Source organism: Benincasa hispida, chromosome 9 (assembly GCF_009727055.1).
Source record: "Benincasa hispida cultivar B227 chromosome 9, ASM972705v1, whole genome shotgun sequence".
Lineage (NCBI taxonomy): Eukaryota > Viridiplantae > Streptophyta > Magnoliopsida > Cucurbitales > Cucurbitaceae > Benincasa > Benincasa hispida.
In genome coordinates this window covers 14,234,902-14,306,990 of record NC_052357.1, presented here as the reverse complement: position 1 = coordinate 14,306,990, position 72,089 = coordinate 14,234,902, and the positions used below count along the sequence as shown (strand labels likewise).

General features: G+C 34.8%; 3 protein-coding genes, 2 non-coding genes and 2 pseudogenes across 8 annotated transcripts; 1 reads left to right on the top strand and 6 right to left on the bottom strand.

Moving 5' to 3' along the window:
• Positions 1-11,744: 11,744 nt before the first annotated feature.
• On the bottom strand, positions 11,745-12,335 carry LOC120084556 (secreted RxLR effector protein 161-like). Its single transcript, XM_039040354.1, has one exon. It carries the CDS (start codon positions 12,333-12,335, stop codon positions 11,745-11,747), a length of 591 nt encoding a protein of 196 aa, XP_038896282.1.
• Positions 12,336-16,863: 4,528 nt separating this feature from the next.
• Positions 16,864-16,937, bottom strand: TRNAN-GUU. Its single transcript has one exon. It is a non-coding gene; the product is annotated as a tRNA-Asn (tRNA).
• Positions 16,938-25,811: 8,874 nt separating this feature from the next.
• LOC120087476 lies at positions 25,812-25,917 on the bottom strand. Its single transcript, XR_005484617.1, has one exon. It is a non-coding gene; the product is annotated as a small nucleolar RNA R71 (small nucleolar RNA).
• A 7,224-nt stretch (positions 25,918-33,141) lies between these two features.
• Positions 33,142-37,645, bottom strand: LOC120086779 (annotated as a pseudogene).
• A 2,215-nt stretch (positions 37,646-39,860) lies between these two features.
• On the top strand, positions 39,861-42,706 carry LOC120084555 (annotated as a pseudogene).
• A 6,631-nt stretch (positions 42,707-49,337) lies between these two features.
• LOC120086216 (putative disease resistance protein RGA3) lies at positions 49,338-53,889 on the bottom strand. 4 transcript variants are annotated; one of them, XM_039042752.1, is made up of 3 exons: positions 50,213-53,889; positions 50,061-50,115; positions 49,338-49,743 (listed from the first exon to the last, which is right to left on the bottom strand). In XM_039042752.1, the coding sequence occupies exon 1, from the start codon at positions 53,686-53,688 to the stop codon at positions 52,321-52,323; it is 1,368 nt and encodes a 455-aa protein (XP_038898680.1). In that variant the 5' UTR covers positions 53,689-53,889; the 3' UTR covers positions 49,338-49,743; positions 50,061-50,115; positions 50,213-52,320. The 4 variants fall into 4 exon arrangements, with proteins under 4 accessions (XP_038898680.1, XP_038898681.1, XP_038898679.1 ...); XM_039042753.1 differs by having other exon boundaries at positions 49,338-49,720; XM_039042751.1 differs by having other exon boundaries at positions 49,338-50,115.
• On the bottom strand, positions 50,224-51,402 carry LOC120084554 (disease resistance protein RGA2-like). The gene is made up of 2 exons (XM_039040353.1): positions 51,053-51,402; positions 50,224-50,983 (listed from the first exon to the last, which is right to left on the bottom strand). Exons 1-2 carry the CDS (start codon positions 51,400-51,402, stop codon positions 50,224-50,226), a joined length of 1,110 nt encoding a protein of 369 aa, XP_038896281.1.
• Positions 53,890-72,089: the final 18,200 nt, after the last annotated feature.

The following is a 72,089-nucleotide window of genomic DNA, read 5'->3' as shown; positions in this document are numbered from 1 at the left end:
ACAGTAAAACATGAATTCAGCAATGCATTTATCTATTGCTAGACAACAAATTATTAACCCAATTTCTCATTTCCATGCAATATTGCATTCTGCAACTTCAAATTTTTTTTCCGGCTTTTTCAAATTTGACATTCAACGCTATTAACTTACCACCCATCTTAGTCCTAGAAATCACATCAACTTCTTTATTTTATTTCCATGAAATTCATCACTTGAAATTATTAGATGATAATAAATCATTCATAGTCTAATAAGAAGCTAGCAAAATTAAAACTATCTGGAATATTCCATGTAAGGTGTCAAACGAGGTTCAGCAAACCCATCACCTTTTGGACCTTGGTTGAATCTAAAAGTCTTTCACCACTAATGTACAACACTTGTGATAAACTTATCGATGGTACAATCCTGGAAAAATAAATCAAATGCTAACGCTAAATTAATATGATAAATATAGAACATAAACTATCTACATAAAACATTATTCGGGAGTCTTCAGGTTTAGTGGTAGGTAATCAATGGTTTAACTTTAAAGTTCTGAGAGGCTGTGTGGTTGGAGAATACTCGATCATACTCTTTCCCCGCACTAAATAGGAAGAAGACAATATTCCTACTATGCATGAGTTGGCATAGTAGGAGGAAGACATTATTCCTACTATGCATGTGTTGGCATAGTAGGAGGAAGACATTATTCCTACCATGCATGTGTTGGCATAGTAGGAAGAAGACATCCAGCACTTGTATGGCCCAAACTTGCGTTGATAGACACCTTAAGCACGAGGTGGAAGGGGGTTGTAGGTTGACACACTTTGAGAACTACACATAGGTAAGTAGGTGTCAAGTTTTGGAGGCTCTTGGACTCATAAAAGGAGGGACGCCTCACTCTAAACCTTCACACCAAGATTTTTCTTAAAAGAGCATAAGAAGAGGAAAAATAAGAGGAGAGAAATTTGAGTGAGGGTCGGAGTTCCAACAAGGATGCAAGGGAACCAAACTGACTGGACAGCAGCGATAGGCCAACTTCAAACCACTAGATCTCCCTAACCACTCGTGCAAATCAGATGATTCTTGAACCAAAAGTTTCTAAATTAAGTCTAGTTTCTGTGAATGGGCTGCCTCGGCATAACTCTAATTCTAAGGCTGTCAAAACTAAGGAAAACCGTGAGATACTCACCAGGGGAAGACAGCCGGGCCAGGTAGAGCAAAACTTATCCTCAGAGCTTTCGCCAAGGAATTTGAGGGTGAAACTTTAAGGTATTACAGTTAAGAAATTTTCCTACATTTTTGAAGAAGGAATTGTCTTGAGATAAGGTTCGGAAGTAGTAGTAATCTAAACTTCAAAACTGACTAGGATCCAACGGTAGAATCAGGGAAACCGGGTGAACTGCATGACAAGTTCTCCTTAACTTTACTGTGAGTGGTTAATTCTTCCTTTGTTATTTCGTGCTTATTGTATATTAATATGCTGTAGATTGTGTATGATGATGGGATGGTCAGGGGGTCTAAGGACCTAGAACCTGAACCCAGAGTAAATCCTTACAAGATGGTCAGGGGACCGAGGAGTCTAGTACCTGAGCCTATGGGATTGAGAATCCTTGAAGTGGGATGGTCAGAGGGCCGACGGGCCTAGTTTCTAAGCCTATGATAGGAGGAGCTATGTTCACATAGGCTGGTATTATTGTTATTATGTGGTAAACATCTACCGTATGTGTAGGTGGAATGGTGAAAAGCTTCATGCTTTTGTTAGAGGTTCACTTAGAAACCTCATGTTTGGTTGTGGAAGATTTATAATTGTGTCATCACTCACTGAGCTTTGTAAAAACTCATTCCATTATTTCATGTTTTTCTTCCCAAGTAGCAAAAGGTGAGGAGTTCCAGGGTGCTGCTAAGGTCAAGGTCTGCCACATGCAATAGTTACACTTTCGAAGGGTTTTACAGTTGGTTGTTGTTGTAAACTTGTTGTTAAGTCTTGGAGTTGTATAAACGTTACATTATTGTTGTAATAAGATGGGTCGATTGGCCTACTTAACCCGATGTAGTTTGCCTCCTTGACTTAAAGGGTTGATAACTGCTGCAGTCTTGCCCTTTCCTAGGCTAAGAAGGTGGTCTAAGGCAGGGTACAGCTTGGTATCAGAGCATAAGATTTCTGGGACAATTGAGGAATTAGTTATACTGGCTTGGTATCGAAGGGTTTTAAATTGAATGTTTATGCCAAAATTTGAGTAATTTATTTTTAAATTCAAATTGTCATATAAAACTAACCATAATAAACAATTTAGTAATTATTTAATTAAAATTTGCTCACATGAGTGATTTAAATTAATTGACTTTTTTTTAAAAAAAAAAGAAAAGAAAAAAAGAAGGTAACGAAAAAATTCCTTGAGCAGAATCCGATCTAATTCACCCCACGGGGATGGGGAATGGCATCCCCGGCCCTGCCCTCCTCTGGACATCTCTAATAAGGTGTCCCATCATTTTCTTTTGCACTAGCTCTCTCTTTGCTCTCCATTTTCCATTTTCCCTTCTTTCTTCACTCTCCTTTCTTCTACCATTTTTCATTATGAATTTGAGATTTTGAACCATCGACAACAAATCGCCACTTGCCGTTCGCGGATCATGTCAATACACTCATCCCCCATACTTTGTAACTTTCTTAAACCTCCTCCCCAATTCTGCCGGCTCACTCAACCCCAACGCTGGAGGATGACGACTATCAAGATTTTGACACAGTTCAATCACAACGAAATTCTCATAGACTGTGGAAATGGGGCTTGATCAGTCAGAATCAGCCAATTTTGAGCGAAGATTGAGGTTCTACAAAGTGCGCAATTGAAAACGTGAAGGTGAAGATTGAGGTTCTACGAAGATTGAGGGCATGAAGGTGTTAAACGTGATTTGGGGATTTTGCAATATTTGCAAAATTTGAAAAATTGGAGCTATGTTTGCTAAACCCTAAACATAATTTGCCACTCAATATAATTTCCCTCAAAATATTACCACAACTAACTTGCCTCATTTGCAAGATTCTTCTTAATCAACAATTTGCAAAATTCTTAATTATAACAATTGACCTTAAAAAACTAAAGTTGGCTAATTATTAATTTTAATTTTTAGGGTGGGGAAGCTCTAACGTTGAAATCGTTAGTATAAATTTATACTAATTTAGTTATTCTTGTTTTGATAAGTTCACAGTCTTAAATTTATAATTTAACTTTAAATTATTTTATGTAAATTTATATAAATGTCCCATTATCTGCACATTGTGACGAGCTTTAATAAAAATATGGTATGTTGTCAAACTCAAAAAATGAATATTTACATTTGTTGTAATGCCTTGAATATGTTATATGACACTTCAAATGACCAAGTGCGCTATATAAACTATTAATCCTAGAGGCGCTATTATTATCTATTGTGTAACATCCTCTCTAATAAAAACTCTTTTCCGCTCCGTGGATGTAGGTAACACCTTGTCAGTGAACCACATAATTTACTGTGTCAATCCTCTCTAATCTTTTACGTTCTCTGTATTCTTTACTGTTGATTTCGTAACAGGATTTCCTTAAAAAAAATATTTTTCAAAAACTCATTTTCATTTAAACACTTTTAATTAAAAACCTGTTTAAAATACAAATACTAATTACTTTTAAAATTCATCTTAAGTGGTTGTCAAACAATTCTGTTTTTTTTCTAAAATGACTTATTTATTGAATTAAATAGTTGAAAAAGTATTAAAAACACACCTTTGTTGTGAATTTGAGGAGCACAATGAGAACATGTATATAGTGAAAATATAATATAATAATATATTTATACAATAATATTAAATATATAAAATATAATAATAAAATAAAATAACTAAAATTAAAAAATTGGATAATATGAAAATTAGTGGAATTTTGAAGTGGAATTCTCACCAATGTATATGTGATTTTAAGATCCACCAAAGGTCACTATTTATAGGCAAAGTGGCAAGTAGAAAGTGGACTTACATGGATACCAAACATGAATTACTAAGAGGCACATGGACAACATGAATGGTGACACATGGCCTTTGGGACACTAAGCAAAGAGCATCTATTTTTTATTATAATATTCATAATACTCTCCCTTAGATACCCACATATATATATATATATATATTAAATATATCTCGTTAAAACATTACTAGGAAAAATCCAATTGGAAAAAACCCTAGTGAGGGAAAAAAGTACATAATACATACTCCTAAAAGAATACAATATATTTACTCCCCCTCATGAAAACATCACTGAAGATCTCTGAGTCACCGCATTCCAATATTGTGCACCAATTGTTGTGCTTGGTAATGCCTTTGTAAATAAGTCTGCCAAGTTATCCTTCGAATAAATTTTTTGTATAGTGATTTCGCCATTTTCTTCAAGATCGGGAGTGTAGAAAAGCTTTGGTGAAATATGTTTTGTTCTATTACCTTTAATATATTTCCTTTGATTTGAGCTATGCAAGTTGTATTGTCTTCGTATAATATTGTTGGAAGATTTTTATTAGAACACAAGCCACATGTTTTAAGAATGTGTTGAGTCATTGACCTTAGTCATATACATTCTCGACTAGTCTCGAGAATTGAAAGAATTTTAGTATGATTTGAGGAAGTGGCCGTTATAACCTGTTTCACCGATCACCATGATATATTAGTTCCTCCACATGTGAACAGATAACCTGTTTGAGATCTAACTTTATATGGATCAAATAAATATCCAGAGTTTGCATAATTAACTAGATCAAAATTTGATTTATTTGAACAAAACAAACCCATATCGATTGTTCCTTGGAGATAACTAAGTATATGCTTAATTCCGTTCGAATGTCTTTTTGTAGGAAAAATATATCTAGCTAATAAATTTACTGAAAATGCAATACCTGATCTTGTATTATTAGCAAGATACATGGGATACCAATTACACTAAGATATAGTACTTCAGGACCAAGAAGTTCTTCATTATCTTCTCGAGGTCAAAATATATCTTTCTTTATATCCAATGAATGGACTTCCATTGAAATATTTAATGGATGTGCTTTGTCCATATAAAATCTTTTTAAAAAAATTTCTTGTATAAGTTAACTGATGAATAAATATTCAATCTGCTAAATGCTCAATTTGCAAACCAAGGTAAAATTTTGTTTTTCTTAGATCTTTCATCTCAAATTCTTTCATAAGATATTCTATTGCCTTGGAAAACTCTTTAGGAGTTCCAATTATATTCAAGTCATCAACATATATAGTTATAATAGCAAATCCTAATTATGATTTCTTTATAAGAACACACAGACATATTTGATTGTTTTGATATCCTTCTTTCAATAAATATCTACTCAGAGGATTATACCACATTCGTCCTGATTTTTTCAATCCATATAGTGATCTCTATAATTTTATTGAATACCATTCTCAGGAAATTGATGTATATGTTTCAGGTACCTTAAATCCTTATGGGATTCTCATATAAATATCATTATCAAGAGATCCATATAAATATGTTGTGACTACATCCATAAGATGCATATTCAGACTTTTATACACAGTCAAGCTAATTAAATATCTTAATGTAATTGTATCCACCACTGGAGAATAGTCTCCTCAAAATCAATTTTAGGTTTTTGTGAAAAACCTTGTGCAACTAGTCTTGCTTTATATCTTGTGACCTTATTATTTTCATTTCTTTTCCTCACAAATACCCATTTGTATCCCACAGGTTTAACACTTTCTGGTGTTCAGACTACTGGTCCAAAAACCCGACGTTTTGAAAGTGAGTTTAATTCTGCCTTGATTGCTTCTTTCAACTGAAGCCAATCTTTTCTATGTCAACATTCTTCAACAGATTTTGGTTTAGAATTCTCATTTTCAGATATAATATCAAGTGCAACATTATATGCAAAAATGTTGTCAATAATTACATTAGTTCGATTCCATCTTTTTCCTGTCATGACATAATTTATTGAAAGTTCATTATTATCTTTAGGTATTCCACCTTCCTCACTAGTCATGTCGAGGATTTCTTTATGGTTATTTACATCCTCAACCAAGCCTATTTCAATATTAATTATTTTTCATCTTTGAGGATTTTTATCTTTAGAACCTACTAGTCTACAATGCTTCTGGCGTGTTCCAGACTCATTAGTGATAACTTGTTGTGTTAGGATATCAATATTTTATGGAACATTTGCAGCTGGTATATGTGACTTAGTTAATTTCTTTGCATCTATAAATGCATCTAGTAATTGATTTGCTATATTTTGCAAATGAATTATTTTTCAAACTTCAAGTTCACATTGATCTGTACGAGGATCTAAATGAGACAATAACGATGCATTCCATGTAATTTATTTTTCCAACTTCTTAATTCCTCTTCCTAATGTTGGAAAATTTGTCTCATTAAAATGACAATCAGCAAATCGTGCAGTAAATACATCACCCGTCAGGGGCTCAAGATATTTAATAATTGATGGGAATCATATCCAACATATATTCCTAACCTCCTTTTTGGACCCATCTTAGTGCGTTGTAGTGGAGCAATTGGAACATATACTACACATCTAAAAATTCTCAGATGGGAAATATTTGGCTTATAACCATAAGCTAATTGTAATGGCGAGTACTTATGATAAGCTACTAGCCCAATGCGTACAAGTGATGTTGCATGCAAAATAGCATGTTCCCATATAGATGAAGGAAGCTTAGCTCTCATAAGTAATGGTCTTGCAATTAATTGCAAACGTTTTATAAATGATTCTACTAAATCATTTTGTGTATGAACATGAGCTACAGAATGTTCACACTTATCCCAATTGACATACAATAATTATCAAAAGCTTAGGATATAAATTCACCGGCATTATCAAGATGAGTGGTCTTAATTGTATAATTAGGAAATTGTGCTCTTAACTTAATTATTTGAGCAAGTAATCTTGCAAATGTAAGATTTTGACTTGATAATAAACACACGTGTGACCATCTGCTGGATGCATTTAGTAATACCATAAAATATCTAAATGGTCTACTTGGTGGGTTAATGAGTCTACATATATCACCATGAATTCGTTCTAAAAATACAGGCGATTCAGTCCCCACTTTAGCTAATGATGATCTAATTATCAATTTTCCTTGAGAGCAAGCATGGCATGATAATACATTAGATTGAAAAATCTTTTGGTTCTTCAATGGGTGTCCATTTGAGTTCTCAATAATTCTCTTCATCATTATAGATCCTAGATGACCCAATCGGTTATGCCAAATTATAAATATGTCTGGATTCATGAACTTTAGGTTGATTGTTGCATATGTTTCAATTACTCATATATGAGTATAATACAATCCAAAAGATAAAGGAGGCAATTCTTCCAGTATACGTTTTTCATTTGAGATAGTGGATATGATATATAGATGTTCCACATCATTCTTACTATCAATCTCAATATGAATCATTGCAACATATATCTTTAAAATTTAGAAGATTTCTCTTTGATTGACTAGAGAACAGTACATTGTCGATTATAAATTTTGTTCCTCTAGACAAAATAATATTTTCTTTTCCAAAACCTTCGATCAAGTTTGCAGAACCCGATATTGTATTTACTTTTACTTTCAGTATTGTCAATTTGGAAAAGTATTTTTTACTTGTAAGTATTGTGTGTATAGTTGCACTGTCTGTCAGATATAGATCTTCTTTGCTCATTTTTTAAACACCCAACATATTAAAATGATCCATGTTTCTTCACTAAAAGAAAATAATTACAATAAGAAAAACAACACTTAAAATATACAAAAGTTACTAAAAAGACATGAAAATAGATAAAAGAAAACAACATTAAGTCTAGATATTCTCAAAATCAAAAGAAACACTTGATTTGCCACTAACTGTGCCAATCTTCTCTTCAGGAGATTCAAAGAACTCTGTCACATCCAAATTTGTCATGTGGGAAGGGTCAAATATGTCATTATCTTGGTATGCAAAATTTGCTTCCACATTTTTCTCTTTTTTCTTCAGGGAGACTTGATAGAGGTCAACTAAGTATTTTGACGTACTACAGGTACGTGACCAATGCTCAGTCATTTTGCATCGGAAACATTTATTTTCAACAAACTTTGAACTTTTATCTTGTGGAGTTTTTCCTTTGTGACCATCATTTTATATGGTTCTTTCGAAATTTAAAAGATCCGACTCACGAATGCACACATCTTTCTAGGCTGGGATGAGCAGCGTTGCAACGCTCTGAAGACAGTGTTGCAATGATGCCTGGACAGAAGCTGCTCTTCAGTTTTCTCCTACTTGCCTACTTCAAACCTCAATTACAGCCTAATATGGACTCTATTGACTCTAATAAAATTATAGACTCGAGAGCACACATATAAGCTCATCAATCAAGAGCTAATAACAAATTAAACTTTATAATTAAAGAGAATTTTAATGCCAAAGTTGAAATTTAACCACATCAATCATAGCAACATGCAAACTTAGAAATTCACCCACCAAATTCAAATTAACGATAATTAAGTGCTTAAATCATACTCTGATACTCATTGATAGAGTAAACTAACATGCAACGGAAGAAATAAAAATCAATAAGCACTCTAATTACACTTAATTTGAGTTCAAAAGCATGCTGAAAACAAATTTTGTAGAGAAAGTGTTTCATGAGATACAACCTTTGATGAATCTCTTCAAACACAACTTTACTCTATGAATTGAGACTTCAAATTTGCAATGAATCACTACAATGACCTTCTCTACTATTCTCAAGCTTGGAATGAGCGGTGGAAACACTGAATTGAGGCCAATAGAGTTGAGATGGATGAGGATTTGGAGAGGAAAAGTTTATGCAAAATCTCAACTCTTAATCTGATTGCATGGAGTCTGATTGCATGGAGTCTAATTGAAGTTCAACACTTCAATTTATATTGAAATACCATGCTTTAAGGATTAATACAAGTTGATGCCACTTAAAATTGAAGTGGCGTCAGGTGTATTTTGAGTGGAAAAATCCAAAATTGGGATTTTCCCACTTTGAAATATTTTTATTCAATTTTAATAAACTTAATTTGATTAATTAATTTAAATTAAAACTGATTTTTTAAAATTCAATTTTAATTTAATTTTATAATTTTGAATTTAAAAAATCCAAAATTCAATTTAACCAAATTACTAATTTTGAACCATCTTAGAAAATGAATAAAATTGAATAATAATTAATTAAACTGATTTAATTAATTAAATTTAATATCAAATATTAAATATTAAATATTATATTCACCTCATCAAATATTTAAATCATTATTTAAATATTTTTTAACTCTCCATTTTCATTTAATTTTAACAAAATCAAACGTTTTAATTGTATTAAATACAATTAATTGAATTTGAACACTTCAAATTTAAAACCCTAATTTCGAATCTCAACATTTCAAATCGATTCAATTCATTGATCCAAGATATAAAATATGAGCTAATAGAGGGACCTTATGGACATACAGATCATGAGCTCTAACAATTTGCGATTAATTGGCTAAACTCTTTAGACCAAATTAATCACTATTTGTTAACTATCGAGACACACCACTATAGCTCGATAGTTGCATTCTCCTCACTATAGATATATTTCTGTCCATTTTTAACCATAATTAGTAAGTCGATTCTTCACAGGTCGTTCATATTTACAACTACGTCAAGGTTACTATTTTACCTCTGTAAATACATCTTGCTTCTTAAGTTCCTACTGATCCTCCATTTAAAAAATTGGTTTATAGTCTAACTTATAAATCATATCCCTCTCGATCACAAGAGGGCGGGGCCCCGTTGTTCAAGACCAAGAATCAGTGCTTAAGAGAACAGCTTATCTACTAACCCTAAGTTGGGTAAGAGTGAATTCCATCTTGCAGAACTATGTCTTTAGCTAGCTCACTACGGATAAACACAAGGATCATTTTGTTTTTGAAAAATTTAAGTTGTTCAAATTATGAGGGAATATTTTAAATTATATGTAATACAGCTAATATAATGCATATAGATACATTAAATTATAAAGTTAATTTTGAATGAAATTTGAAATTAAATTATATAATTTAAGAGAATAATGTATTTGAATAAGATTGAAATATTAAATAATATGAATGAGATTTATATTAAAACTATAGATTGAATTTAATGTAAATGGGATACATATTAAAAGTATAGGTTATGAGAAAAAGTTACGTTTGAATATGATTCAAATGTATTATTTAATTAATTTTTTTAATTTAATAAATTAAATAATAACTTCCCTGTAGTTACAAGGGAGTTAGAGGGAGTGGACTGAAAGGAGTTAACTCCCCTCACTCATTCTACACAGGTTAACTTCTGCATTTTGCTGGGAGTTGGTAGAATTCTCATTCACATAATCACTCTCTTAATTCTCTCTCAATCTCTCATCACTCTCAAATTAAAAGAGGTTTCCACAAACCAAGTCTTGCCGGAGAATAGCAGAAAAGACTTAGTAGTGGTGTCTAAGTTCATGTTTGAAAAGGTCATAAACATAATAAAGAATTAGAGAAGATTGAGAAGTTATCTTCAAAGAAATTTTCTTTTTCCTTGAAGTTCTTCACAGTAAAAGTATGCTTAGTTTGATGTTTAATCTTCTCTCTATTTTCTGTATTTTTCAAAACAATAAATAAAAGCATAGGCGATCAATCGCTTCTACATGAATTTGATCCATTCATTTTCAATTTTTATTTAGAAGATTTGTTGTATAATTTCTGGTAGATAAAAAAAAAAGACAAAAAATGTGTTTGAAAAGAAAAGAGAATCACGATGTGAATTTCAAATAGAAGATGCCCCTAATTGTTATCATATTTCCATTAAGTTTTTTTTTTTTTTTTTTTCTTTTTTTTTTTTGTACAGGTGACTCTTTTTAAAGTGCTTTTATGATTGATGACCCGCCCCCCACAAATGTATGAATTCTAATCTTCTGCTTATGTCACATCCGACTACCATATATATATATATATATATTTTTTTTTGTAATTACGTTAGGGATGACCATATCTATCGTAGCACTAACGAGATGACCATCTCTATCACGATCTCCATTTTTCCTCATTTTTCTCAAAGGTTGTTGTGTTTTTAGGTGAGAAAAATAAGATCATCATAGAGATAGATCGCGTTAGGGCTACTCTTGGTAATCCCTAATGCGATACGTTAGAATGTGTACAATCAGTTTGTTGTGTTTTCCTTAATTTTCTTCAAGTTTAATGTGTTTGGATAAAAAAAAATTAGAGAGATTACGATAGGGATAACCATCGCGTTAAGGCTACCATAGATGTGACCATTCCTAATGCGATATATTATAAAAAACGGTATAGGATCTGACATAAGCAGAAGGTTAGAATTAATACATTTGTGTGCGTGGATCATCAATCATAAACACACATAGGAAAGGATCATCCACACAAAAACCTCTATTTCCATTTGTTTGCAAAATTCTTGCATCTTTTAATAGCAAAATTGTTGCAACTTATTTTGTTAAAAGAAAAGTTCTAAGACTTCATTAATCAACTCAAATTAGAAGTACATATATATTTCAAATCGCATTATAATATTTTCAACTTATTCCAATTAAGTGTGTGTATGTATGTATGTATTATGTATGTATGCATGTATGCATGTGTATATATATAAGGTTGCACCCGTCTTTATGCATTCCATTTTATCACTCACACAAAAAAAGAATTAAAATATTTAAAAAAACAAATAAGAAAATTCATTGCATAAGATAGGGTTGGCAACTGAGGCACCTGCACCCATGTTGTCACACCAAAGAACAAGTATACCCTTTGGAGAGAATCCAATCTCAGTTAACAGATTTTTCACCCAAATGATCTTGGTTGCAGCATGAGTAATAGCTCGATACTCGGACTCAGTACTGGAGCGAGCCACTGTCATTTGTTTCTTAAATGACCAAGAAATGAGAGTCGATTGAAGATAGAGGCAATAAGCAGCTGTAGATTTTTTATCATCAATACTTGAGGCCCAATCTGCTTCAGAATAGGCTGTTAAATTAAGGTAAGTATCACAGTTGGTGGTTAGGCCAAAGTGGAGAGTCCCTGCAAGATATCTAAGCTCACGTTCGACAATTGACCAGTGAATATTAGTAGAAGCTTTGAGGATATAGCTAAGCTTATTAACAATAAAGGCAATGTCCGATCTTGTATTAGTGTGGTATTGGAGAGCACCAACCGTGCTACGATATAGAAATGGGTCATGGAGGGGTGTTCCAATGCTCAAGGACAGGGAGGTGCCAGGTACTGCAAGGGTTGGACAAGGCTTCATATGGTTAAGGTTTAGTTTAGAGAGAAGCTCAGTTATGTATTAAGCTTGATGCAAATGTAGGCCGGAGGTTGTATAAGAGATTTGGACACCAAGAAATTGGCTGAGCTGTTCTAGATCTTTGAGAGAGAACTGTGTATGCAGTCAGGCAACAAGATGATCAATGTGAGTTGGATCATTACCGGTGAGTATAAAATCATCTACATAGACTAGCAGCAGAGTAATGGAGGATGAGGTACGCATATAATATAGAGAAGTTTCTAGGGAGCTTACTTTGAAGCCGAGTTGACAAATAGATGCTTTGAGCTCATCATTCCACGCACGAGGAGTCTGCTTGAGACCATAGAGAGCTTTATTGAGCGTGCAAACATAATATGGGTGAGTTTTGCTTTCAAAACCCGGGGGTTGAGACATGTAGACAGTCTCCTTCAGCTTGCCATTGAGAAAGTAATTATTGAAGTCAATTTGACGAAGTGGCCAGTGATGAGACACTGCCAAAGTAAGCACAATTCTAACAGTAAACATCTTGACAACAGGACTGAATGTATCAAAATAACCAAAGCCAGGGTGTTGATGAAACCCTTTAGCAATAAGACGTGCCTTATACCATTGAACAAGGCCTTGAGCATCACGTTTAATACGATAGACCCATTTGCAACCAACAACAATTTGATCAGATGAAGAAGGTACCAGTGACCAAGTATTTGTACGTTGCAGTGCAGCAAGTTCTTCAATCATAGCTTCTTGCCACTGTAGAGCTGTAAGAGCCTGAGAAACTGAAGTTGGTTCACTCTGAGTAAGGTCTTCAATATGTTCAGCAACCCAAGCCTTGGGTTTGAAAATACCAGCCTTCCCTCTGGTGATCATTGGATGAGTGCCAATGAGGGGTTGACTGATAGGGTGTAGGGATTGCTGTGGAGGGGAGGGTAGAAGTGTTATTAAGGGTGACACTGTAGGGGATTGAAAAGTGGTTGAGGGAGACAGTAATGGGTTAGGATGTGGAGAAGGTGAACTTGTGGCTGGTGTAGGAAAAGTGTGAGGAGATTGAGGTTGGATAAAAGGTTTTGTTTCAGGTGAGGGTTACGGAAAGGATGGATGGACAGGAGGTGAAGAGAACCATGTGGAGATTGATGGAGCTAAATTGGTGGGAGTAGAGATTTGAAGGTTAGCAAAAAAACCTGTTTGGAATGGAAATTCGTCTTCATTAAATATGACATGGCAAGAGATGATGACCTTCCCATCCTCAGTAAGACATCTATGACCTTTGTGTATTAAGGAAGGGCCAAGATAACATTTGCTGCTATGAAAGGCAAATGTATGTTACTGGTATTGACGAAGGTGTGGATAGCACGCACACCTAAAGACTCCTAGAGATAGTAGGTCCAATTTGCTTCAAAGTAACACTTCCATGGGACTATGACCCTGAAGGATAGGAGAAGAAAGAGAGTTAATAAGATAAATAGCAGTTTGAAAGGCATACAACCATAGGTGTAGTGGCATCTTAGCCTGTGCTAAGAGAGTAAGATCGGTTTCAACAACATGGCGATGTTTACGTTCAGTTCGACAATTTTGTGCTGAAGTGTAGGGGTAGGAGACCCTTATTTGAATTCCAAGCTGATCATATAAATGTGCCACTACTTTGTACTCACCCCCACTATCCATTTGCAACATGTGAATGGATTTTTTGAATTGATTAAGAACAAAAGCTTGAAAGTGTCTAAAGGCAATTGCAGTGTCACTTTTCTGTTTTAACGGGTATAGCCAAGTGAATCGACTATAGTCATCAACAAACAACACATAATATCTATATCCATCTGCAGAAAGCATTGGGGTTGGCCCCCATAGATCAATATGCACTAGTTCAAAAGGTGTGCTTGCATGAGAAAGAGAGTCAGAAAAGGGTAAGGCATGAGACTTTCCAAACTGACAAGCTTCACAAAATGACTTCTCATTATCAGTAATTTGTAAGTTATATCCACTAATTACTTTTGACAAAACTTTAGGGGATGGATGGCCAAGTCGCCTGTGGAGAAGCATTGTGGTTATTGTCCTGCTGGTTTGAAAAGCAAATTGACGTGAGAATTCTTTAGATGGAGCAGTCAAGCGAGCATCTGGCAATCTTGAAGTAATTAGGGCATTATTTATAGACTGGTTGACATCCTCCAATTGGTATAGCCCATCTTTAAGCCGGCCTTTCAGGATTGGTACTCCCAACTCCTTGTCCTTGACCACACAAAAGTCAGCATGAAATTCAACCACTATATTGTTTTCTTTGGAAAGTTTTGATACAGTTACCAGGTTCTTGGCTATGGCAGGCACATAAAGAATATTTAACAATGACAGACACCAGAACTAGTAGGTATATTTATATGTCCATAGCGAGATATAGGAAGGGATGTACCATTTCCAACCACTACTTTGTCATTACCTATGTAGGCAGGTGAGGATTAGATGAAGCTTGGATTGCTGTGATGTGTGAGGACGCCCCACTGTTTACATACCAGTAGGGGTCAGCAACTGACTCAGGTGAAGCTACAATTGAATGAGTAAGGAGAACAGAGGTGTTCTGTTCTTGACTTCGATTTGGTGGGAGTTGAGTAGATTCAATACGAGTGTGAGTTTGTTTGGGGTTATTGAACTCCTTATTGTATCTGAAGTAGCAACCATTAGCTGTATGCTCAAGTTTTCCACAAGTTTGGCAGGTTGGTCTAGTTGTGGATGCATTATTCTAACGACCAGGACCCCTATTGCGACCTCCTCCACCCCTAAAATTTGATGGTTGTGTATATCCAGAGGAGTTTTGAGGGGTGTGTGCTGAAGGATTGGATTGATTATGCACAATATTGGCTGAGGGTGGGCTGGGTGAGAGTGAGACATTAGCTATTCTGGTAATTCCTGTCTTGATAGCAAGTTGATACTCAAGCCTTTTCTCATATGACAGCAGGTCAGATTGCAGATCAGACCAACGTGTTGTTCCTTTGCTTTGGATTGCTACTACGACTAGGTTATACTCTTCATCAGGACCAACTAGCACTTATGAAGTCAGATTAGAGGAGGAGACGGGGGAACCTGCAAGGGCAAGACCATCAACAAAACGTTTCATCATAGCAAGGTACTCACTCATTTTCAATGTACCTTTACGAGTTTGCTGAAACATTCTTTTGAGGTAATCTGTTTCAACTCTGGATTAGACTCTAACCAACTCTTGGACTGCTTCCCAGAGTTCTGTAGAAGTTTAAAAGCCCATCACTTGTGTTACTATCTCCTGGTTTATTGAGTTATAAAGCCAACCCAAAAGGAGCTGATCCACTGTTATCCAGGCATCATAAGCTGGATTTGATTGCATTTCGACATCAGGGACTGAGATAGTAGTTGGATCTGCACTGGAGCTTTCATCGGATCGACCACTGGTTGGAACTTGAATAAAACGATCTGGGCAAGGAGTTTCTCCAGTTAGATAACCTTCCAATCTCTAACTTCTTAGAATTGGCCATGCAAGATTCTGCCAAAGCAAGAAATTTGACCTATCTATTTTGATGGATGTGACTTGGTTGAAAAGTTGATTTAGGGGAGGACCTGTGATGGTTTCACTGCTGGCAGCTCCAGACAAAATAGGTGGGAAAAAATTTGTAGAAGGTCAATTTGCCATCACTTATCTGGGGCTCTGATACCAAGTCAAGCAGCTGTATAAGCTAAGCTTGAAGAAGAAAATAAAATGTTGCAGCAAAAGATGAAAATCGGGGAGAGCAATTTTTGCTTCCCTTTTCTGTATATTTGATTTTGTATATTAAATCTTTTCTCACATATAATACACGGCAGTGATGTATAGACATATACACTTAGGTTTGAGAATAAGGACAAAAAATAACCAACGAATCTTCTATACAGCTGGTAAGGAATAACTGTATGGCAGAGGCTATTAGGGGGAGAAGAAGAGCATACACATCAGTATCAGCGAGAGCATAACACACCAACGACACCAGGGAGAGCATACACACCAGCGACACCAACGAGAGCATAATACACCAACGAGAGCATACAATACCAGCGAGAGCATAACATACCAGGAGAGCATACATACCAGCGAGAGCATATACACCGCGAGAGCATACATACCAGCGAGAGCATACACACCAAACGAGAGCATATATATCAGCTTCTAACATTGCTTTCTTGTCTCCTGTTGACGAGAGCATTTGCTTCTTCCTTGATAGATAGTATTTCACCTAGTGGGTTGGCAGGATAAAATAGATAAAATTGTCCAGAATAGTCTCCTAAAGTCTTGCCCTCTCTAGAAATGGCACACTTTTTGAAAAATCGTTAAATTTTTTTTCTCGAGTGATTTGGGGCGTGATCGAGACCAAAATAGGGGCTAAACTTATTTCAAAAAATTTATAATTTAAGACATATGTAAATCTTCTGCATTTAGAAAAGGAAAAATTGACATATAAAATGGTAGATAAGAATATTGGTGAAATTATATATATATATAATATATATATATAATATAATATAAAAATAAAAGAAAAAGCGTTAGAAGGAGGGCTTAAACCTCAGACCTTGTGGTTAACAGCCACACGCTCTAACCAACTGAGCTATTCCAACCAATGTCGCTTGCTAAATAATTCATTATGAATCAAATTCATAAGAATTTAATACTTGAATCCTAGTAAAATATTTGTCTCTTAATTATAGATCATATCTATTATTAACCATATCATATTAATCTTATTCATATGTTATTCCATCAATTGATTTGAACAATTCAAATCATTCCTCTTTTCCTTTAATGAGCTGACAAGGGGACTTTATGGACATACGGATTAGAAGCTCCGATGATATGAAATTAATTTATTAAACTCTTTAATGAAATTAATCAATGTTAATTAACTATCAGGCAGTCCACTAAAAACCAATAATTGCACTCTTCGCATTGTAGATATATTTTTGTGTAACCAATCAATATATATAGGACAATAAGAAGATATCCAAGTCAAGTACCTAAGGATACTGAAGGACAATGAGAAGGTATCCTAGTCAGGTACATAAGATACGATGGTACCCAGTTATAACCATGTGCACATAGGTAATACGACGTTGAGGGATTGAGCAAAAGAGTTCTCCCCGACTAAGGTTGACGTTGAGGGTTAGAACTATTAGTTCACTCTCAACTAAGGATAAAGGCAGTCATATATTCTTCTAGGCTAGAAGGATAGCTTGAAATATCTAATGCTTGTAAATGTTTATCAACGCTTGATGTTTACTAATGTATGAGTTTTCCAAGTATGTTTTCCATGTCTAACGCATGATTAGTGGTTTTACAAGCTGGTTCAATATGTTTTAAGCCAACTTATTTCACAAAATATGAAGCGTGCATTAGGGTTAAAGGTAAGGTTGAATGAAACTTGACGTACTATGTTTAAATACCTAAGGTTGCCAAGGTACATGCGTTGGTATTTCTAAACATAATGAGTAGGGATACTGGTAGGGAAGGTATCTGAATAAATATACCTAAGGTGTTGACGGTACATAGCAAACTCCATGTGTATGTAGGTAGGTATGAATGAGAGGCCAAAGTATGGGTCTCTTGGCCGATAATAAACGTTGGGAGCTAGAGCAGTGTATGCTCATTCTCAACTAAGATGTAATGATGATTATTGACGTATAAAAGTTGTTGTCAACATTTATATCTTAAGGATGTTGTTTAAGATGCCATCGGAATATTTAAAGAGATCGATGTAGGGATCTCTTCTAGCCATAGTTTAATGTGAACGGGTCGAGGTAGAGGTCTCATCCAGCCATGGCTTGATGTTGGGAATTAGAGCAGTGAGTGTTCATTCTCAATTAAGATTCAGGTTCCAGATACGATGGTTTTAAAGGTTTTTATGTACACATTTGCTTGGTATATTCTAGTTTCAGTATTATGTTTTCAAGCTTAAGGTTTTGAGCATGAGATTTATGTTTTATTAAGTCACTCACTGGACTTCTAGCTCACGTTTTCAAATGTTTTACTTTCAGGTAGTGGTCAGTTCCCATAAGACTTTTCTGCTGCTGCTCTGCCACTCAAAGAAACAGGTTGAAGGAAACGTAATTGAAAACCTGTATTAGCTAGTACACATGTGTCTGTCTAGTGACTAATACTTTTGATGGGGTTCACTTGGTTGTATTATCTATGTAAAAACAAATGCTGCTAAACCCTATAATGTAAATATGCTAAGCTCTGTGTTATTATGTATGTTGTATTCAGGGTTTGAATATTATTTTAAGGTAAGATAGGTAGTAACTGCCAGCAAAAAGGGTTGGTAACTACTGCAGTCACCATTCCGTCTAGGTTAGGAGAGTAATCTGGTGCGGGGTGTGAAAAAACCGCTCAAACCATGAGCGAACGGGAGAAGTTTCTCCGCATCGCAGCGTCACGACGCTACGGAGAAATTTCTCCATGCGCTACTTAGAGCGTCGTGGTGCTAGGATGCAGTCTTCTACTGCACAACATCGATCTCCTTCGATCCGACATCTAAATCCAGCCTCGAAATGCCAGAAAACCTCCGAGAACAGCACAACTGACTCGATATACAAATGATACAGACTCGATAGCAATTACTTGCTCCAAAAACATGGGCCTTTACAACTAAATTATAAAGAAAACAATGTTGTAGATCTATGCCCTATCCCAAGAACATCAATCAATGAAACCACATTCAACAATAGCCATTCATCAATGAATATAAACAGAATGCAGCAGATCAAAAATACCCACCATCACTGTAAAATTAATTATAAAAAATTGGGAATTTGGGATCAAACCAAGTCTCTGATACCAGTTAAAGGAACTCATGCGAAGGAGACCGCAGCAAAAGCGGATCATCCTAATTCCCAATCGTTTTTTAAAAGGAAATAATTTTATGGCACATGCATTTGGGGAAAAATTAAATCATATAGCATACCAAAAAAATTAAACCAAAAAGGTTTAGGAAAACTTACCCTTGAAGATCTTCTTCAAACGAATCCCTTGAACGCTACCATGGAGTCCTCGGTATTTTCTAGTGATAATCAAGGAGGTATGGGCTTTAGAGTGTTTTGGGATTGAGGGAGAATGAAGGATTTGAGAGAAAAACCTTGGGAAAGCAAANCTTAGGTTTATTTTATCACACTTTACTTTTATCGCAATTTATTTTATATCGCATTTTTATAGCTTATCTTTACTTTACTGCACAATTTACTTTATGCATTTTAAATACTTATACACACAAATTTTATTAAATTGAAAAACCCTTGGTCGCATATATCACAAACATAACACAATTAACCTAAAACAATCCCTGTGTTCGACCTCGGATCACACCGAAAACTTGCGGTGAAATTATACTTGGTTTCAATGCAAGGAAACTTGTGACAATGCACAACATACTACAAGAACATTCATTAATAACGCATATCTAGAAGTAGTATCGCATATCATCGCAATCATCCACGCGTTGTATGACACAAGAAGATTAATTTTATTCATTCATATTCATACATGCGTTACAAGTTTATGGTGAGCTTGTATGATGATAAAGTCCTAAGATGTATGTCATCAAGTTTATGGCGCCAATGCCAGGGAACTGATAATGGGGACATGGACTTGTAGCTTAGATTAAAATTATGTCATCACCCCACAGGTGTCATGCGAGTATCCAATTATGAGCAATGTGCTCTTTCTCAGTCTAAACTCATGTCCATTTTGCAGTGGATTTGCGATCATCGGAAAAATGTTTCACAAATTGCCTATAATAGCCTACTAAACCCAGGAAATACGTACCTCAGATACTGTAGAGGGTCGCTCCCAATTCACAATTTCTTCTATCTTCTACGGACCTACAGTAACTCATGCTGCAGATATAACATGCCCCAAGAATACAACTTGGCATACAACTTACTAAATTTAGCATACAACTTCTTTTCTCGCAATGTCTGAAGCACTAACCTCGGATGTTCTACATGCTTTTCTCTACAACTGGAATAAACTAAAATATCATGAATAAAGAATATCACAAACTGATCAAGATAGAGATGGAATATCCTGTTCATAAGGTGCATAAGTACCACAGGGGCATTCGTCAAACAAAATGGCATTACTAAAAACTCATAGTGCCCATATTTGGTCCTGAAAGCAATCATTGGGACATTCGCTTCTTTTACCTTTAACTGATACCTGACCTAAAGTCTATCTTAGAGAACACTGTAACTCCCTTTAACTAATTAAAGAAGTCATCTCTACGAGGTAAAGGATATTTATTCCTGATTGTCACTTTATTTAACTGTCTATAATCTATAAATAACCTGAGGGCACCATCTTTCTTCTTAACAAATAAGATCGACGCTCCCCAGGGTGACACAATGGGTCTAATATACCCCTTATCAACTAATTCCTGTAACTGTACCTTCAACTCTTTCAACACAGCTGGTGCCATCCTGTATGGTGCATGTGAAATAGATGTTGTACTTGGAATTAGGTTAATAGTAAACTCAACTTCCTTGTCAGGTGGAAATCCTGAAAACTCTTCAGCGAATACATCAAGAAACTCCTGCAGTACATGATGGAATCCCTGTGAAGGGGACCGCGGTGGAAGCGGATGATCCCGATCCCCAATCATTAAAAAAAAAAAAAAAAATTTACAACACATGCATTTGGGAAAAAATAAATCATATTGCATGCCAAAAAAGGGTTTAAACCAAAAAGGATTAGGAAAACTTTTCTTGAAGACGTTCTTCAAATAATTCCCTTAAACACTACCACGAATGAGTCTTTAGTATTCTCTTGTGAGGACCTAGGAGATGTGGGCTATAGAGTGTTTTTGGGATTGAGAGAGAATGACGAATTTGAGAGGAAAAAACCTTGGGAAAAAAAAAAACTCAGAAAAAAAAACTTATATAGAGCAACTTTCTTTCTGTTGTTTTTTTTTTTTTTCTTTTATAGGTCTAAGAAGGAGAGACCTCCACCACTTCTTCTGTGAGTAGTAGAGAGAAAAAGATTGGGGGGGGGGTTGGAGGGTAACTCCATCCCCTTAATTAATTTAAAATTAAATAATTAAATAATTATTTAATAATTAAATAATTAATAAATAATTTTAATTCACAATTAAAATTATAACAAATATAAATAATAACAAATTTATTATATAATATGCAATCATACAAACATAATTATATCATATATAATTAATTCCCTCAATTAATTTTAACAATTCAAATTAATCCAAAACTTGATTCTCATAAAATCCGATGAGCTACCGAGGGGACCTCATGACCCTGTAGCTTGAAGCTTCAACGATTCGTAAATAATTAATTAAACTCTTTAATTAAATTATTCACCATCCGTTAACTGTCTGGAACTCCACTAAAGATTGACAGCTGCTCGCACTACAGATATATTTCTGTATCCATTAGATATAACTAATCCGCAGTACAACGATCCTTCACAAATTGCTCGTAAGTACAGGTGGACTAATTTACCGTTTTACTCCTGTAGTTACATATAACTCATTAAGTACCACTGATTCCTGTAATGAACAATAAATCTAGTCCCACTATGACTAACCCCTCTCGGGCCAGGAAAGGGTATGGCGCCACTATGTTCAAGCCCCAAAATTAGTTCTTAAGGGAGCAATTTATCTACTTTCCCCAACATTGGGGAATGAGTGAATTCTATTTTGTGTAGTTGTGTTTCCAATTCCCCAATCAAACGAATCCCTAAAATGGTAGGCATCTGGAGTCAGTGATCTGACCATTCTCACCCATAGAAATCAAAGGACCGCCTTCATAGGTAGGAGTTCACAACTCATGCAGGATTCAAGTCGTGTTACCTATAGTCATCCTGATGAAATGGAAGTCTCTATTAAGAACGGTGTTATATAATGAGACTACTCATTTCGTGGTCCGGTCTTATACAAACTTTTTTTTATAGAATATTCTCGCTCACATGTCTCCACATGAATGATCAGGATCAGATCACTTGTAGCACTTTACAATAATTGTAACATCTACAAAGTGGGTCATACTCGTAGTATCACAAGGATAAGATATCCAGCCTTATCTATCTACTACAGACCAATTAGGTTATCACTTAAAACATGATCTACCTGTATATCTCTACATACATGTTTAAGTTAAGAAATAACCATGGAACTTAATTTATTGGTTTGTGATTAACGCAACAAAAATTGGAATAAAATATCATATATTTTACTAAATAAAAAATGAGTTTCTACATAACATTTACAAACAATAGGACTCTACGAGATTTAGGGCATCAAACCCAATACTATGAAGATTGAAGGCGTGATGGTGTGAAACGTGATTTGGGAATTTTGCAATATTTGCAAATTTGAAAAATTGGAGCTATGTTTGCTAAACCCTAGACTTAATTTTCCACCCAATATAATTTCCCTCAAAATAATACCACAACTAACTTTCCCTCAAAATAAGTTCTTTTAAAGTGCATAATTAGGCTTCTAGATATTCTAAAAACAATTACAACATATACATCCCCTCCCTTCCCCCCAAAACTACAAACGTGTCCTAGTTCCACCTAAATGCCATTTAAACCACAAAATGGCAAAAAGTACACTAAAGCACATATATCTAAAGTGGCTACCATAACTGCAAGATAGCCATAAAACAAACAAATGAAGTTCCTAAATCCACTACAACCCTTGTATTTGATGTGGCTACCATGACTATATGATAGCTACACAACAACCAAATTAAGTTTCTAACTCCAATAACCAAGAACTGAAAGTTGTGATAACATACTTAGTTATTTGAAGGTCCATCTCCTTGCTTTTGTTGTGCACCTAACTGTCTTGTGATTTCAGTCAATTGATCTTGAAAACTTGAAACTATTGACTTCAACATGGTATTTTCCTCTTTTAAACTTGTCACCTCCGCCTCAAGCTTTTCATACTTATTCCCAATATCTTTCTCAATTTGTGAGGAAGATGTAGCTAAATTGGGTTTTGGGTTCCATCCAAGACCTTTAGTGTGGCATGATCGTTTTTCCATAAGCCGTTCACAAATAATTTCCTTCGTTCTTGGTTCAACCCCATCTTGTGATGACTTTCTAATCTCCTCTTGCATTGCCAACTATATTTATAATAGTTTCTTAGGTTATATATTATATATAAGGATTAATATAAAATTACGCATCTATGATACAATATAACTTACATATGCTTCTTTAGCGGCTTTACTTACACACTCATTCTTCTCTGAGAAGTGACTTTTGTAAAACAATTCTACTTGGTCTACTTTTTCACCCTTCTTGGTTGTCTGTAATTCAATAAACAAATTTATTCTTTACATTCAATGAGAAATGAATAAAAAAATAATGAATTTACAACATATCATACCAATTCATTTTGCACTTGAAGAAAGGATTTCGACCCACAATAATGGTTGAAACTGAGACATTCTCTCCTTTTCATGTTATTCGCCATTTTTTCCTACATAAATTATAATTTATTAATACAAGCAATTTATGTAAATGATAACTTGTAGAAATACAAGTTATTGTGGCTCAAAAGTTAGAACAATTAGAGTCTTTAATCTGAGTGTCAGGCGGCCGACCAGGGTATGGAATTTAATGCTACCCATCATCAAGTTGAAGAAGACCAACGCCTATAAATAGAAGAAATCCCACCAGATGAACGAGCTTAGTTTAGAATCTTAGATCTTTTAGCACTACATAATTCTGAAATTTTGAGACCGTAGAGCTGTGCTGTGGTGACGAGAAGAACAAGAGGGAAGAGAACCACCACCATCGTCGATCAAGGAGCAAAGGAAACTGAACTCGAGAGAGATATTTCTTCCAATTCTACCACAAGTGGTTGTACACGAACCAGAATTGAGCCAAAGAGGACAAGAGATTGTACTTTGCGGCTTGAATCCTTTTATTTCATTTTACTTATCGCTTTTATCTTCTCATTTGATTAAGTATTGGTTTTGTAAAGACAACCAGTTTCTTTATAAATTCACATATTTGATCTATCATACTTTGCCACTATTTATTTCTTGTTTATGTTGAATGCATCTATAACTTCATGCAAAATTCCATTTCGAATGCTTAAGCCAACTAAATCAATTGGTAAAAGCAGCTTTGCTTAAAGTATTCGAGAGAATAAGTAAGACAGCATCAAGTTAGAAACGCTTAGTACATTTAAAGATAGATGCACTGGTGTTTTATTGCATCCTATGTTTGACGGATACATCTTAGAGATAGGTATTGTATGATATTCGCATTGAGAATTGTCGAATAGAATCTAACGTATAGACGGAGATAAACAAGTCATCTCATTCGCATCATATTCTTGTTTGTGTACCTCTAACTTAGATCGACACATATCACTTGCATTAAACTCCATTTTCACATGACCCATCATTCACTATTCGACCTTTTTGTATCTTCTTGCATACACACAGCAGTTTAGTGTAAATAACTCATTTCTACATACACTTAGGATATTTCTACAACAATTACAATACAAAGTCTGCATTAACTTTAATTTGAATCCCTGAGTTCGACTCTGGACTTACCAGGAACCTGAGTTGGATTTATACTTGGATCTTATTCAGGAAAACTTGAACATCTATAGAGAAGTATCACACGTCCTATTGCACATCACTAACGCATCAATACGTCACTACGCATCAACGCATCATTCACATTTGCACTTATTTTTCCAATTATTTTATACAATACACTCCTAAGCTCGAATCACGAAATCGATGAACAAGTTTTTGGCGTCGTTGCCGAGGATTCAGCAACAAAACTAACTAGAAATTTTGCTTGTATCTTTTGTAGGAAAACTTCAGTTGAGGGAGTATTACGAGCTAAACTGAAGCTTGTAAACGTTTATGAGCAGGGAAAGCACCCCTGAACTTGTATACGACCCCAAAGTTGAAAGGACCTTCCGACGAAGAAATCGATCTAATCGTCGCCGTAGGTTAAGGCAATAACTGCTCAGACAACAAACCAGGCACCAACAAATGGCGGAATAACAAGCGAATCAAAACTTAGCTCAATAGCTAGCCCACGCTGCACAAAATCCTATCATAGTGGAAAACAGTAGTATACATCCCATGCGGGAGTATGCGTCTCCTGGGTTGTATGATTTCTCACCAGGGATCATTATCCAACATCAGATAAGACAAGATTTGAGATGAAATCTGTGATGTTACAAATGCTCCAAACAGCGGGGCAATTTAGGGGTGCTCGGGGAGAAGACCCTCACACCCACATGAAACGTTTCCTGGAGACATGCAACTCGTTTGTGATTCCTGGAATCACTCCCGAAGCAATCAGGCTATCTTTATTCCCATATTGTCTGCGTGACAACGCAAAGCAATGGGTAAGTTCTTTGGAGCCTGGAGAGATCACGACCTGGGAAAAGTTGGTGGAGAAATTCATGCAGAAATACTTCCCAGCCACCACAAACATAAGGAGGCAGAGAGAGATCATGAACTTCAAGTAGGAAGAAGCTGAAACCTTGAGTGCCTCATGGGAGCATTTTAAAGGATTAATCAAGAATTGCCCCAATCATGGATTACCGTTAACCATCCAGATGGAGACTTTCTATGGTGGATTAAACAGAATGTCTCAAATGGCAGCCGACGCAGCAGCAGCAGCTGGCGGTATCATGGACAAATATTATATTGAAGCTAAGGAAATACTGGACCGCATAGCCAAGCATAATATGGAATGGGTGGATGACACTTATGACGCAAGAGCAGAAAAGAAGAGGCGATCTCAGAATGTGAATTCTATTGACTCTAACGCAATAGCCACGCTCTCTGCACAAGTGGCTACTATGACAAACCTTTTGCAGAATATGTCACTGAGGAATGCATCAAACCCGCAAAAGGTAAATCAGGTAGAAATATTCATACAGCCCATGGTTAGCTATGTGGTTGTGGAGATCTCCATGCCTACTCTGATTGACCACAAAATTCGCAATCGGTATGCTTTATTAAAAATAACCCATTCTAAACACATATAATCCTAGATGGAGAAACCATCCAAATTTCTCTTGGGTAGGTAATCAACAGAAGCCACACCACTCAGGGGTAAACCAGCAGCAGAGGCAAGGATCGTCGTCTGGATTCTAGCCAACGCAGTAGCCGCACCAACAACCCTTTAATAGATAAGTTCATGTGTCGAGTTCAACATCTCCGCTTGAAAACCTCTTAAAGGAGTATATCGCCCAAAACGACGCATTGCTAAAAAGCCAGGCGTCTTCCATTAGAACTCTAGAGATATAGGTGAGGCAGATTGCGAGTGAGTTGAAGAATCGACAGCCTGAAGTCTTGCCCAGCAACACGAAAACCCAGAGAATACCAACAGAGCAGTAGAGTCGATGCGGGAGGATGACACAAATACGTTCAAAGTAAATAGGCAAGGAGTGAAGCCTTACTTTGAAAATGATGTAGAACGACAGAAGTCATCCCTCGTACTACACGATGCCAATTGAGGCTTGCATTGAAGCATCCCTGCATTCACATCGACACATATTCCAGGGACGCTTCTTCTATCTTCATTTCTTTTGCATTATATATTTTATCACTGCATTTATGTTTACTCATTGTTTACTTGTCTTTGCGTTACGTTTTAAGTTGATTGATGAATGTTATTGCTTTCTTATTTAAGAGTTTTATTTTTGTATTGAAAAAAAATTGGGTACAACCGGAAGAAGATTAGGATGGGAATAAAACTGACGCGTTGGACTTAAGCCAACGCATGGCCCAAACCGAAAGGACGCATCTCGAAAACACAAAACACTCGATTGCCTAGAAATGAGGATGTCAGGCGCCGCCTAACGTCACCATTCTCTCTCTCCAGACCTATAAAATGCAAACTTGCGATATTTTCTCTTCTTTCATCTCCTTCAACCCGACTTCGAAGAAAAAAAAACCCTAGCTCACGAACTTAACCGCCCCTTCGATCAAGTCCGTTACACCGGTCAGCCTTTAGCCACAATTTCTTCAGCATTCGACAACCAAAACAAATCAATGAGCTACGGAGGCATGTTGCTGGTAAGTTCCTTCTCATCTTCCTCTACTTCAATGTCGCCCTCTCCAAACCCTCGTCGAACCTTAAAAACCCTTTTTTCGACCAAGCCTTTGCACGGCGGGCCTTCCTCCATATCCCAGGGACCATCTCGGTCGAAGCCCATCGAAACCACCACAAATTTGAAATCCTCTAAAACCCACAAAAAAACCCAAAACCACCGCAAAACCTAAACCCAAAACTCCCACCAAACTAAGGCAGCAACGCCCTTCCTCCTCCACAACTGGCGAGAAACCCTACACAAAGCCCGCCCCACCACCGTTCATTCCAAATATTACACCGGTGGGTGCGACACATAACCCTATTCCTGCTCATCTCCACGCCGCACCATCGCCCGTAGTGCATCCACTTCCCCCATTATCCATCAAACCCTTGGCCACCATTTACCCTAAGCAAGAGCTAGCCAACCCCTTCCACCGCGTTCACCCATTATCATTTCATCTCTCGGGTCGCTGCATACCCCATCCGGCACCCCACCAATCACTCCCCCCAAGCCCAGCTCTGATAGTTCTGCGTCAGAGCGAAATAACGTGGAACTTGCAAAATATGCTCGAAGAGACGAGCAAGAAATTTTTGGAGCGATTTTGGCAAGTTTGAACCAGGGCCAAAAAGAAGAGGAACAAGTGATGTGTCCTGACCCAACCGACACATCACTTGAAATCGATGAACTGGAGCGTTATGCGATGATGCTTGAAGCAAAGTTGGAAGAAGAAGAAGAAGAGAGAGATTGGGAAGTTGGCCTGGACGCGTCGCAACCTCGCCAATTTGACGGGGAAGAAGGGTCATTGAAAGAAAAGAGAGTGATGAGAAAAAGGAAATTAATTTTGGAGGATGAAGAAGAGCAGTTCACATCTGGTCCTGAGGGTGCAACGCATGAGAGCTGCTCAAGGTCTATATTGTTAGAAAAGGAATTTGAGCAATACTAACCCACGATGCAGGGGCTAAGGAAGTCAGCCCTCCAAAAAGAGTTGGAAAATGAATCAAGGGAGCTGGCGCGGGAAGCCAAAGCATACGAGGCGGGCAAACGCAAGGTAACTGACGCATTACCTAAAAAGACCAAAGGAAGGAAGAGCTAGTTTAGTGACATTCTTACTGAGAAGGGCTTCTTCCCCAAACGCAATCCATTGTTGTCATATATAATCGAAACTGTGGATGCAATGGCTGGTGTCAACTATGTGTTGGGCATACGAGGATTTGGCCCAACCTTGTCTGCCAATTTTATAGCAGTGAGTTTGATATGAAGAAAAGTACGGTGTTCGTTGATGGTGTTTTGGTGCGCTTCTCAGCCGAAAAAATTAATGAAGCGTTCAATATTGCAAGTAACCCAGACACAGAGGGAAACCGCATCTTGGAACATCCGACTCCAAGCCAAGTAGAAGATGCGTTAACAATGGTGGCCAAACCTAGAAGCAAATGGCAAACATCAAGAAGTGGAGTAAAGATCTTAGCTTCCAGGAATCTGAAACCAGATGCAAACTTATGGTATTATTTGATTAAGAAAAGCATCATGCCTACAATGCATGATGAAACATTATCAAGAGAACGCGTCTTAGCCACTTACTGCATTATGCAGCGCATTCCTCTAGACGTAGGGAGGATAATAAGGGACCAGATCAAATCCATTAAAGCCAAACCACGAGGACAACTTTATTTCCCTTGGCTGATCTGTGCGCTGTGTGAACACGAGGGCATCCCTCTAGGGGATGGAAGAAATCGATGGTTTGATGGATATCAAGTTGATCAGGCGTCTGCTTCGCGGTTCGCCGCACCAGCCTGCCCTACCTCGCAAGGACGCGACAGCCAGACCTCGATCCTCCAAACGCGCCCCCAAAAGAAGACGCGTCCGGGTGATTGAACACAGCGAGGAAGCTTCAGAGAATGAAGATTACGAAGTAGAGCATACGTTTACAGATGAAGAAGCGCGGCCAGACCTAAACATCCCTCTCCTAAACTCACCTTTGGCCCTGCAAGAAGGGATTCTTGATCCAACGCAGCACGAGACTACCAATTTAGATTAAGAAATCCCTAGTCCCCCTCCTTCGCCCTTACCAGCGGCGATTCCAACTTTTGTGTCGCCTCCAATTATTTTTGAACCAACTGGGTTAGGGTTAAGTAACGTAGAAAATATTGAAGACCCAGTTGAAAGAGCTGAAGAGCCAACACCGCCACAACCACGCGTGGATATTGACGAGTTGAAAACTTTCATTAATGATCAACTTAGACCACTAGTCGCGTCCATTGAAACTCTTCAACAACAAAATAGGTATCTAAGGGATTACTTGCAGCAACAAACAAGAAGAATGCAAGACTAGTTCGTCTACACAAACACAGTATATTAATCAGGTCCTGGTCGGAATGTTTGCCTTGCCACCGCTACCTGCTCATCTAAGGAACCCTCTGCGCTTCATGGATGAAGACCCTGTAGAATAATGTAGGGATGACGCACTAGCACAATAAGTTTGGGGGTGTTGGTCACTTTGTTCTTTGTTTCTATTAATCTTTTGTATTTGTTTGCTATGTTTGTTTATTCCATTAGTTATCCAATGAAAATGAATGAAATTCCTATCATTTTTTTATCCTTGCGTTTGTCCTTAGCATACTTTTTTATTCTTTAGCTATTTTTCTAGTCCTGTGCGTTGTTTACTTCAATGATATTAGTAATATGAAATTTATAAGTACAGAGTAGGCGTTAAGAAAATCTACAAAGCCTGAACTTTTCTAAAAAGTCTACATGTTTTCTTTCTAACGCATGCAAGCTTTAAATCAAAACTTCATCCGAAACTCTCAAGGCCTTTTCGAAATTCTGTCTTTTTTAGCAATGAGGATTTAGCTGATCTCCAAATTTGGGGTTGAGGGGAATCCGAGTTAAGACACATTAATTGAGTACATAAAAAAGAAAGGAAACAAAATAGAAAGATGTTAAACGCAAACTCCTATGTCATTACTCTAAAAGGAAAACCTTAAATTGACATGAGTTAAAAATTGAAACAGGCACTTAGCCATAGTTGGATGCTCGCATGACACCCGTGGGGGCAAGCCAAAACGAAGTTAAGTCTCCTAGACCAATGCGTTCCAAAACTCTTCTATCTAGTTCAAAGAAGTTGTATCTTGAAACGCATGCATGCTAGATATGAGTTTAGTTGTGAAGGGCTCTCACCCGTAGTTGATGCTCGCATGACATCCATAGGGGCAAGCCAAAACAAAAGTGGGACACTTGGAACAGTGCATGGGTAACAGAAAATTTATACTTTTTCTTTTAACTGACACCTATTTTCAAAAGCATCTAAAAAATTGATGGTTTAGAAAAACAAGAATGTTTTGAGAAACGAAAGGAGTTGTTGACGAAAAGCTTGATGCACCTGAAATAAAGATTTCTTCCATTTAGAAAAGAATCAACTTACGTTACATTTTCCAAACTTCAGTGTCTAGCTTATAAGTGAATATGATGAGAGGTGAACCCTGTACACTAAAGACAATAGAGATAACAAAGAATTATTTGTGGAATGCTTGAGCACAAGCATTGTTCAAATTTGGGGGTGTGATAACTTATAGAAATACAAGTTATTGTGGCTCAAAAGTTAGAACAATTAGGGTCTTTAATGATAAAATCTCATCAGTTTTAGAGAAAACGCATGGAATTACGCGAACACTATCAAACTCATGCAAAAGAATGTTTATTTCTAAAATACTATGGCATTAACGCATGATATTATAGGATCTCAACAAAGTCTAATGCATGATTAAGAAAAGTGTCGCAAGCAAAGTCTAATGCATGTGGCATGCGTCAGAGGGATTCAACGCAAAGAAGATTCATTGATTCAAGCTGTTAGTGTCAAATCACCACTTGTAAGCATGGGCATCTGCAGCGGGCGGCGTCTGAAAAGCATCTGAGTGTTAGGCGACCGACCAGGGTATGGAATTTAATGTTGCCCATCATCAAGTTGAAGAAGACCGATGCTTATAAATAGAAGAAATCCCACTAGATGAACGAGCTTAGTTTAGAATCTTAGATCTTTTAGCACTGCATAATTCTGAAATTTTGAGACCGTAGAGTTGTGTTGTGGTGACGAGAAGAACAAGAAAGAAGAGAACCACTACCATAGCCGATCAAGGAGTGGAGGAAACTGAGCTCGAGAGAGACATTTCTTCCAATTCTACCACAAGTGGTTGTACACGAACCAGAATTGAGCCAAAGAGGACAAGAGATTATACTCTGTAGCTTGACCCCTTTCATTTCATCTTACTTATCGCTTTCATCTTCTCATTTGATTAAGTATTGGTTTTGTAAAGATAATCAGTTTTTTTATAAATTCACATATTTGATCTATCATATTTTGCCACTGTTTATTTCTTATTTATGTTGGATGTATCAATAACATCATGCAAAGTTTCATTTCTAACACTTAAGCCAACTAAATCAATTGGTAAAAGCAGCTTTAACTTAAATTAGTCGAGAGAATAAGTAAGTCAGCATCAAGTTAGAAACACTTATACATCTAGAGCTACGCACTGGTGTTTTATTGCATCCTGTGTTTGATGCATACATCCTAGAGATAGGTGTTGTATGATATTCGCATTGAGAAGTGTCGAATAGAGTCTAAGGCACAGACGGAGATAAACAAGTCATCTCATTCACATCATATTCTTGTTTGTGTACCTCTAACTTAGATCGACACATATCACTTGCATTAAACTCTATTTTCACACGACCCATCATTCTCTACTCGACCCTTTATATCTTCTTGCACACACACGGCAGCTTAGTGTAAATAACTCATTTCTACATACATTTAGGATATTTCTACAATAGTTACAATGCAAGGTCTACATTAGCTTTAATCTGAATCCCTGATTTTGACCCTGGACTTACCAGGAACCTGAGTTGGATTTATACTTGCATCCGATTCAAGAAACTTGAATGTCTATAGAGGAGTGTCATGCGTCCTATTGCACAACACTACTGCATCAATACGTCACTAACACATCATAAATGCATTGACGCATCATTCACATTTGCACTTATTTTTCTAATTATTTTATACAATACACTCCTAAGCTCGAATCACGAAATCAACGAACGGTAAACAATAAGTAAAATTTACCTGCCATTCAGGAGTCTCCCATCTATCACAAAGAATCTTCCAATCTTCTTTATTTGTTAGCCTGTCTAGTAGATTTTCACAAGCAATTACAAGAATCTCAAAGCTACAATAGTGCTTATGCAGTTCTGATCTATATTCTCTAAATGCTTATGCAGTTCTGGTGGACTTTGACACCATTATTATAGATCCTAAATATGTACAGATCGTAAATAAAATTGATCAGAAATGTTCAACTCATATCTTTGGATTTTAGCTTCAATGCAGATTAAGAATCTAATTACAGTCACAATGCACCAAATATTAGATGTTCAAAGTTAATAAAATTTAGAATAATTGATCAACTTGGAGTGGTTTGCAGCTTTGGAATTAGGTCACACATTCTAATTTCAACATCTCAATGAAACACTAAGAAGAACGAAATAGATTGACCAAAAGAACTATAAGAAGTTCATGTCATAATTCTTCAACCAAGTAACATTTCAATTTCTGAATAACAGAGCTAGGTTACAGGAAGTCCTAAAAAAGAGAGAAAAATTATGAACGCTAAGAAAGAAACCAGATCTAAAGTCAAGATCTACAATCCTCCATACGAGTAATCTAAAACCTAACCTTTGAAACCGTACAAAGTCCTTCCTTGCCTTTTCAAGGCATAAACCACATCCATGGCAGTCACCGTCTTCCTCCTTGCGTGCTCAGTGTAAGTAACAACATCGCGAATGACATTCTCAAGGAAGACCTTCAAAACGCCTCTGGTTTCTTCACAAATCAAACCACTGATTCACTGCACACCACCAGGACGAGCCAAACGGCGAATTGCAGGCTTTGTGATGTACTACAAAACCTATATTACTTGACACTTTGCAGTTTTTAATTACTTGACGTTTTTTTTAAAAAAACTTAATTACTTGACGTTTCTTTTAAAAAAACGTGAAGTAATGAAAAAACGTCAAGTAACGACTTTTTAGAAAAAAAATGTCAAGTAAAAGGATTAAAAAAGTGGAGATTGACGGAATATTTCGGATATTTTCACGCGATCCATTACTTGACATGTTTTTCTTGTCAAGTAATATAAGGTCTTGCTTGACACTTTTTTCGCGTCAAGTATACGAAGTTGTTACTTGACATATTTTTCGTGTCAAATAAAATATAAAAATAATATTTTTTTAATCTTTATTTTTTGTTTCCCTCCCCCATTTTCATTCCTAGATTTGGTTTCCCTCCTACAAAAATTATCAAATAAATTATTATTTTAAACAAGTAAAATGGTTAAATGCCCTAGTAAAAAAAGACTCCTCTCCTCTCCGAAACCCTCTCTTCGTAGCACCCCACCAAACGCCGACTCTCCCTCTCTACGCCCAAACTTCAGGTAATTTTAATTTAATTGTATTAAATTATTTGAGTTTTTATTTTCTTGGAGCTGGAGTTTGAGATAATTTGATATGATAATTGGTTCAAATATATTGGTTAAGATATTTGGAATTTTGGATTTGATTTAGTTTAATTTTTTTTTTAAAAAAATGTGGAGGGATTTGAATTAACTAGACAATCTAAGAGATTAAAATTTTGAGAGGAAAAATGAAGATATTTATGTATTTTGTTTAAACAAAAAGGAATTAACTTGATTAGTTGGACTATAATATAATATTTTCTTTTATTTTTTCTTTCCTTTTTCTTTCATTTTTTTTTTCTATTTTTCTTTCTCTTCCCTTCCCTTCTTCTTCCAGTCGCCAGACCCCCCATCTCCATCTTTCTCTCTTTGTGGCTTAGTGGTCTTCCGAGACCCTAATGCATGCCCTCACGGACTTAAAACTGCTTTCCACTCCTTTGCTGGGGACCAAGAATTTTAGTTTGGGGGAATTTTGTCTTGTTTTGTGAGCCGTTTTCGTTTATGGTTCTTTATTTTTGTATTTTGTTTTGATGGAGGAAGTTTAATTTACTAATTTTTCGGTTTTTGTTTCAATCACCTAATTTGGTTCTGTTTGAGGATTTTGAATCTCAAGAATGCTTATTTGGGGGAAAGTATGTCCCCGAGACCCTAATGCATGCTCTCACCGAATTTGAAACTTCTTTCCATTCCCTTGCTAGGGACCAAGAATTTTAGGTTTGGGGGAATCTTGTCTTGTTTTGTGAGCCGTTTTCATTTATGATTCTTTGTTTTTGTATTTTGTTTTGATGGAAGAAGTTTAATTTACTGATTTTTCAATTTTTGTTTCAATCACCTAATTTGGTTCTGTTTGAGGATTTTGAATCTCAAGAATGCTTATTTGGTTTTAAGTGGATTTAAGTTGAAATGATTTCTCAATCGATTGCTTTTGTTGGAAATTGAGTTCAATGGACGCTATTTGTTGCTTGAAGGGACAAGGAATGCTATCTACGAATCGAGTTTATTGATGGATATAATTCCTTTTGTTATTGGTTTCAGTTGGTAAATTAGTCGTGTGAGGATTTAGAATCTTGTGAATGTTTGTTGTTTGAGTCTAGTTGTATTTGTATTTGGTAGATTTAAATGAAAGTGATTTTTGAATTAACTAATTTGGCTGGGAATGAAGTGAATTTATTGACAGAAGTGAGTTTCAATGTGGTGTGGTTCTTTGAGGATTGTGGATTTTTATATGGTCCTTTCTTAGAAGTTGAGTTTTTCTCCCCTTTCTTTTTGACCCTTTGGTAAACTTTAGGAATTGAATATTTTTTTGGTAGAATAAACTTAGAGTGTATGTGCATTCTGACATGGTCCTTTCTTAACAATTGAATTGGTTTTTCTTTGACTCGTTGATAAACGTAACAAATTGAATATTTTTTGGTAGAATATCACATGTTTAATCGTTTTTCATTTTTATGCTTTATATGACTCATACTTTCAACTTCATACCTTCGAAGACCACTAAGCCGCCAGACCCCCATCTCCACCTCTCCCTCTCAGTCGCCAGACACGTTTTTCGCCGGATCTGCAGGCCAGATCTGAAGCCATTTGCAGCAGATCTGAAGTTGTTCGCCGGATTTGAAGTTGTTGTTGTCCAGTTGTTTCAGTGATTGACTTTGGAGATTGGAGTTGAGATCTTGAGGTGGTTTTGGATCAAACCACTACTAGGTAAGGTGCGTCGTTAATTTTTTTTTGGGTAAGAAGTCACAGTTAGTCTCATGTTTTATCTTATTTAATTTATACATTAAGGTTACAACTATTAGTTATGATAATTTTTAACTTGTTTAAATTGTATTGTTGTATTTATATCATAGGAGAAGGAAGTTGTTAGTACATCAACCACACATGAGGAAGGGAAGAAGGTGAAGGAGATGGAAGTTATTAGTGTACAACCGATCTTGAAGGTGAATTGTATTATGAGGTAAATTTACTATTAGTTACTTATAAAATTATAACTTGATGGTTTTAGGAGAAAGTTTCAAAGAATACGGGAAAGGATGAAGAAGTGATTGTTATTAGTGTACTACTGATCTTGGAGGTGAATTGTATAAGTCTTATATTCTTCTATCTTATTTAGGAATGAACATGTGATTGAGTTTTATAGCATGCACAAAGTGAAAACTTTATCAATGGTGGCTTATATCATGTAAGTAAATGTTATTTGTTTATGATATATTATCACTTTATTAATTAGTAGTAAGTTAGTGTGTTCGATTTATTATTGTAGGTATCTACATTTGTTCATTGTTGATTCAAATAAAGAGTCGAAGTATATTTTTGTAGAGCTCAGAACCTTTGTAGTAGATTAATGACTTTTGAACACGGTCATTTACTATAACCTTCATGTTCCATACTAATTAGTTGTATATTTTATTTAGTGATCATTATGAATATTATACTATACTCTTTGACGAATGTAAGGCAACAACCATTTTCCAGTCTAAAAAAAATTTTGCAAAAGACTTGAAAAACCACATTCTGGAAAACGGTAAAGGTAAGTATAAGAGCATTGAAAAAATTAATAGAATGATGTTTATTTAATACATCTATATGATATGTGTATTAATTATTGGCTTTGTATTGTAGTGTCTTTTACAAGTGGGAACTGTCAAATGTGGGTATTACGTTCTGAGATATATGCGAGAAATCGTGACAAAAGAGAAGAATATTATTACAGATGCAGTATGTCTTTAAACTACTTATATATATTGTAACATAATAGATAGTGTAAATAGTAAATTAATATATATATTTCACTTTCTATGTTTTATAGACTGATATGAGGAGCTCGTACTCCCAACTTGAATTGGATGAAGTACGCATGGAATGGGATGAATATTTAGGTCGTTATATCTGATGGACTTCCTATAAATTTTGTGTATGTGGTTACATGGGAATGCTCAAAACTTTTTTTTTTGTGTAAATGTTTTGTTCAGCCATTATAGGTTATATACTTCAAAGAAATGTGTGGTGGATGATAGAATTTTAGTCTTCTGATTTTTGAAATACATAGCACATATAGATTGGCCTTACAATTTTGGAATTATCATATATTGGGGTAGGTTGATAGAATATATACTACTGTACAATTGGTCTTGTAAATTTTGGAATCATTCATATAGACATGAGTAATAGAAAAATGAAATTGTTTATTTTAGTATTCTGAATTGTTACTTGTATATATTGGACTGATATGTAGACCTGAAATATGTGCAACTATTTATTTTAATTGAAGAAATTTCTTATTGGAACAAATGTAATGCAGGAAATGAGAAATGGAAATTAGATTCGAATGTTTAATTTGGAAAAAAAACATAGATGACTTTGAAAATATGTCAAGAATTAGATTACTTGACCATTATTTCGTGTCAAGATAAAAATATATTTGACAAATAAAAAATGTCAAGAGTAATCACAATAATAAGTGTCAAGAATTAATATACTTGACATGTCATTAGTGTCAAGTGTATTATACTTCTTAACCTGGAAATTGTGTCAAGAATTATTTCTCTTGATATTTTTACAGTATCAAGTTATGACATTATACTTGATAGTCGAATATCTCTACTTGACATTGGAAAAACGTCAAGTAATCCAGTAGTAGTTGAACGTTTTCTCTCAAGACCTTTCTATGACACTTAGCTCATCCTTTTCCCAAACCCTTGCCTCCCTTTCCGTGGTCGGACATTTTCAAAACTTGATTTAGAGAAGGGGGAAAAGAGAAAGAGAAAGGAAAAGAAATGAAATGAAAATTTTGGGGGGAAAAGAAAAGTGAGGGGAAAGAAGAAGGGGGTTTTTAAAGACTTTTCCCCCAGACATATTTTTATTGGAAAAGTTTTAATTTTCATCAACATAAATTTTTTAAAAAAATGCACACGTTACTCTATTTTGGCCGACGTATTAAATTTTCATCGAAATAAATACGCCTATGTCAACGAAAATGAATGCGTCGGGAAAGAAAATATTGAAACAGGTAAAAATTCTTGTAAAAATTCTTGTAGTGATTTTTCTAAATCAACCATTTGCAAAATTCTTAATTATAACAATTGACCTTAAAAAAACTAAAGTTGGCTAATTATTAATTTTAATTTTAATTTTTAGGGTGGGGAAGCTCTAACATGGAAGTCTTTAGTATAAATTTATACTAATTTAGTTATTCTCGTTTTGATAAGTTCACAATCTTAAATTTATAATTTAACTTTAAATTATTTTATGTAAATTTATATAAATGTTCCATTATCTGGACATTGTGATGGGATTTAATACAACTACGATATATTGTCAAACTCAAAAAATGGATATTTTTAAGTTAGTAAGGCCTACTTAGGTTTGTTGGAATGCATTGAATATGGTACATGGCACTTCGAATGATCAAATGTACTATATAAACTCTTTAATCTAGAAGTGCAATTATTATATATTGTGTAACATCCTCTCTAATAAAACTCTTCTCTGCTCCGTGGATGAGTTAACACCTTGTCAGTAAACCACATAAATCTGTGTGTCGATCATCTCTAATCTTTTACATTTTCTCTATTCTTTATAATAGGATTGCCTTAAAAAAAAATATTTTTCAAAAATTCATTCTCATTTAAATATTTTGATTATAAAATAAAATATTAATAACTTTTAAAATTCATCTTAAGTAGTTGTCACACATTTCTATTTTTTTTCCCTAAAATGACTTATTTATTAAATTAAATAGTTGAAAAAGTATTAACAAACACACCCTAAATTTGTTTTGGATGTATGAAGGTAGACTACAAAGCAAAATTCCCCTCAATCCATTTTATTTCTTGAATTTGAATAAAACCAGTTCCATATTCAATACCAAACACGTCCTAGTTTTAGCACTTACCTGTTATTATTTTATTAATTTCATTGACTTACAAAATTGTTGCATTTTATAATGTTTGGGGAAGGTTTTTTTTTTTTTTTTTTTTTTTTTTTTTCTTCTTTATAATTGCAAGTGGTCAACTATATGTAATAATCTCTGATAACGTCACGTTATGATTTATTAACAAAACTAAATTATCTAAGGGGAAAAAACCACAATTAAAAAAAACGGGACAATTACAACTTTAATAAAATAATATATTGAAAATTGGGCGTATATCCCTACGTTTTACTTTTTTGTAAATATGACAAAAAATTTCTATATGAAAATTTGATTACTATCTGATTTCTATGTGATTGCTATCTGATTTCTATGTGATTGTTATGTGATTACTATGTGATTATCACACCTACAATTACTATGTGATTATCACACCTGCAATTATCAAAGTGGTGTATTTGAATATTTTTATTACCGATAAACTTATCTAGTTGAATTATTATTTTTTTCTGTCAATATGATCATAACTCAACTGAGATAAAGTATATACTCTCAACATGAAGTCAGCATTCAAATCTACTATGTGCACCATATATATGTATTCTAATTTTGTAATGATAATAGCACAACTAGTAAATAAAAAACATTATTAACAAGATAGATTAGCTCAAGGAGTTGTATAAATAAGTGTTGATAGCTGGTATTAAGAAAATTATCATTATTGGAATGTCTTGAATTTGTTTGTTGACGCTTCAAACAACCAAGTACATGAGTCTTGCATATTTATTCATTTATAATTATTTATGATTATGACCCTAGATTTAGAGTAGTACTCTATATAAACTCTCTAACCCTAAAGGCGCTCAGTGTGTATTCATAAAACATTCTCCCTCTATTCCATGGACGTAGCTAACACACTATTAATGAATTATGTATATCTATGTATCAATTTTTTTATGTTCTTTTATATTCTTTAGTTTCCAATTTCGTAACAATCATAAGCAATAATCTTTTGTAGCCTATTCATATTCCATACCCCATTCCCCATTTACTCGAAACTGAAAGAATGGTCGAAGGATTTCTCTTAAATGTTGCTGGGAAGATCTCCACAAAACTGGGTTCTCTAGTTTCTGAAGAACTTGGAATGCTATGGGGACTCAAGGATGATCTTACCGAACTTGAGAGTAAAGTTGCTACAATTCAGGCTGCACTTCATGATGCGAACAAGCGCCAAACAAGGTCATTTTTTGAAGGATCAGCTTGAAAAACTGGAAGATGTTCTTTGTGATGCAGATGATGTGCTCAATGCATTGTCTTGTGAGGCTCTCTGTCAAGAATCGATGACAAGAAGGAAAATTCAAAACAGGTTAGATCTTCTTCTCCAACTCTAACCAACTTACATTTAACTTTAGGATGGCACATCAAGTTAAGGAAATTAGGGAGAGGCTTGATTCTATTTATGCTGAAAAAAGGGATTTTCATTTGAATGAAAACATTGAACCTATCATACAACATAATTTGTCTCCTCAAATTGGGTTGGGAATTGGAAGGGATACTCACTCTTCTTTAAATGAAGAGGAAGTAATGGGTAGGGATTATGATAAGAGGTTCCTAAAAGACCTTTTAGGAGGGGATATGGATGTGGAAGGCAATGTTTCATTATTGCAATAGTTGGAATGGGTGGAAGGTAATGTTTCATTAATTATTTCATCTGGACCGCTGGCTGGCACGCGCACGTTTTGGGCTGGATGAAGAACAACGTTGCGATGCTGAGAGGCAGTAGCTTCAACTACTCGTTTTTCTACTGTGCATGCTTCAAATCTTTCTTCAATTTACAACCAAGTTTCAACTTTATTTATTCTAACAAATTTACAGATTCTTAATCCCACATTAAGACCTATAAACAAGGAACCAAATACAACATGATTAAAGAGAAATGTAATGTCAAGACGGTAATATATCCATATCAGCATCCATTTCATACAACTTATGAAAAATAACCACCAAGCTAAAATTAACGTAAATTGAGTGTTTTAAACATGCTCTGATACCAATTGTTAGAGTTAACATTCAACATGCGGAAGTAATTTGGATCTAAACACTCTAACTACATCAATTTTAGTGATTAAGCATGCATGATTCAATTTTTCATAATTTAGGGTTAGAGTAGGACAACATTTGAAGAATCCCTTAATTACTTCAATCCCTTGCAAATTTCTTCTTGAACACTTGATGTAGGCCATTATAAGGATTTCTCCACTATTTTCTTGGCCTTACATTAGATGGCGGAACCCAAATTGAGAGAAATTTGGATAGATTTTGGATTTGCTGAAGAAAAAATGCAAAATTTTAAAAACCACAAAAATTCATTCAATTTCAGAATTTGCATGAAGTTTTAATTTGTATTAAATCTTCAATTTTATAGAAAATCAACATGCAAATCAATTCCTTCTAGAGTTGACACACAATTTTCCACTAAATAAATTTAATTAGGGGTTGAAAATTGAAGAAGGTGGGAAACCTCACTTTCTTCCATTTTATTTTATTTGTCAAAATTAGATTAATTTAACCAAAATCAAATCAATTTAACAAAAATTACTTTTAGATTTGAATTTCGTATATTCAAATTTTGATAAAATTAATTTTAAATAAATAAATAATTAATTAATTTAATATCAAATATTAAATTAATAAAAGCATCTCATCAAAATATGAATACATATTCATATATTTGATATTTAAATAAAATTTAAATATTTTTAACTTTCCAAATTTGTTTAATTTGATAATTTTTATGTGTGATTTCTTTTATATATATATATACACATTAAGAAACACTAATATAATCTCATAATTTTTCAGACACTATATTAAGAAAAAAACTCTATAATTTCTCGAAAAGGAAGAAAAAATCTGTAATTAATATTAATTAAATAATTTAATTTTAAGCGGTACTTGAATTTATGAATGGAAAAGAAGTTAAAGCAATCGATCAAAGTCGTCGATGAATATGCAGAGAACGTGATTCAAACACGAAAGAGAAAACTCTCTATCGATGGCACAACCGCAAGCCGATAACCAAAGTTTCGATCTAATAACCATATTCATGAGGTTAAAAGATGAGCAAGGGTGGCCATTCTCTGACAAGTTTCTCATAGATATTTGTGTCAATTTTATACTTTCCAGAAGAGATACATCTTCCATAGCATTGAGTTGGTTCTTCTGATTGCTCGATCAAAATTTCGATGTAAAAGACAAAATTCTAGCAGAAATTTGCAGAATCATCGGCGAATGAGAAGAGGCCAAGACCAGAGAGCTTTGATTCAATTCGTTAGTATTCAAACCAAAGGAAATCAAGAAAATTGAGTATTTGCAAGCCACCATTTTCGAAGCCTTAAGATTGTTTCCATCCGTTCGATTAGATCACAAAGAGGTAACTAATAATTACTCATTCACATTAATATTTCGAAAGTAAATTTTAGAAATCTAATCAATTATTCGTTCGACTCAGGTTGTGGAGGACGATGTATTCCTAGACGGAACAATTATGAAGAAAGGAACAAAAATCATGTATGTAATATACGCGATGGGAAGAATGGAAGCAATTTGGGGGAAAGATTGTCGCGAATTCAAACCTGAGAGATGGATGAGAGATGGTTGATTCATGAGCGAATAGGCGTATTGATTCACCACCTTCAATGGCGGCCCTCAGCTTTGTCTCGAAAAGGATTTTGCGTACTATCAAATGATATATGTCACCACTTCAATCATCAATCGGTACCTAGTGGCGGTGGTGACGGACCATTTGGTGGAGCCGAAGCTTGCCCTAACTTTCTATATGAAGAACGGGTTGAAGGTCAATTTGATTAAACGAGAAGAGGGCAGATTCAGAAATACATGAAGTTAAATTAATTTAGCCCTAAAAAAAATCATAGAATGACCCAAAAAGCAAAAAAAAATCGATCTCTTTAAAAAAATTTTATTACCATTGATCTTTTATGTCATGTGAAATACCAAATTTATCCCCGAATTTAAAACCTCTTCTCAACCTGCCTACCTTCATCCTCCTTCAACGATTTCTTTAACGATTTAACATATGTATTCAATGCAACACCAACATTTCACCAGAACATTTATTCTCAACTAATATTACCAACAATATTGAACGTTATTGTTGGAACGTCATTCTCAATTATTCACTTTCAATCGAACTCCTCAACTTCTTCACCCATTGTTCTCTCGGAGTTTCAGTCCAACATTCTCATTTTCTATCGCTTTCATCTTCATTCAGTTCATTTTCTCTTTAGGTATAGAGCATCCACGTTCATCAGAACCAAAAACGAAAAAGAATGTAAGTGTTTACATAGTATTTTTCTTCCAAGATCGCTTTCATAAAGATAGAATATCACCCACCATAATGTAAGTGATTGTTTATATAATACTAAAGGATCACTTACATTAACATGAGTGATCGTTTGTAATTTGTTGGGCGATCTATTATAACTTGATGGGCAATCACTTACTTTAATAGTAATTCGAATCTAATTGTCAATTTTCTAATTGCATATCAACGATGGTAGTTCGCATCTTTGTACGATTTGGTGGAGAATGGCACTAGTCCAGAAAAAATTATGTCTGAGGTCACATGAAAGGTCTGAAGGTTTGAAATGATATAATGTGTAGTGAAGGAGTGAGTATCTTGCACCAATGACTAAATATTGATCTAGATATGTTTGATATACACATCAAATATTGTTACAATCTATTGATTCCAGCTCCCCCAATTGACATAGTTGATGATGAAGGCCTTAGCTTTTTTCTAGAAGGCAATGATGCATCCCGAATGTCATTTTTTGTATCAGATATACCTCATGAAAATCATATAGTTAACATAGATAATATGTATCAGCAGTGCAATCCAACAATTCAAACCATTCCAACCAGTCAAGTTTTGGGTTTGCAACCATTCCAACACATAATATTCTCACCATGTCTTCACTAGATGAAAATATTGAGCCATGTAACTTGGATAGAAGTGAAGCTTGGATTGGTCAACATCCAATCTAGATGTACTCCACAGTTTGATACTGACCATCTATGCGAACAATATTTAGGATCACAAATAATTCCAACACCTTCCATTCATGGTCCAACCCCACCTGCTTCCATCCAATAAGAGGAGTTGCGTTCAGTTCGAATGCATTCCACTATTCCAACTAGGGGTGAGCATGATAGACCAAAAAATCAAGTCGACCGACCGACCAATCGACTTTTACTTCTCGACAGTCGAGGTTGGTTTGAATATTTACTATACCGACCATAGTTAGTTCAGTGGTGTTTGGTCAGAAAAACAACTCCGACCGACCAATGATCATCCTTAATTCCAACCCAACCATTTATAGATATACTCGCACTATTAGAGGGCTCATCATATAACGACCTTATCACAATACCTCACGACTGTTTGAATGACGATGATGTAAAAGCTGGTGGCAAGTTCGAAACTTACATCATTAATAAGCTCCAGACTTGGTCAAAAGAAAATTTATACTACCAAACTACTCCTATCACTACAAAGACGTGGCAATAGTGGTAAGTACGAGGTCGAATCACAGAGAGGCACAAAATTAATTCTCTCTTAAATTAAATTTGACTGTGGAAAAATAGTAAAAATGGGGTTTTGGGTTTTGATTAATTTGAAAACATGCACAAAATTGAAATGCAACGGATAAATGTAAACAAGAATCAGTTCATCTAGTCCTCGGATCAAAATAAGCATTCATTATAATTTCAATCATCGTTTTCTGCCAATTAATTATACGTTTGAATTATGCATGCATAAGTACCGAATTTATGCGATTTAACTAGCCTCTACAAATGCCGGCAATTAACTAAATCGAAATCAATCAAGCGTACTAATTAATAATTAAGGTTGGAAAGACCATACCCTAACTAATCTACATGACTTTGCGGTCGCAATCTTCAAGCAAGCTGATGCCTTATTCCTTTGGATCGCAATTTTACTTTGTGCCATCGCATTTTTCCTACATAAAACAAGTAAATTAGCTGCTTTTATGCGATGGGCGCATGCGATCGCAATTCCTTTCAGTTTAGCGCTTTTGGACATGATATTGCTTATTTTACCGTCGCATTATTTCATTGTTTTACTTATTTGAGCTATAATAACTTGTATTTCTACCCGTTATCACACCCCCAAATTTAAAATAATGTTTGTCCTCAAGCATAAACTAAAGATTTTCTTTAAAAAATCAACCTCTTTTACCCTACCTAGACTTCTCAAGGTGCCTTATTCAAATTTCATGAACCAATACCTTCTTAATTTCTATCCTGGTCTCTTCCTAAAATAGTTCTAATATTTAGGGACCACAAGTTTAACCTTAAAAAAAAAAAAAATTACTCGTTTCTAGGACATCGCATGATTCATTTCAAACTTTCTCTAACCAGGGTGTTTCCAAGTGATTTTTATCCTTGCACGATTTAGATATTCTTTTTGTGATCTTGCACTAATCCAAGTGCCCAACATTCATTTTGGCTTGCCCCCACGAGTGTCATGCGAGCATCCAACTATGAGCTAGGCGCTCTTTCTCAGTCTAAACTCATGCCCATTTTTTTTTATTTGGCACCGAAGTTGCGATCACTTGGTTTATGCGTTGATCACGATTCCCCCTTTGTTTTGGCTTGCCCCCACAGGTGTTATGCGGACATCCAACTATGAGCGGGATCCGATCTCAATGTTATGAATTTTTTTTTTTTTGTTGAAATTTCTAAAAGTAGCAAGGTCGAAAATAAATACTAGCACCCGCAAATTTATACACAACAATGTCCTCTGCAAATAATCGGTTATCATTGAGTCGTCTGCAAAACAGAATAAGAGTTCAGATAAAAGATTGTGAAAAGAAAGGGTCATAGGAGAAAGCATTCATTCAAATTTTACTTCCATCCAGAAAAAAAAAAAGGGAGAATAATATCTCATTACTTCCTCCCTGTTTATAACTTAGACTCGTAAAGCAACCGAGGATGCTTCGTCTTGACATTTTCCTGCACATGAGAAAATTAAAGCAAATTAGATTTATGTTTTATTAAGAACATGAACTGGCTTATAAAGAAAACGAAGACTACAATATTCAGCTCAATGAAGCATTACCAACACAATGAACGAATAATTATGCATCCAAACCTAACTAAATACACAAAAAAAAAAAAAAAAAAAAAAATCTATTTGCTTTATTTTAGCCAAGTGACACACATATCACTGTTTCTCTAAGAAGATACCAACGATTCAAACATTAAAATTCTTTGCATTCATTATCCCTCCAAGTAGCACAACCAGAGAGGATCAACGTTCCACTCAACTAAACCAGAAAACTCCGGCTATTTGTTTTAAGTGCCACATGAATCGTTCCTATTCTAAGAAGACAGAAACATCAATTTACACATAAACGTTCTTCTCATTCAAAACATCTCCAATTGGCATATCTGATACAAAACCAAAGTCTGTAGCACCTTAAGTATAATTCAAATGTTGGCTCAGTAATTAAGGGAACAGTTTGTGGTAAATACAACCATGCATAGAGTTCATAACCACAAACATCAACCTCGGAGGGGAAAAGAAAGGGAAAATAAGCGCATCTAAGCGAAGGAAGAGAGAGAGAGTATGCAAAGCTAGAATCGTAGTGTTGAATTAAGATCGGAACACTTGAGTTTAATTGCAACCTCTTCATTCGTCTGTATATTAGTACCCGCAGATGGAATTGAAGTATTAAAATCTAGTTGTTGTAATAGAGTAGCATAATGAGAAACTGGAATGGAGAAAAACCAAACGAACCAAGATAGATCTCCCCGAAGGAGCCGCTACCGATCTTCTGGCCAAGTCGAAACTTATTGCCGACACGAAGTTCCATCCAGGAAGGAAAAAGAAGAATAGAAGCATAGAAATGGAAGATGATTAGGAGAAGTTGAACATAGAATTGAGGGAATTGAGGGCAAATAATTCAAAATTCAGCGCCATGTCGATACTGAGACGAGGAATCGGAGGTTCATCGATTAAGAAAGAAATGAAAGAAAGCGAGAAATTGCAATTAGAGATCTAGGGCAGGGCAAGGCAGGAATTTTGGTTATTATTTCTTTGGTCACTCCATAGAGCGGCTAGGGTTGGGTAGGTTAAAAGCTTAAAGAAAGGTATGTTTTACTTGAAAGGGAAACATAATTCCCAAAATTATAATCAATTTGACTATTCTTTCATAATAAAAATAAATAAATATCACTTGCACATAGCCTATCGTTTAGCTACCACACCCATCGTTTACCTCCATCGTTTAGCACTGACGCCTTATCGTCTAACGCATCTGCCTATCGCTTAACATCATCGCCCAGCGTCTGCGTCTATTGCCCAACGCCCATCGCTTAGTATTCCGCCTATCGTATAGCGCGTCTGCTCATCGTTTAGCGTAGCATGGCTATTGTCTAGCACTATCGTCCAGCTTCTACGCTTATCGTCTAGCGCTTTCACTGATTGTGCAGTACTTTTCCTATTGTATAGCCCGATCGTCTAGCGTGTCACTCCTCATGTTTAATGCCTGCGCGCATCTTCACAGATCGTCTAATGCATCCGCCTATCATTAACGTCATCGCCTAGTGCCTACGTCTATCGCCAACGCCCATCGCTTAGTATTCCGCCTATCGTGTAGCGCGTCTGCTCATCGTTTAGCTCAGCACGGCCTATCGTCTAGTGCTATCATCTAGCTTCTATGCTTAACTTCTAGTGTTATCGTCCAAATTTTACACTTATCATCTAGCGCATTCACTGATCGTGTAGTACCTTGCCTATCGTATAACCCGATTGTCTAGCACGTCACTCCTCATCGTTTAATGTCGTGCGCATCTTCAATCATCTAATGCATCCGTCTATCGCTTAACGTCATCACCCAGTGTCTGCATCTATCGTTCAACGCCCATCGCTTAGTATTCCGCCTATCGTGTAGCGCGTCTGCTCATCGTTTAGCGCAGCACGACTATCGTCTGCTCATCATTTAGCGCAACGCGTCTGCTTATTACAAATGCATATTTTTCTCAAAGGTTTCTACTAACCTTTGATAAAAGTAAGTATTTCCAAAGGTATTTTAACAACCTTTGATAAATGTTAATATATATTTTTTATTAAAATAAATCTCATCTTTAATAATTTTATTAAGAATAAATTTTTTCACAGGTTTTCTGAAATCCTTTGATAAATTTAATAACATTGTTATATTTCTCAAAGGTGTTTTTATTACCTTCAATAAAAACTACATATTTCTCAAAGGTTTTTCCAATACCTTCAATAAATGTATATCTTTTTCAAAGGTTTTTTATAGCTTCCGATAAAAAATTGTCGAAATAGCTTAATTTTCTTGTAGTGAATTAATTAGGGAATATAAATTAAAACAATAAACTACAATAACAACGTTATTTTTTACCTCCCAAAATCAAGAAGTAAAAACCATGTGAGTATAATCAAAAGTACTTCTGTTATTTCAATAGATAAATTTAAAAAAATAATTAAAAAAAAAAAGTGATCTATCGAGTTTAGTTGGTGTAGCAAATTTGGAGGAAGGCTCAACAGAGGTGAAATTGGAATGAAGGGGTTCAATATTTGTCATTTGTAACTATTGATACCACAATTTTAGCTTTCATTAAAAATGTGTTTGGGATTTATAAGAATAAAAAATAAAAAAATGTTTTGGTCTTTGAGCTGATCAAATAATAATGTTACACTACCACTCTGTGTGATGCTTTTTCTTTTGTTTGTCTCTTTTTTTTTTCCAAAGGTAAATCAACTTTAAAAAAGAAAAAGGCAGTGCATGTACATATGATCCCACAGTGATTGGAAAAAAGATGAATGAAGAATAAAAATGAAAAAACAAAAGGAAATAAAAAATCAATATTGCAATAAAGTTGAAATAATTAATGATTGTATTTCACCTAACTAACCAAATAGAGAAATAATAAGGATACGAGATGTATTACAAAACCTAATCAAGGTTTATTGCTAATTTAAAACATTGAAAACTAGCAATGAAGACATTGCATTTAAATATGGTTGTTTGCTTCTAATTAAAGATAAGCATGAATCGAGTTAGTTTAAAATCTAAAATATTGACTTTATTTTTATTCTTTTACAAATGTCTTATATCCTTTAAAGGCCGAAATGAATTTTCTAATCCAAATAAAAATTGGGGATATGAACCACATCCTTACGTGGTCATTAACTCACATTCGGATACCAACTGAATTACGCTCGCTTGAAATAACCTACCATATGTTTGGAAATATGGAGGCAAAGTTAAGGAGGTAGACATCCTTCTTTATTAATTCCTTGACCTTCTTGGCTGAATTGACCACATTTTGCTTTCATTCAAATTATCTTTCATCTCTTTTTGAATATCTAGTAGAAATTAAGTAAGCTGAAAATTAAATAAACAAACATATAACACCAACAAATTTTAACATGGAAAACTTCCTTAAATTGAGGAGTAAAAAATCATGTTACCGTAGTCAAAATCTCCACTATCAATAATAACATGTACACAACAACTAATATATCTCTTTTTTTTAGCACGAAATTGGAGAATATATAAAGAGGGATCGGGAGGTGCACTCGGATATCTCAACTAGGTTAACATATATTTAGCACCCTCAACATATCCCAAACCCAATAGAAATTTATTCCACAAAGAGAAATATTGGAATTTATTGTTTGGACCTTATCAGCAGTGTTCACCTCACCATAGAGAGCTGACCAAAAGAAGAGCTTACACTTCTTCAGAATGAAAGTCTTCCATAGCTTAAACTGCACTCTTTCATTAAATTTTATTTTGGATAATTCTCTTTAGTTCGTCCCTCCACAAGCAGCTGCTATTCTCCTCTCTATTTAAGCAAGGTGCAAAGTACTGTAAGATTCCAAAAAACAATCTCAATTTCAATGGTAAAGATTAAACAACAAGTAATGTGTACAATGAACACCAAAGCCCAAAATCATTATATCCCAAATTGGTAATTAGTTCTATAAATGTCTACATAATAATCAGTTGAAATCAATTTTATCAATATTATATTACCCATTATGTTATTCTCTGTTCAATTTTCTTCCAAAGTATTTTGAAGCAGTCTTCTCAGATAAAAATCGGTAACATTAGAGATTCATCTACAGTTATACAATCACTACCATCAAAATCAGTAAAAAGATTTAATGACATAAGAAAACAACCATGTATGGTATGATGGTGCATATATGACATATATACTTCATATACAGTTGTAGCCTGTACAAAGAGAAAAGTAAAAGATATTAAAATGGAAGTATTGCTTTCTCAAAGAGTAATATCTACATAAAACTAATGAGAGAATTGATTTGCATACCTTTTTGGAAGTCAATAATGAGTGTAGTAAATTCGTAGGTCGGGGATATGGGCAATCTTAGGCCAATCTTCTCCGGTGTCTTCCTTGCAGCTTTTTTCCAATATGGGACATTCGACAATGTCTAAGCATTTTAAATTAGGGATGTGTCGAATCCCTTCTGGTAGCGAAGCTAGATTTCGACAAGAATCAATCCCCAATCGTGTGAGTGAGTTGAGGTTGCCAATTCCATGTGGTAGCGAAGTTAGCTTTTCACAATTACGAATATATAATTCTGTGAGTGAGGTGAGGTTACCAATCCATTCTGGTAGGCTCTTCAAATTTTCACAAGAATCTAAAGAAAGATGTTGAAGAGGTTTCATATAATGTTGCCAACACTCGGGCAAGTACTCCAAATTACTCACAAAGACGAGATGTAGAGAGGTGAGGTTTTCATAATCTTTCCATGGTACAACATCCAACTCATCATCTGACAGACCAATTCGCAATGCCTTCAAATTAGGTGCATGGAAAGACTTCAACACATGCAGAGGAGAAGAATCATTAATAGTTAATTCAAAAGGGTAAGGAAATATTATAGGAGTTGTACCCTTGCACCATCTCACCAACTTAGGCATCTTCGAAATCCGTAATTCCTCGAGGGATGGAAAAAATGTTGATGAAGAAACATAATCATCATTGTTGACATCAATAATGTACTCGACGTTGGGTAAGTAATCAAGCTCAAGATGCTTGAGACTAGGAAACTGATCGAATCGGGGGAGATGTTGCAATCTATTACAATGAGAAAAACATATAGTGACAAGACAACCGAGGAAATTAGAGGATATTCAATTACATAACTTCAATCCACCGTAGTTATGAATAGATATCTTTTGAAGATTTGAATGTGGTTGTAAGCAATCTAAAACACTTTCGTAGATCACATCGTCCAACTCAAAACTTGTAAGTTCATTATGTGCACCTTGTTTCCACCAATCTAATTTCAACTCTTGAAGACCTGACGTTAGTTGCAAGAATTTACCCTTCGTTTCTCCATCAATACTTGTACAAAATTTCAATCCTTGAATACTTAATATTCCTTTCAACTTGATAAGTCCACCCAACTCCTTTAATTCACAGCCCTTATTCTTTTCTAACACAAACTGATTTATTGTTTGAAGATTAGTTAGCTCACCTAACCCTTCTAGCATATGAGTGAGACTAAAACATTCTCTCAAATCAAGATGCTTAAGGTTGATCAATCTTTTAGTATCTTCCAGCAATTCTTTTAAATTTATACACCGAAAAAGGATAAGTGTTTCCAAATTATTTAATTGAGTAATAAAGTCAGGAAGGAATACTATACTTGTATTGTCTGTAAGATCAAGTTGCCTAAGATTGCTCCAATCTTTTACAACTTTGGGAAATTCTATCCTACAACTTTGAAGGATAAGTATTTCCAACTTACACAATTCAGTAATAGAATCGGGAAGAGATTCTAATTTAAAATTATCTGAAAGATCCAAATGCTTAAGGTTAATCAAGTTTTCTACACTGGATAAATTTACTAAATGATCACAGCATTTAATGATAAATGTTTCTAAATGATACAACTTCGTAATAGAATCTGGAAGATATGTAATTCTCCCCACAATCCTCAAATATCTCAAATGTTTCAACTTACCAATAAACTCCAAATTATTTGTATTTAAGCCAAAACTTAAGTCTAATGCTCACAATGCTCGCAATCGAGAAATATTATGAAAGATTTCTTCCAAATTCGATGGGGAATCAACAGCACAATTTCGAATAAAAAGTGTCCTCAAATATGTCGCCTTAGATAATGGTTCCATAAGTTGATTTTCATGACAATATTCTTCCAATGAAAAGTGACGAGTTCTTTTATCGATGACATTTCTGATCAATCCACACACACATTCATTATTCATTATCGAACAAGCCATATCATGCATCAAATCGTGCATCTTACATGCTTTTATGTCTCCCAAATCATTTTTTACAACCTCTTGAAAAAATGACCTTGATAATAACTCCATGAAATAATCATCACCAATATCAATGAGGTTATCATCTTTATTACCATTTGATTGAATGAAACCTTGTGCTCTCTATAGTAATATAAGTTCATCCTTTTGAATTTCATGATCTTTGGGGAACAAAGCACAATAGAGGAAACATTGCTTCAAATTAGTTGGGAGATACTTATAGCTGAGCTCAAGAATGAATTTTATTTCCTTTAGATCATTATATCCTTGTTCCAAAATTTGGTAAAGTTCCTTATCCTTAAAAGACAACCAAAATCTTTCTGATTTGTTATTTTTTAAAAGTCCTCCAATGGTTCTTATTACGAGAGGAACACCATTTAACCTTGATACAATCTCCTTGCCGATTTGGACCAAATTTGAATCCTTTTCATCAAGCTCCTCTTGATTGTCTGAATATCCTTCCAAACCTGTCATCTTTTGAAACAATAACCAAGAATTGGGTGCATTCAAAATTCGTAAAGAATGGACGAAAGTAGAGTCAAAAGTTTTAGCAACTTGTTCACTGCGTGTTGTGATCAAAATCCTACTACCCTTTGCACCACACATCAACAATCTTTTCAGATGTAACCATTCCTCTGTTTTCTCATTCCACACATCATCCATAACAAGCAAATATTTCTTTCCATCAATTTGTTTTCTAAGCTCACTTTGTAATGAATCTATTTGTAGGAATGATTCAGGCTTCTTCCCAGTTGCAGACTCTATTATCTTTTGGATAATAACTTTCAGATCAAATTCTTCGGAAACACACACCCATAACTTCAACTGAAACCCATTCTTAGTCATATTGTGATGGGTATAAATAGATTGAGCAAGGGTAGTCTTTCCCAATCCTCCCATTCCAATAATGGAAACTACTGCAATATTCTCTTTGGTGTTGGAATTTAGTAGAAGATCTATGACTGCTTCATTGTCATTACTCCTACCAATCACTTCCTCTTCAAGTATAAAAGAGTGAGTCTCCCGTCTCTTTCTCAACCCTTCGTCTTCCCTTTTCTCTATCACATGCTTACAAAAGCTAAATTGATTTTTATCATCATTAATAGCTTGTAACCTCTGCCTAATTTCCTTGAATCTGTGACATATTTTCCAACTAAATTTAAATTTGGAGAAGAGGGTACATACTTGTTTTCTCTTTCTTCGGTCTTTGGCTAGAACTTGCCTTCTCAAGGTTTCATAAGACGACTTGTCGATCAAGTCATCAATCTCGTACAAAACATCCTTAAGCTTTAAAACCCAATCATTCACTTGACTGTTCTTGGACTGCTGCTCCTCTGCGTCGTGAAGCACAGATTGAATGGCAGAAAGAGTGTCTTCGAGTTTGTCAAGGTCATCCTTGACACGCCACAGCGATCCAAACTCTCGGAGTAGGGAAGAGCCCAGTTTGAATATGATGTCTGCAGTAACGTTGAAGAGAATAGCTTCAGCCATGGTGGATGACAAAGGAGGGAGCTTTGGAAGCAGGCTGCTCAATAGTTTAGAGGTGATGAACAAGTGTGTGATGTGAGTTTGGGTAAATGTAAGATAAAGCTGAAGACTTTGGTTGTCGTCTATTACTATTCTGTAATACAAAAGTCTCGATCCTTGGTCGTTGGGTCGATAGTACAAGTATTATGATAGTTGAGTTACACTCGTGATCAAAATTTTAAATATCTTATATTCTCTATATATATTATTCATGATGATGATAGATTTTGTAATTGCAATGCATGCCCATTACAAATCATTTAATTTGCTATTACTTTAATTAATTAAATAGAGTATAAATATATAATTTCAATTGAATTTTTGAAACCCTCCCATTCTTATTTTAATTCAACCCGAGAAAGCAAAATTGAAGAAACAATTCATAGTTTTAATTAAGATTAAAATAAATTTATTGGAGAAACCTATACACTTATTATTGAATGACAAAATTTACCACCAAATTAATAGAGAAAATGTTTATAATGAAAGGGTAAAATAGAAACAAAAAGTTCTCCACATGATGTCTTTTATATATACTATAGATGCACATATAGATATGAAAGGAGTCCTAAGAATTAATTTTTTTCGAATTCCTAAATTTATAAAATGATTTTATTTGTCACAAAATTTATAATTTTAGAATTTTAGAGAAATCTATTAAGTCCAAGATTTTTTTTTTAAAAAAAATAAAACAATATAAAAGATCTAAACCTAAATAGTATTTATACCTACAAGTTAGAAAATCACTCCAATATTCATGTGAAAATAATTCTAAAATAGAAAAAGTAATTAACAAAAAGACAATAAAAAAGCCAAAATATTAGGATTTTCAGTGAACTCTTCAAATTAAAGAGACTTGTTTATATATTTGTAATAAAAAAGATAAATGGTAAAAGTAAATTTATGTATGATTCTGTAGGACTTTAAATTATGGTAATTGTTTTAATGGGCAAAACTTCTGAAAATATTTTCAATTATAGTAAAATGTCGGTGTTTATTAGTAATAGACTTCGATAGACATCTACCAGTGGCCGATAGACCGCAATAATCATCTAAGACATTGATAGATGGTGACATTTTGCTATATTTATAAATAAATTGGTTTATTTCCTTTATTTGAAAATAACTCTTGAAATTATGAAAACCTTAAACACAAGTTTTTAAATATTTGATTAAAATACTAATTTGGTCTCTATACTTTTGAACTTAAATTATAATTTTTGTGAAAAATAAAACAATTGTCCATTTATAATGGGGCTATTTAATGTGAAATTACCTAATATATAGGTATGACCATCAATTAAAATGGTCAAATGAAAATCAAAACTTTCTCCCTTTAACCTGTTTTGGATCGTATAAATTATTTTCTTTCAAAATTTTTACCTTATGTTGTAAAATTGAGGTGTAAGTGCGAGTTTAACTAAGCATTCTCATTATCATCCATGGTTGAATGATCAAGTAGTTTTCTCTTTAAAAAAATTTAATTAAGCATTCTTATTTTCATCCATGGTTGAATGATCAAGTAGTTTTCTCTTAAAAAAAAGCATCAAGTGGAGTGAAGACGTGTAGTGTGTTTGGACTGATATTTATTTATTTAATTTGAAGGTAAAGAGAATATATACTACAAATTTTGCTTTCCTAATAAAAAAAAATTATTTTCAAATAAAGAAAAATAGGTCAACTTACAAATATAATAAAATATTATTGTCTATCAGTGATTTTTTATGATAGACATCTATCGTGGTCTATCAATATCTATTGGTGTCAATGATAGATGTCCATCGCAGTCCATTACTGATAGACAATGACATTTTACTATAAACTTGAAAATATATTTAGTAATTTTATTATTTAGAACAATTACTTTAATAAAAGTTATTTCAAATACACTTCAAAAGTGTTTCAAAAATCATTTTGAGTGGTTGTCCAACACTTCAATTTTTTTCAAAATGACTTATTTAAAATTTAAACATTTGTAAAGTTAAGTGTTTGTTTGGCTTGACTAGAGATTTTTTTTTTAAAAAAAAAAGTTATTTTATTTAAACTTTTTTGATAAAAAAATGGTTTAAAATACATTTTAAAAGTGTTTCAAACGCTATTTTTAGTTATTGTTAAAATTTTAATTTTATTTATCAAAATGACTTATTTTCAAAATTAAACACTAAAAAGTTAAATCAAACACATCCTAAACAAAACAGAACCTTAAAATCTCTTAGAAATTTATTGTTTCCTCATTCATGGTTAATATTTATTGCAAGGTAAATAGAATACTGCAAATTTATTTAAAAAGAAAAAAGAAAAAAAATACTACAATTTGAAATTTGAGCTTTCATAAAAAAATGTGTTGGATGCAAAAACTTTTGGTCTATTAAATAAAAGAATAACCTTGTACTGCCTACTTTGTGAGATACTTTTTTCTCTCTTTTTAATTCTTTTAGATTTTCTTTCTTATCCTTTAAAATACAGGTGTAAGTGTCACTGAAATGACCTTTTTAAACTTGTTCTTGAAAAATCAGAAACTGAAATGGCCATTTTAAAATATTAAACATGCACTTATTTATTTATTAAAAAAAAAAACTCAAGATAGTATTTATACCAAATGACAACTACAACTAAGGCTCCTCATAAAAAAATGATGGGAAAAATATATTTCCAGATCAAAAGCAACCCAATAGGATGCCGAAGTTGCAGAAGAATAGGCGGTTTTGTTGTCTTGAACTACTAATTACGAGGGAAGTCTACAATTGAACCCATCCAGGTGTATTCCTCACCTTCTCCAAATGCCCAGCATCTTCCAGCTCCTATTTGACATGTCTTTTTCCCACACTATCAACGCAACCCTACATCATCACAATCCAGGGTGTCTTCCTCTTCCTTTAGCCAACACATAGCTCTCATATTTGCATGTCTTCTTGTGCATCCACCTTATTTGATTAAGGCTTAAGATTCCTCCCCAACAAGCCACATGTCCGGATGACGACCTTGAATGCATCCATCCAATCTCATATGCGTTCATCCAACTTCATATGCATTCATCCTATAAACCCCGAACTCTAGGTTTCCTAGATAAGCATGTTTAGCCAAAGAAATGTTATATTATATATTTTTTAAGTAGTAATTCATGTTTATTTATAGGAATTATGATGGAAGGGAAGGAAAAACATATTAAATAAGGAGTAACATGGCAGTTAACCCTTGAACTCTGGAGGTGATGGGAAGTTTTTAGAAGAAGAACTTCAAAAGCATAGTTTCAACAATTGACATGAGCAAATTTAGTGAAATTGGTGTCATTCGAGAGAGAATCTAGTTTCGAGGTTGTCTTACTGGAGGAAGATTGCCCAAGGAGAAGAATAAGAAGTGAAGAAAGGTTAGAGGAGGCAGAATCTTGGGTTAATCAGAGCTCAAGGTGAAGATTGAAAGTTCCAAGCCAAACTGTGAGGAACTTTTGGCTGAAATTTTAAGGTAAGAAATTTAACTCAATTCTAAACAAGTTTGTAGAAAGAAGTTTCTTGAAAATAGCTCTGAATTTTGAGTTATGAATTTTTTGAAGTTATAACAGAGAATCGGTGCATAAGCAGACAGCTGCTTGGGAAGAACAAACAAATAGTTCACCGTGAGAGTTATAGCGAGATATGAGGATGAGGATCTCGTTTATAAAGGAAATCTCACTGATCTTGCTCTAGAAGGGAATCTCGCTAGGAATTGAGCTAAGTATCGCTGGTAAGGTGAGTATCGTTAAGATGAAAGTTTGCCAGGAAAAGCTTGATCTCGCTCTAGAGGATCTCGCTGACCTCGCTCATGGGGATCTCGCCAGTAAAGCTGTCTTTGTTGATGAAAGTTCCTTTAATAAATGAATTAATTGAGGTATTTTACTAAGAATTCCAAGTAGTTTAACCGGGAATTATATCCTTTCAGGCTAAGAAGAGCTAGGAGGGGCGTATAAACCATTAAGAGCTTGATGAGCAGTGAGTGACTAAGTGAATTAATGTCTCCTGTACTTATGCATATAAGATTAAGTCAGTTACAGTGACATGAATGATGAATTTATACTCCTTCAAACAACAAATGGTTGGAGAATAACTTAACACATGTTTTCCGGCTTGTATATGTGTAGCATAGGCCAAGGTATGTAATGTAGTCATTACAAAAGTTAAGTTCTAATGTTGAAATATGCTTCCTAGAGGAAGGCTATAAGAAAATGAGTTCTTGTGTAGATAGTAGGCAATGAAACTTAACTTGATGTTATAAAATACCCCGGTACCGAAGGACATTTGATAAGTACCTGACCAATTTGATTCCGAAGAACATTTGAGAAGGTATCTTAGTAGCTCGATACTGAAGGACAGGTTTGAAAAGGTATCTAAGTGGAAGTACCTAAGGTATGACGATATTTAGTATGGCCACGTGCACGTAAGCAGTTCTAAATGAGTGGCCAAAGTATGGGTCTCTTGGTCGGTAATAAACGTTGGGAGCTAGAGCATTTAGGCTCATTCTCAACTAGGAAATAATGATGTTTGATGATATCTAAGAATGGTTTAAAGCTACATTTAGAGACAATTTCTTGTGATGCTCATTAGTATATTTACATCAAGACTTCATAAACTTTCATCACCTTGTTATTATCTGATATCGAATATTTACTTCTTTAGCTGTTCAAAAAAAAAAAAAAAGCGATCATGTTGAACGATTGTGGTGAAAGATTTTGTTAACTCTATTTTTTTAATATTATTTGACCCTCTCAATGATTTTCTTGCAACGATCAAGGTACACGATTGCAGAAGCGCTACATGAAGATGCAACTACTTTATTTCGTCACTGCAATCCAAAGGAAGTAGATCGCCGCAAAGCAGGATGCGTCAACAAATAATGCGGGCGACAACGCAAATTTGGGGGTTGTATTTTTCTTTCACTTTATTCCAAATTATGCACTATCGCATCGCATTTTAATTTTGAAATTTTATCACCGCATCCTCTTTGATTACCGTAATTATTTAACATTGATAAATTTAGTAAGTCACCGCATGCTTTCTCTTTGTCAATTATGATTTCAATGATGAAACGTATGCTTCTATTTTTTTCGTATATATTAGAGTCAACTTAATTTTAGGACAGTCACCTCATGAAATATTTCTAGAAGTTAGTGGTCTGCTAGCTTTCTTTCAAACTGACTCTTTACATTGCTTCCTAAGAACATCGCATGACTTCTTTCAATCTATTGGCAATGAGGACATTGGCGCATTTTAAATTTGGGGCTGAGGTATTTATTTTCGACCTTGCTATTTTTAGCTCTATAAAAATAAAATAAAAATAAAAAAGAGGGAAAATTTTGAGAATAACAACTCCACTATCAACGCAATGGGGAAACCCATGTTGATAAGAGTTAAGTTGTGAAGGGCACTTACCCATAGTTGAATGTCCGCATGACACACGTGGAGGTAAGCCAAAACGAAAGTAAGTCGCTAGGATCAACGTATAAATAAATGACCGCAAATCCACTGCCAAGTAGGTATGAGTTTAGTCTGAGAAAGAGCGTCTTGCTCGTTGTTGGATGTCCGCATGACACACGTGGGGGCAAGCCAAAACGAAGGCGAGGCACTTGGATCAGTGCAAGGTTAGAAAAAAAAATAACAATGTCAAAAATATGCAAGGATAAAAACAGTTAACTTTGGTATTTTTATGCAGAATATGCGTTAACGCAAGGCTAGAAAGTGCGATCACAAGAAATCAACGATCGAGCGCAGTGTTATCGCAAGGCTTTACGGTGATTTGTGCTCGCAAACATCTGCTCAAGAAGGATTGCCGCATAGAGCCGACGCAACTTGGTGGGTGCATTTGGGTGAAAAGCATAATTAATCACGATGGGACAGAAAGCTGACGACGGTCGAGTCCGAATTAAGTTGACAAGCCACTAACGATAACAAGTACACTCAGCTTTTCGATGACAAATTTTTGACGCATCAGTCAGAGAATTAAAGCCATCCCATCTGTGTAATCATAAGAGAGAAGCCGTCTTTCACCCCGAAGCTCTATAAATACCAAAGGCAACCTTCAGCAAAGGAGTTTGGATACTTAGATAATTTTCTCCATAGTTAGAATAGCCTTGTTCTTAGATTTTCTTTAATTTTAAGGCGAAAGCGAGAGAAGAAAGATTGTATCGATAGATCGTTCCGGTGAACTTGGGAGAGTGTCAGAAGTGTCGAGATCAGAGAGAGGGCCAGCTCCTGCGGAAGCAGGAATATCTTTTGAACAGAATAGAGTTGACAATGTAAAAGACTTGGTAAGCAAAGGATTGTTGCCAGGCTCTCTATCCTTATCTTCCATTGTCATTTTGTACTTAACTTCATCTATAGAAATGGAATTTACTTCTTTATATCTGTTCACTCTCTGTTTATTACGCATAAGTAGCTAAATCTGTCGAATGGGTTGAAAAGCACTTAGCTAGCATAATTGGGGATCTTCACTCTATGCGATTATCTTGTATTATGTATGCATCATTCGTCCACTAGAGATACTCGGAAGGGTAGTCTAAGGACAGGATCTAGGTTTGAAAAAGTCAGGTTAGAATCTAGGCTCGGGAGAGTCAGATTAGAACGCATAATCAAGAGATAGGAGCTTAGGAATAAGCAATGTTTGCTATTAACGCGTCGCATGCATCCTAGAGATAGGATATGATTGTGTGCGGTCACCTTTTCTTTGTGTGCATCTTGCATCATCGCATAGTAAAAGAGTAGAGACTTAGGAATAAGCTCTATGAAGATTATTTCATTCAACACATGTGTCCTAGGACTAGGAGCACTGCATTTGCATTGGAAAATGACTTTCTATCGCATGAGTATAGCATGATCGCATAGTTTAACACATTCCTGGGAAATGCTAGCTAAGGACCTTCTCAACCCATTCCTCCGCATACTCAGTGTATCTATCGCATAATCGATCTTTTCTCAAACTCGCCGCATACATTTATTTTTATATCGCAAACAACAACCCAAACAACTATTTGATTTATTTGGTCACCGCAAAGTCTTCTTAGAAATTATCATCGTATACTGTTTTCCCTAGTCCTTGAGTTTGACCATGGACTTACCAAGAAACTTGTTGCTCAACACATTTCCATCACCGCATCTCATTCCATTATTTCATCATATAAAATAACGCATCAGGATCATCTCTATTTGATCGAATGGGGGAGTTGTAAGCCTTTCCAGTCTCCTCCCCCACTTCCCCTCATGACGATCAAAATGTGCAAGGGTAGTCTTTCTGGGGTCATCCCTAGTTGATCAAATAAGGGAGTTGTAAGCCCTTCCAGGTTTCTCCCATGACGATCAAAAGATACAATTGGTAGACCTTTTCGGGGTCGTCCATAGATGATCGAATGGGAGAGTTGTAAACCTTTCTAGGGCCCTTCCCATGAGGATCAGGAAGCACGAGCACGAGCGACGATACTATGGGTAGAACTTTTTCGGGGTCGTCCCTAGGTGATCAAACAGGAGAGTTGTAAGCCTTTCCAGGGCCCCTCCCATGATGATCAAGAAGCACGAGCATGAGTAACAATACAATGGGTAGACCTTTCTGGGGTCATCCCTAGGTAATTGAATGGGAAAATTGTAAGCCTTTTCGGGACCCTTCCCATGACGATCAGGAAGCACGAGCACGATCGACGATACAATAGGTAGACCTTTTCGGGGTCGTCCTTAGGTGATCGAATGGGAGAGCTGTGATTTTCGGGGGCCCTCCCATGACGATTAGGAAGCAGGAGCAAGAGCGGCGATACAATAGGTAGACCTTTTCGGGGTCGTCCTTAGGTGATCGAATGGGAGAGCTGTGATTTTCGGGGGCCCTCCCATGACGATTAGGAAGCAGGAGCAAGAGCGGCGATACAATAGGTAGACCTTTTCGGGGTCGTCCTTAGGTGATCGAATGGGAGAGCTGTGATTTTCGGGGGCCCTCCCATGACGATTAGGAAGCAGGAGCAAGAGCGGCGATACAATAGGTAGACCTTTCCGGGGTCATCCCTAGATAACCGAATGGGAGAGTTACAAGGGTTGTTCCAGTAGTAAGATTACTTACCTCAAAATTGAGTCCAAAATTAACCGAAGTTTAACTCCTTTCTAACTTTCCAAAAAACCTTTGAATTAGAATCTACAACATGGATAAAAAATCAATCTTAACCTTTAAGCCCAATTTTAGACATTAAATCATCCCAAGATTACCATCACGAACTTGCCCAATAGTTATCAAACTTTAACAATTTTTTCTCGAATATTGGTTTCTTCCTTGGTGAGCACTGCCCCAAAGTTCCACATCTTGAACCCAAAATCTAGGATTCTAGCAAAATAACACTGACTAAGCAACAGAACTACAACAACAGCCTGATAGATCAAAGGTGAAACGGACGACGACAACCGTTTACCCTTCACGAAGAAGAAGATGAAATTCTTCTTTTTCTCTTTTTTTAGCACCCTTTTCGAGGGAAAGTTCTTCTATTAAATAATCATTTTCCTCTTTCTTTCTTTCTTTATATATATACATATATATATATATATATTTGTCTTCTTTTTCTTTTCTTAAATTCTAAAACCCATATATATTCTTTCCTTTTCTTCTCTTAAATTCCAAAACCCATATATATTCAAACTTAAATCTTTCTTCTCTTCTCCAATTAATTAAATTAACCTTAAAATAAATTCACCAACTTTAAATCACTTCTTTCCAAAAATTCTAAATTCCAAAATTAAATTTAAAATTTTCAAATTAACTTGAATCCAAATTTTCAAATCTTTTTAGATACTTGATTTAAATAAATTCTAAATAAACTATTTATCTTTGTTGAGCGAGAAATTTTGGACCAATCATAAACGGTCATATCATTCACTAAATTAATGACGAAATTCCAAATCATTAAATTTGGGACAAACTAGAAGGTGACATGTGCCCCAAAGTGAAGTTGAAGATAAATTTCGATGATACCACGTGGTTTTATCATAATTGTTGAATTGGATAAAATTTAACTTGGTTCAATTTAAAATTATTATTATTCGAGTTAAAGTCTCTAAGCCCAAAAATAGACTGAATTGGATCCAAATGTCAAATAAGCCCAAATCTAACTAATTGGGCCTAAAAGCAAGGCCCATGAATCAATCAACCCAAAGTCTAACTAATTGGGCCCAAGGGTCAGGCCCATGGACCAACCAAGCCTAAGTCCACGAGGCATATTTTAGAACTCTAAATAGAGAAGTCCTCTTTATTTGTAGGGATTAGCAATTCTACATTTAGAGAACCTGTAGAGAATTCATCAGCAAACAAAGGACTCCTAAGACTCCTGAAGTCTACTTCAAGAACATTCGGTGCTTTTCTTTTTCAAGATAAGCATATCCTTTCAACAGAGGGAGAATCAGAGAATCAAGTACTAGAGATCGAACCACATCGCATCAAATCAATATGAACACCAACACCAACCCAAGTTCAACTCCACGAAATTCGTTTCTCAGGAAACCTCGTGTGATTTTCTTCTAATTCTTTAATTAAATTTTGGATCCAAACTCCAAAATTAAAGAGGGTAAAATTTTAAAACCACAGTTTCCCCTTTTCCCTCTTAAATTTCAATCCCTTAAAAAAAACTCCAAATTCCACAAAATCAAAATTTGTTAACCAAATAATTCAATTATCCCTTCAAATTAATTTAAATCTCTACTCAAAAGAATCCACCTTAACCAATGAAACTTCTTCAACTATAACACTCTTATTTCAAATTCCAAAGATTAGGGAAATTAAAACTCAATAATTTGCGATACTTAATTTAAAACTTCCTACAACTCAGAATGTTACAATTAAATTGTCCAATCATCATTTGTCACGCAACAAAATTTTCTTATTTGTTTTTAAAATATGTTAATTTTTTTTAGTGTGAGTGATAAAATGGAATGCATAAAGATGGGTGTATTCTTATACATACATACATATATACATACATACATACATACATACATACATACATACATACATACATACACACACACTTAATTGGAATAAGTTGAAAATATTATAATGAGATTTGAAACATATATATACTTCTTCTAATTTGAGTTGATTAATGAAGTCTTAGAACTTTTCTTCAACATAATAAGTTGCAACAATTTCGCTATTAAAAGATGCAAGAATTTTGCAAACAAATGAAAATAGAGGTTTTTGTGTGCATGACACTTTCCTAAGGGTATTTATGATTGATGATCCACCCCACAAATGTATGAATTCTAACCTTCTGCTTATGTCAGATCTTAGGTCATATCTATGGTAGCCCTAACATTTTGGTTATCCCTATCGTAATCTTTAGCTTTTTTATCCAAACACAATAAACTGGGAGAAAAATAAGGAAAACACAACAAACTTATTGTACACATTCTAATGTATCGCATTAAGGATGACCAAGAGTAGCCCTAACGTGATTTATCTCTATGATGATCTTATTTTTATCACCCAAAAACACAACAAACTTTGAGAAAAATGAGGAAAAAATGGAGATCGCGATAGAGATGATCACAGTGTTAGTGTTAGATAGATTTGGTCATCCCTAATGCAATTATAAAAAAAAATAGTAGTGGGATGTGACATAAGTAGAAGGTTAAAATTCATACATTTGTGAGGGGAGGGTCATTAATCATAAAAGCACTTTGAAAAGGGTCACTTGTACAACAACAAAAAAAAAAAAAAAAAAAAGCCTTAATGGAAATATGATAACAATTAGGGGCATCTTCTATTTGAAATTCACATTGTGATTCTCTTTTCAATTCAAACACACTTTTTGTTTTTGTTTTTTATCTACTAGAAATTATACAACAAATCTTCTAAATAAAAATTGAAAATGAAGGGATCAAATTCGTGCAGAAGCGATTGATCGCCTATGCTTTTAATTATTGTTTTGAAAAATACAGAAAATAGAGAGAAGATTAAACATCAAACTAAGCATGTTTTTACTGTGAAGAACTTCAAGGAAAAAGAAAATTTTTTTGAAGACAACTTCTCAATCTTCTCCAATTCTTCACTATGTCCATTACCTTTTCAATCATGAACTTAGACACCACTGCTAAGTCTTTTCTGCTATTCTCCGGCAAGACTTGGTTTGTGGGAACCTTTTTTGGAATACAAAATGAAGAATTTTTCAGAGAAACTTTTTCTCTGTGATTTGAGAATGATGAGAGATTGAGAGAGAAGTGAGAAAGTGATTATGTGAATGAGAATTCTACCAACTCCCAGCAAAATGCAGAAGTTAATATGTGCAAAATGAGTGAGGGGAATTAACTCCTTTCAACCCACTCCCTCTAACTCCCTTGTAACTACAGGGAAGTTATTATTTAATTTATTAAATAAAATAAAATTTAATTAGATATTACATTCGAATCATATTCAAATGTATCTTTTCTTATAACCTATACTTTTAATGCGTATCCCATTTACATTAAATTTAACCTATAATTTTAATATGAATCTCAATCATATTATTTAATATTTCAATTTTATTCAAATACATTATTCTAAAAAATTATATAATTGAATTTTAAATTTCATTCAAAATTAACTTTATAATATAATGTATCTATATACACTATATTAACTGTATCACGTACGGTTTAAAAATATTCCCTTATAATTTGAACAATTCAAATTCTTCAAAAACTAAATTATCCTTGTGTTTATCCTTAGTGAGCTAGTAGGGGACCTAATGGACCTACAGATTAGAAGCTCTAATAATTCGAGATTAATTAATTAAATTCTTTAATTAAATTAATCAAAATTTATTAATTATGGATCACTCCATTAAAGACTCACAGTTACACTCTTCGCATTTTAGAATATTTATATGTCCATGGATATAACCATTGCCAATAAGTTGATCCTTCACGAGTCGTTCATAATTACAGTTGGGTCAAATTATCGTTTTATCCCTATTATTACTACTTACTCCTTAAGTCCCATTGATCCTCTAATGAACAACTTGTTTATGGTTCAACTATAAACAAAATCCCTTTTAGGCCAATAAAAGGGAGGAGCCCATTGTTCAAGACTCGAAATCAGCACATAAGGGAACAACTCATCTACTTACCCTAAAGTCAAGAAGGAGTGAATTGCATCTTATATAGCTATGTTCTTAGCTCCCCACTCGATCCTATCCCCAAAATGGTAGGCTTATTGAGTCGGCGATTCGGGCCACTCTTACCATACAAATCAAAGGACAAGCCCTCACAAACAGGAGTCCATAACTCACTCAGGATTTAGATCGAGTTACATAGAAATACTAATCTCTTTAGTAAATGGTGTTATAAAGAGAGATTAATTATTTTGCGGTCCAGTCTTATACAAACTCTTTGAACAAGATACCTCCACTCGTATGTCTATATATGTGAAAGAATTGGTTCAAATTGTTTCTAATACTTACAACATTTATAACATTTACAAAGTGGGTCCTATCCATAGTATTATCAGGATAAGACACCAAACTTTATCCATATATTATAGACCTTTTAAGTTACTATTTGAATAGAACTACCTATATGTCAACCATATACTATTTAAGCTACATTAAATAACCTTGGATCTTAATTTATCAAATTAAATTACACAAGTTTAATTGTCAAATAAAATAATTCCATATTTTTATTAAATAAATTAATTTTGTTTATACATTACAAATCACGAGAGTTAGGACATAAACCCCAATAGAAAAAGTAAGCAAAATTGGGGATTTCAAACAACTAAGAGAAAAGACACTTTTTTTTTTTTTTTTTTTTTTTTTTTTTTTTGCTTTTCATAGGGATATTTCAGTAATATCATTATATGGGACCATCCAAAAAAATTAAAAAAGTAAGAAAGCCATTAAAAAAACTATCTGTTGTGTTTTATGCCCTAAAACTCGTAGATAGTAAATATTATTAATTGACTGTCGTCAATAAAGAGTTATAGATGTTAATTTAATAAATGTTATTATTTGTGTTTATTTTGTCTTAATAACCCTAAATCTAATAAACTAACATCCAATGTTGCCTTATGAGTCTTGAACTGTATCTGGAGACATACAAGGATCAATGTTCAAGATACAGTCTAAAGAGTATATGGTATAGGGATAAGGCTGGATACCTTATTCTGGTAACACTATGGATACGACACACTTTGTTTTTTATACAAACGTCATGATCAAATGCGTTCGTGTAGTTGACATGCAAGTGGGGGTGCAATGAGTTTGCATAAGACTAACCACGAAATAGTAACCATTAGATATAACACCGTTAACTAGTAAGGTTCCCATTTCAATAGGATGACCTAGGAAACACTACAAGAATTTTGGGTTTTAATGTAGGTTGAAAAAAGTGAAATCAAATGTATAATGTCAGTTTTGTCTTTTTTTTTTTTAAAAAAAAAAAAGCGAATCTTTAATGTCGGTTTTAAACCGACATTGTGTGGGTACATTTAATGTCGGTTTTAAACCGACATTAAAGACCCACTTCACTTTTTCCTCTAACTTTCTATTTTCCCTCCATTTTTTTCATTTCCCTCTATTTTCTTTTTCCTCTCATTCTCACACTTCCCTCTCGAGACCTTATTCTTTCTCACTCCTCTCTCATTTCGTCGCCGTTCTTCGCCGGTCTCCACCAGATCTGTCGTTCTCCGCCGGTTTCCACCAGATCTGCCATTCTCCACCGGCCTCCACCAGATTTGTCGTTCTCCGCCGGTCTCCACCAGATCTGCACATTTCGTCGTTCGTTTCGTCATCGTGCAGGTCTCCACCAGATCTGTCGTTCTCCACCAGATCTGCACATTTCGTCGTTCGTTTCATCGTTGTGCAGGTCTCCGCCGGATCTGCTATTCATCGTTCATCGTTGTTCGTTCCGAAGTTAGGGACGTCGTCGTTCCGAAGTTAGGGACGTCGTCGTTCCGAAGTTAGGGACGTCGTCGTTCGTTCGTCATCCTATTACAGTCTTATTGAAATTGCTAGCCTTGAGAAACCAGTTTTAATTGACATCATTGTGATCAATTGTTGTTGTTATTATCAACTTCTTATATTTTTCAACCCTTTGTGGTCACTGGTTTTATTTGTTAGCATTAAAGCTTCATTGGAAAAGTGAATGAGTTGCTTTAATTGACTAGGAAGAACAAAAATCAATTCCCGAGTCATCAGATTCTCTTAATGGCTTACGAAGTGGTGAAAAGGACAGTAATCATCCACATTTTTCTACAGACTATCATAAGCAGGTAAACTTTTGATTATTTTGGTGTTGTGAACTTTTATATTGACCTCAATATATATAAATCTGATCTTGGATTAACTGAACAACCAAAGTATTGAAAACAATGTTTAGTTTCATTAAGCTTTTCTTCTCTTTAACATATCTTGGAATTTTCATTGTTCCTTTGGTTGTATTCATTGGACAAATAGATTTATTAGGCAATGAACTTATGAATCAATTTTCAGTGACTTAAAATTGCAATAGTATTTAGTCATGGCCAAACAATTTACATCTAAAAATTTCATTATTCTTTAGTTTGGCTCAATTAGAAAATAACTACATTTGAATTATTTGCTTTAAACATTCATGTAATTTTATTTCGTGAAATAGGTTGTACGGCCACTACGGACATCAAAATCTGAATCATCAGATTCTCTAGATACTTATTTGATGACAAGGATGCAACCAATGAAATCTCTTCAGTTGTTATACCAAAGGAGGTAACCTACATACTGATGCTTTTTATCTTTAATATGGAGCATATACAGTTTTCTTGAGTCAAAATTGTTGAAAATGTGATATATGTAATTCCTGCTCCCACGTGGAATTCAATGGATTAAATTTGACCAACATGATCACGGCTACATTGAATTTACCTTCTTCGCTCATAGTTTATCAATATAGAAGAATGCAAATATCTTGAAGTTTTTCAAGTATTTTCTTTTTATTGCTCAACTGGTTGTATCGCTTGCAGGAGGCTAATGATTATTATGAAATTTACGATACCAATAAAGCATCCTTATTAATGATGAACTTTACTGTTGGTGAAGTTAATTTTACGATCGATAAGCTTGGTTAGTACACTTCTGGAATAATCAACTTGGTTGAAGTTATCGCCAAATATTTATGCAGCCATAAGGATTTCTTATAATGCATTTTAGGTGGAGATGCTCCCATTAATGAATTGGGTGGATTTTATCATTGCTACATAGATCGCTGCAAATTTGTTGAGAGGGAGAATGCTTTGGTATTATAAGGATTTAAGAGAATTGTGCCTGTTTCAAGAAAACTCTTGCTTCCTGAGTTATACTCCTACGAGTTTAGCTTTAGTTCATATTGATTGAAGTTGCCTCACATTTGTGTTATCTCAATCTCTTCCTCTACCATATACTTTTAATGGTGTTGTGTGTTTTTTAGTTGTTTGGAAGAGAGGAGATGGATTTCTTGCAACAGCAAGGGATTCACGTAAAAATTGTTCTTGGTAAGTGCATTTTTGAATGCTTGCAGTTTTAAGCACAGTTTCTAAGTGTTTTCAAGTGGCTCTAATGATATGAAAATTCCTGTTTGAGAAGTTATAGTGTGCTTATTTCTCTTTGGACTATATTGGATTAGAATGTAACACCCGTTTATGACTCATGAGTACTATTATTTGTAGTTTAGATTTGATTCAAGGTGCTTGAGTTTTTGGGTTGCACTATGGTAGTTTGTGGGTTATTCATGCACTATGGTAGTTTTTGTGACAACTTTTGAGATTTGAAGTACATTGTAAGCTAAATTTGCTTATTGATGTATGTGTTCTTGAATATTCATTTTTTTTGGGAATTCTGATAGTTTTGTTGAGAACAAGTGGTTGTGAAATATTTTTGGGAGTGTGTTTCTTTGAACAGGTTCAAGGTAAATTTTTGGTTTTGTTGTGGTAGCATCGTTATGCTGCTGAAAATTTTTCTTCGTCTTCGTATCTTATATCTAAGTAACCAAGTTTCTCTTCTTCGTATCTCATATCTAGGAGTAAAGATTTGGTATCGCAACCTCTTTATGCTTTTTATTGAGGAACTTTAGATCCAACACATTCACTACAAGAATTTTCCTTGAATGTACCATTTATGCACATTCCCAATATACACGGTTAGTTCAATATGAATTTTGATCACATTTTTACTTTCAATCCTTTGTCTCACCTTTTTTATTTGTGATACTTTGAACAATAGTGGTCAGACAAAGATGTCTATAACCAGACACTGCTGAAGTTGGAGGGTCTGTTCAAGAAGAATTATAAAGGGATCCATACTTACCAAGTGGAGAGGGATAGTAAACTCATAATGTTTGTAAAATCATAATGTTTGTATTACTTGTAATTTGTGTTTTTAATGCCTAAATTATAATACGGCCTCTTAAATTATAATTTTATAGTAGAATTTGTGGATTAAATGTAATAGATTTACAATCCATACATGAATAATATGTCATAGCCACAACGTTCGATGATGATGTGTCATGTTATACTTTTTGACTAAAAAAATGGATTCGGCAACGAAATTTTTTTAAAAAAGGACAATAATTGATAAAACAGAAAGATTCTGGGCTTCAATGTCGGTTTAAAGGGCTTCATTTGATTCTTGGGCTTCAGTTGCAACCGACATTAAAGCCCTTTAATGAAATTTGCAACCGACATTAAAGCCCTTTAATATCGGTTGCAACTGAAGCCCAAGAATCAAATGAAACCCTTTAAACCGACATGAAAGCCCAGAACCTTTCCGTGGGAGTAGGAATTACATATATCACATTTTCAACAATTTCAACAATTTTGACTCAAGAAAACTTTATATGCTCCACATTAAAGATAAAAAGCATTAGTATGTAGGTTACCTCCTTTGGTATAACAGCTGAAGAGATTTCATTGGGCGCATCCTTGTCATCAAATAAGCTATCTAGAGAATCTGATGATTCAGATTTTGATGTCCGTAGTGGCCATACAACCTATTTCACGAAATAAAATTACACGAATGTTTAAAGCAAATACTTCAAATGTAGTTATTTTCTAATTGAGTCAAAACTAAAGAATAATGAAATTTTCAGATGTAAATTGTTTGGCCATGACTAAATACTACTGCAATTTTAAGTCATTGAAAATTGATTCATCTAACAAATCTATTTGTCCGATGAATACAAGCAAAGGAACAATGAAAAATCCAAGATATGTCAATGAGAAGAAAAGCTTAATGAAACTAAACATTGTTTTTAATACTTTGGTTGTCTAGTTAATCCAAGATCAGATTTATATATATTGAGGTCAATATAAAAGTTCACAACACCAAAATAATCAAAAGTTTACCTGCTTATGACAGACTGTAGAAAAATGTTGATGATTATTGCCCCTTTCACCACTTCGTAAGCCATCAAGAGAATCTGATGACTCGGGAATTGATTTTTGTTCTGCCTAGTCAATTAAAGCAACTCATTCACTTTTCCAATGAAGCTTTAATGCTAACAAATAAAACCAGTAACCACAAAGAGTTGAAAAATATAAGAAGTTGATAATAACAGCAACAATTGATCACAATGATGTCAACTAAAACTGGTTTCTCAAGGCTAGCAATTTCAATAAGACTGTAATAGGACGACGAACGAGCAACAACGTCCCTAACTTCGGAACGAACAACGATGAACGATGAACAGAAGATCCGGCGGAGACCTGAACGACGACGAAACGAACGACGAAATTTGCACATCTGGTGGAGACCGGCGGAAAACGGCAAATTTGGTGGAGACCTGCACGACAACGAAACGAATGACGAAATGTGCAGATCTAGTGGAAACCGGTGGCGAACGGCGACGAAATGAGAGAGGAGTGAGAAAGAATAGGGTCTCAAGAGGGAAGTGTGAGAATGAGAGGAAAAAGAAAATAGAGGGAGAGTGAAGAGAGAAATGAAAAAAAAATGGGGGAAAAATATAAAGTTAGAAGAAAAAGTGAAGTGGGTCTTTAATGTCGGTTTAAAACCGACAATAAATGTACCCCTACAATGTTGGTTTAAAACCGACATTAAAGATCCACTTTTTTTAAAAATAAATAAAACCGACATTATACATCCGATTTCACTTTTTCCGACTGACATTAAAGCCCAAAATTCTTGTAATGCATTTTGGGGACAAGACCTAGTGGGGAGCTGGGAACATAATAATACAATATGGAATTCACTCCTTCGTGCCTTAAAGGTAAGTATATGAGTTTTCCCTTAAGTGGTGTCTCCGGGACTTGAACAAAGGGCCCTATCCCCTCATTAGCCCGAAAGGGATTTCTGCTTATTAGTTGGACCATAAACAAGTTGTTCATTAAAGGAGCACTGATACCTAAGGAATCAGAGGTAACCT

What these genes read in the sequence shown, in the direction of transcription:
- LOC120084556 (XM_039040354.1), bottom strand. Translation starts at nt 12,335, where the DNA reads ATGAAGCCTTGTCCAACCCTTGCAGTACCTGGCACCTCCCTGTCCTTG.
- LOC120086216 (XM_039042751.1), bottom strand. Translation starts at nt 53,688, where the DNA reads ATGGCTGAAGCTATTCTCTTCAACGTTACTGCAGACATCATATTCAAA.
- LOC120084554 (XM_039040353.1), bottom strand. Translation starts at nt 51,402, where the DNA reads ATGCTAGAAGGGTTAGGTGAGCTAACTAATCTTCAAACAATAAATCAG. An exon ending in CATAACTACGGTGGATTGAA is followed by an intron (nt 50,984 to 51,052) that starts GTTATGTAATTG and finishes TCATTGTAATAG; the next exon opens with ATTGCAACATCTCCCCCGAT.